At 38.9% G+C, this 72089-nt stretch overlaps 1 pseudogene and 2 gene segments (V, D, J or C); all 3 read right to left on the bottom strand.

The window, feature by feature from the left end:
* Positions 1-37821: 37821 nt before the first annotated feature.
* LOC134486790 (immunoglobulin kappa chain variable 12-41-like) lies at positions 37822-38461 on the bottom strand. The segment is given in 2 exon segments: positions 37822-38291; positions 38413-38461. Coding segments are annotated over 2 exon segments (372 nt in total).
* Positions 38462-46279: 7818 nt separating this feature from the next.
* On the bottom strand, positions 46280-47779 carry Eif5-ps10 (eukaryotic translation initiation factor 5, pseudogene 10; annotated as a pseudogene).
* An 8307-nt stretch (positions 47780-56086) lies between these two features.
* Positions 56087-56817, bottom strand: LOC134486786 (immunoglobulin kappa variable 1D-13-like). The segment is given in 2 exon segments: positions 56087-56650; positions 56769-56817. Coding segments are annotated over 2 exon segments (372 nt in total).
* Positions 56818-72089: the final 15272 nt, after the last annotated feature.

A 72089-nucleotide genomic window follows, 5' to 3' on the forward strand; every position in this document is an offset into this window, starting at 1 on the left:
ATGTCTGTGGGGTTTCATACTTTAGAATAAAGCACATGAGGTTATGAGTGCTTGCTGCACTGCTGAATATTTCTGAGTCTAAGAAGCTTCTCAAGTGTTCATTGCACATGTGATTTCTTCATTCCATAGCTTTGCATTTTAACTCCTTTGCCTTTCCCCATTTTCTAAATCAATAATAGAATAGCTTTACTAAGGCCATTCCAAATTCCAAGAAAATTTTCATATAATCTAGAAGAAGTGTTTGATCCACACATGGATATTTTCATTTCAATGGTGCAGATATATTCTTATTTCCAAATAAAACAAAGCTGAGATAAGGACTGTGCAACAATAGTAAACTGAAACTCATTTTAGCTTTTCATATCCATAGTACTGAAAATAACAATACTTTAAGTTTATCATGTATTTTATATAACACATTAACATATATATTATATTTCAGTATATAGACTAAATATGTTTCACCCTGCATTATATTTGGTTCTAAGATTTTTTGTACCAGTAGTATAATCATGAAAGTTTGCTCAAGGAAGGTGAAACCATTACTACCTAGCACCTTGGCTTCCTGCATTTCTCTGGGATGAGGGCTCCAGGCTGAAGCAGCCAATATATTCAATGGGAGATGACTCTAGCTTCAATGGTCCCACTAGGAAATCTTGTTTTTAGTATTGACTTTCTGACCAATATATCCCAGAATTAAAATATTGTAGTTTTGACTCTATTTCTTTGTATTAAAACAATCACAGTTTTGGGTCTGTTGAGGCGACTCTCCTATGTTAAATAGAACTTTGAAGCCATACCATAATAAAGGGCAACTTCCCTAGCATTTACTCAAACCTCATGGTCGACCTTCACACACATAGCATGTATACACACAGACATGCATGTATGTACATAAAAATGAAATTTTAAAATATATTGTATATGTGTCTAATAGCAAATAAGTGTTTGTATGTTTCATCAGTTATTATTATAAGGGAAATGCAAATTAGAATTGCTACCATCAAGAATTTTCACATATGATGATGTATATTTAGGAAGAGAACAGCACTTATTCACTAAATGTTAGAGGGCAACTTAGTGCAGTCAATTTCACAATTAATGGGAACATTTGTCAAAACATTAAAATTATAACTCTTACATGACTTTCTCACCACATTCTTCTACATGATTAAAAGATCTCTGTATCTTACCACTGAGATATTTACACATCTATGCTTATTCACCCCTTTATGAGAGTTAATATGTGGAATTAACATAGATACCCATAAACACATGTAAATAAAGGATATATAATAAATTTACACACAGGGATTTACTTCATTGTAAAGAAAATATATATAATCAGGGAATTTCCAGGAAAACAGATGCATGTGGAAACAACAATGTAAAACAAGTTTATCTTAAAATCACAAAAAATATGCTCTCATATGTATATCCTGTATGTATATAGCCAGGTGTACACACACAAACTCACACAGATAATACATATTGTTATAAAAGGTATCAGTTTTAAAACCTTAATCATAATTCTGGGGACCTTTTATTCTCAGGATTTTTCCAAATGTAATCATAATATTTTAGTAATTCTATGATAATCTCATTTACTTATATTACTCCTATTTAACCTTCTCTACCAACACCTTTCAGATAAACATTTAACTCCATTTTCCCAACACACACATACAAACACACACACATACAAACACACACACACACACATGCACACACACACACACACACACACAGAGAGAGAGAGAGAGAGAATACCTTTTTTTCAATCATTAACTAACTTTATCTCTCTTTTCATGTATAATATTGATTAAGATTTACGAACTAGGAGACATTTACCCTTCAGTTTGAAACTCTACATAGTTCCTAGACTTGGAAAACTTTGGTTTAAGATTTTTCCTTATTGCAGTTACACACGGTCTTTGTGGATCCCAGCATTCTTGCTTTTGCTCCTCACTATGCAAGCATCTGGATCCATTTTCCTTATAGATTACCTTATTAAGCAACCCAGTATAAGTGGAGAGCCTTTCAAGTGATTTCACCTCATCTTTTCCTACCCAGATAAGTCAATCTTTGGTTCTCTTTCTGCCAATCAAACCAGGAGAGCTACTGTCAGATCTGCAATTCTGTTGCTAAGATAGTATGTGTATGTGTCCATTTATCTCTTTTTTCATCCCCATAATTATTCTCTCATTGATTTCTAAAAGTAGTTCTTTCTTTTTAAAGATTGCTGCTGAAATGTGGGTTTTTGCTCGTTAGTGATAGTTCTCATCTGAGAAAAACTCAAATAAGATGGAGACATGAGCACGAGCACCTGTGGCAACTCAATCTGACATTTCTGCTTTGTAGGTAATTAATGCTTTGATCTGTATCCATGTGTGAGGTAAGTTTACTTGTTGAAAAGTGTAAATGTCCTTTTAAAATTAACTGTTACATGACTACTTATTCAAGAGAGAACCATATTCATGCCATAAGAAGTTCTTCTATGAATGCCTACTTTGATTGTTAGATATAGAAGATATAAATAAAATTGTATTTTTATTTTGATAGCTTGTGCCTTAATATAATTAATAGTTTCGACAGTTTTCCTCTCTAAGATGAATGAAATATGTTCTGAAAGTAGCACATCAACTCTGCTGCAAATATTTATTGATAATGTTTGATCAGTAATGTTCACTTATTCTCATTTTGTTTCTCAGTGATCAGTCGATGAAATTGAACCCTCTTTTATTTTATGTAAACCATTTTTTCAATGTAGAGCCTGAAATATTCTTTTTATATTCTATTTTGCTGTTAATAATAGTGTGTACATATGCATGTATATAGTTGACAAGTGTGTTTTATATAAACTTATTGAATTGACTCCTTTGCTGTAACATACTAAATAAAATATACAGCCTCTGTTTTCTGTTCCTCTAAAGAAAAATCCAAGTGCTGCAGCTGAAATCCTGTCTCTATGTACTGTCATTATTTTTTCTTTCTGTTAAGAAGGTGACCCGGTGTGGATTATAATTGTAATTATTCGGAAAAATCATAGCTTATGCTTCTCTCCTTTTCCATATTTTTCATCCCTGTTCATTAGGTTTTGGCTGAACATTTTTTCATTCATTTAATAAAGCGTTAATTGAACAACTGTATGTTTGACTTATTAACTGTCACTAATAAAAACCCACATTTCAGCAGAAATCTTTAAAGAGAAAGAACTACTTTTGGAAATCAATGAGAGAATGACTAGAGGGATGAAAAAATAGATAAATGGACACACACATGCACATACACACATGCACACACACCCCCACACACAAACACACATGAGAGAGAGAGACAGAGACAGAGAGACAGAGAGACAGAGAGAGTTCCTAGACTCCTGGTACAATGGATGATAAAATGTGCCTTCTATGCTTTCATTTACACAAAGAGAACTATTCTGAAGAACAAACACTGTTCAACCAGATTATATTAGAAAATACATGTTGGGAAATGAGGCATTGTAAAGATATTAAGGTACACAAAAACTTAAATAGCCTTGAAAGCAGAACATGAAATAACCTGTTTACTTAAAAGTCACTGTTTGAGAAGAACTTGCAAGAAAAGGAATCTTCTCTAGCTGTACGTACAAGTGAGGCCTATATCAGTTCCAACACAAACCTAGAACTCTTTGTTGATGGTAAATAATCACTCATAGGCACTGTAGGGAGCTCCTACATATTCTCACTCTTGGATTTCTTCACAGAAGACATCTAGTACATACTGTGCTCCCATTCAACAGAGTCGTATACACATGTAGTTTCAGGCCCAACTGAAGGCACTGGTGAACCCTGTTCCTCCACAGACTGAGGAAACAGAGAAAGGACCTGATCACACAATTCTGTACATGCTGATGTTTTGCCACTAGCCTACCTTGCACAAAACTATAGGTCAGCTGACTTATTAGACCCACCTCCCAGTGGTAGATACGACCCCAAATACCAAATCTTAGGGCACTGAGGACACTTGCAGCCTTTGTTAATGTCGATAACAATTATAGAAGAATTATATAGACAGCAAAAGTCTATACAATGTGAGCCAAGTCCAACCTATAGAAATAAGCCTTTCACTATCAAATTCATCAATAAAATATAACTATTTTATTTATATATTTGTCTATCTATATATCTTTTTAAGTTGGGAGATTTCATTATTGCTCAAATGTTACAAATTATTATGCATTTGATTAAACTTTTTCTGACCTTGAAATTTTAGTAGGCCATGTATATTATTAAAAGTATCCATTTCATACATCTCCCTGATTTTAAAAATGTTATGGGGTTGGGGATTTAGCTCAGTGGTAAAGCGCTTGCCTAGCAAGCACAAGGCCCTGGGTTCAGACCCCAGCTACAAAAAAACAAAACAAAACAAATAAAAATATGTTATTATGATTTCCTGAGTTACCTTGGTGTCTGTTGGGATATCCCCATTTTTATCTTCAACTGTATTAATTTTGATCTTCTACATCCTTTAAAATATAGAACTTTTCTTCATGTACTCTTGTCCTGAAATAATTGCACAGAAACCTGATATACTTGTTAAATATTCAGGGACTAAGTTGGAAGATTCTGATTTATTTTAACCTGACTATGCTGGCATCACCTAGTTCCCAGACAAGTTTCTAGCCATGTGTCTCATTATCTACCATCTTTTTTTTAAAAATCAGAACAAGCTGTATTTAAAAACATCTATTTTTCAATACAAGAAAAACACACAATGCCATATTTCCTATACACTGTATCCCCTGTGCCCATATAAACAACAGAATGGTTTTTTTTTATAAACAAACAACAATTAGGGAAAAATCTTTCCCGTCTTATAAGACTGTCTTGAAGGCAGCAAGGAGAAGGGTTTCAAAGCCCACCCCCACAATGACACACTTCCTCCAACCAGGCCACACTTGCAAATAGTGCCACTCCCTGGACTAAACATATATAAACCATCACATTGATATTAAACTTTGGGAATGATTTATCAGTCATTTTTTATCTTTTCAAAATGCTCTGTTTAGGTCCATATTCAATTTTAATTGGGTTATATGTTGTTTTCTTGAGGATTAATGTCTTTTGACCTTGCCTATTCATTATCTGCCATCTTGGTCTTTCCCTGGCCTCCTTTTTTCATTCATGTACTCATGGCAACAACCCCATGGCAACCTCCCTTTTCTCTTTCAAATTGGAAGACTGCTTCCTCCTCTCCTGCCTAGACAATGGCTGATGAGCTCTTTAGTAACCAATCAGAGGTGATGGAAAACAATTTTTATACAACATTTTGACAGGAGATACTTGACAGTGCCAACACCTGGACAATCTGCACTGCAAACTGATCTCTGACAATAATCAGCATCTGAATATACAGTTACACAGTGCTCAAACCTGTCTCCAAACACTCTCCATCTATTACGTTTTTTGGCTAAGAATTTAGGAATCTTACTGATTTTTTTTAAAAAAGCGAATACTTCTTTTCATTTCTAGTTTGCATTTTTGTTGCTTATTTGCTGTGTTTTATAGACTTTACCTTTGATTTTGATTATTTCTTGTCTTCTACTCTCAGAGTAGGTACGCTTGTTTTCCTAGAGCTTTCAGGTATGTTGGTAAGTTTCTAGTATGAGATTTATCCAATTAATTTATGTAGGCACATAGTTCTATAAACTTGCATTTTAGTACCGCCTTTATTGTGTCCAATACGTTAGGGTATGTTGTACTGTCATTTTCATTCAGTTCTAAAAAGCATTTTTTTTTATTTCTTAATTTATATCTTGACCAATTTTTCATTCATTAGTGGCTTCAGTCTATATTGGTTTGTAAACTTTCTGGCATTTTCATTTTTTTGTGATATTCATCTTTAATCCATAGTTCTCTGAAAGTTTAAAATGTATTATGTCATTTTTTTGTATATCTGTTGAGTCTTGTCTTATATATAAATATGTGGTCATCTTCAGGGAACTCTTCATGATCTGCTGAGAAAGGTACATCCTTTTGTGTTTGAATGAAAATCCAAAAACATTTGATTTTGGCATTTGATTTGGTATTTACAATTTGATGTTGGCATTAGTTAATGATTTAGTCTCAGACATTTCAATGTTTTGTTCATGTAATTGTTTGAATTGGTTTGACACCAATGGACTTATGTATTTGAATGCATGGCCAACAGCATGTTATACTATTCGTATATGGGGTCCTCCTTAGAATATGTATGGCCTTTTCGGAGGAAATGTGGCACTGTGGAAGTGGGCTTTGAAATCCTATGCTCAAGATCTACCCAGTGAATAAGAGACCCTTCTAGTTGCCTGCAAAGGGTATTCTCCTGCTGCTTTCTTTGGATCAAGATGTAGAACTCTCAGGTCCTTCTAGAGTACCATGTCTGCCTGTATTCTGCCGTGCTTCCCATCATGATGAGAATGGACTGAGTCCCTGAATTCATAAGCCAGACCCAGTTAAATGTTTACTTTATAAGACTTGCTTTGGTCCTGATTTCCATTCACGGCAATGAAACACAACTAAGCCAATTACATAACCTCTCCATTGACAAGAATCAGGTATTGAAGTCTCCTACTATAGTATATGAAGGTAAATATGTGATCATAGCTGTAATAGTGCTTCTGTTTTATTTTTTATTAGTCATTTTATTTGTTTACATTTAAAATGATCTCCCTTTTTTCGATTACCACAATACAAACCCCTAACTCATTCCCCATCTCCCCCCCTTCCCTTTGCCTATACAAAGATGCTCCTACCCCTACTCCCATGTAATTGCCCTAGTATCTCCCTCTGCTGGGGCATTAAGCTGCAACAGGACCAAGGGTCTCCCCCTAATTCTCCCATTGTGGTTCCTGATCTCAGTATGCTGGTTGGCTGTGACCAGGCTCCTGACAGCAAGTACTTCTTGGCCTCAGCAACAGTGTGGGGATTTGGTGTCTGCATATGGGGTGGGTGGGACAGTCTCTGGATGGCCTTTTGTTTTTCATTCTCTGCTCCACTCTTTGTGCCTGTATTTCCTCCTGTGAGTATTTTGTTCTTCCTTCTATGACTGAGAAGCACCTAAAGAAATTTTCCTGTCTTTTCAATGAACAGGAATATTTCGGGGATAAAAGTTTTGAGATGCATGGGTGGCCCCAACTCTCAACTGGGGTTCATGCCTATCTACTGGAGGTGGCCTTTAGAGCTTCTATCTCCTCTTTATTGGATGTTAAGGCTAAAGTTATCACTGTTGGGTCATGGGAGCCTGTTGCTTCCCTGGAGTCTGGAACTTTCTAATGATTACCCCCCAGTTCCCCATGACCCACTGCTACACATTTCTATTCAGTTTCCAGACACTCTGTACTTCTTTCTGTCCTACCCAGTGTCTGATCCTGTTCCCTTCTTGCTCCCCATTCTCTCTCCCTCCAAGGTCCCCCCTTCCCTCTAACTCCTGTGATTGTTTTGTTCCCCATTCTATGTAGCATTGAAGCAACTACACTCCAGGATTTCCTTCTTTGGAAGCTCCATATGGTTTGTGGATTCAACCATGGGTTTTCTGAGTTTTGGTCTAACATCCACTTATCACTGAGTACATACCATGTATGGTCTTTTGTGTCTGGTTTATCTCACTTGGGAAGATATTTTCTAAAGAATTCTCAACTGAGGAATCTTGAATGGCTGAGAAGCACTTAAAGAAATATTCAACATCTTAGTCATCAGGGAAATGCAAATTGAAATAGCCCTAAGATTCAATTTCACTCTAATCAGATTGACTAAGGTCAAAAGCACAGCATAAGCTGACAAAGACGTGGAGAAAAAAATGAACACTCTTCCATTGCTGTTGGGTCTGCAATCTGATACAACGACTTTGGAAATCAATCTGTCAGTTCCTCAGAAAATTGGAAGTAGTTCTATCTTAAAGACCCAGCTATACCACTACTGGGAATATAACCCCAAAATCCTTCAACATACAACAAGAACACATTCTCCACTATGTTTTTAGCAGCCTTATTTATAATAGCCAGAAGCTAGAACAACCCAGATGTCCCTCAAAAGAAGAATGGATGCAGAAAATTTAGAGCATGTATACAATGGAGTACCATTCAGATATTAGAAACAATTACTTCATGAAATTTACAGGCAAATGGATAGTGCTTCCTTCATAACCTTGAGTGCACTTGTGTTTGTTGCATAAATGTTTAGAATTTCAGTATCCTGGTCATTATTTTTCTTTGATGACCATACAAGTATATTATCTGGCATGGTTTGCTTTGAAGTCTATTTTATCATGCATTAAAATACTTACAGAAGATTGCATATTAGATTTATTTGCTTGAAATATTGTTTCTATTCTTTTATTCTGAGGTGATCTACATCCTTGATTTTAAAATGTTTTTCTTGTTTACAAGAGAAGAATGAATCTTGTTATTTAATCCAGTTACTTAATTTGAGTCCTAATGGTTGGGAATTAAGAACATTAATATTGAGAGTTGTCAATGAGCAGTGTTTCTTCATTCCTGTTATTTTGTTGTTACAGTGTTTGTCCCCCCTTTCATTTGTTGATCTGATATTATTAATTCTTTTTGTTTTCATGGTGCAGTTACCCTCTTCAGACTGAAGTTTTATTCAGCAAGTTCTATAGAATTGAACTAGTAGATAGATACTGCTTAAGTTTGGTTTTGAGTAGAAAGTATTTCTTTATCTATTATTATTGACATATTACTATGTAGAAGAGTCTGAGATAGCATATGAGATCTCTTTGGATTTGTAAAACATCTCTTCCATTGCTTCTGGCTTTTAGAGTCTCAACTGAGATTTTGATGTAGAAATAATATGTTGAATATTACATGGATTCATCATCTGTCAATTAAAAAGCTATGGCATGGCTTACAGCTTAGGCAGGACAAGGTAGAACATCTGGAGGCAGAAATATTTCTCAGATATAGCCAGACACAGGTAGATAGGCCCAGGGAGATGTACTAAGACAGATGCATGATACCTCGATATAGGTAACTAGCCACATGGTAAAATGTAGTAGATCATAATTGGGTTACCTCAATATTTGGTCTGTTTTCATTGTAATCTTTAGTATTTTTTTCTTTTTTCTGTATATTTTGTGTCATTATTATTATGTTTCTAGGAGAAATTCTATTTTGGTTCTGTCTATTTGGTATGCTAAATGTTTCTAGTACTTGATTGGCACCTCACTCATTAAACTAAGGAATCTTTCTTCCATTGTTTTGTTGCAACTATGTTTTATGTCTGCAACCTGGATTTTAATTTTTCTCCTATTCCTTTTCTAAATTTTACATTTGTTCTTTCATTGTATCCAATACTTCTTACATGTTATTATTATTATTATTATTATTATTATTATTATTATTATTAAATGTTTTTTACCTAAAGTATTAATTTCTTCAACTTTTTTTCCAATACCTAAAAGTCTTTGTTACATACTTTGTACTCTGCTGATGAAGCTTACCTCTGATTTTTTTTTAACTTCATAAATTTTTTCTTTCCACTCTTATATCAGTTTGGGTTTTCTTTAGTGAGTCTATTTCTACCTTCATGTCTTGAACTTTTCTGCATTATTTGATACCACCATTGGTTTGTGTTTTCAATGATTTTATTAAAGAATTTATTCATCACCTCTTTTTGGTCCTTAAACATATTGATAATTTATACATTTTCATCTCTGTCTTGTGCTTCAGTTATATTATATTTGTTAGAGACTACTTTAGTTGGGTTTCTGGAAGGATTTTGTTCTGGAGTACAAAAAGCACAGTGTAAATTGCCTCTTTGAGTCCCAGCCTGGTGAATTCACTGGGGTTTAGAGGTATGTTTGACTGATTCAGGAATTAGGAATTGGCTAGAAGTGCTGATAAAGTCTATAGCAGTTGGGGAAATTTATTTCAAGTGCACAGTTCAGCAGAATCCCTAGGGAATTGAGAGGTAGGGTGGAAGAAGCAGCATCTGAAATTAAATGCAGCCATTTTTATGAGACTGTTTTCCAGCAGACTTCTTGATATTGTTTCCCTTACAATCTTTCTGCCCTTCTCTTTCATGATGTTCTCTAATCCATAGTCACCACAGCTGTGATGTATATTTGTGGATTGTGGCTTGGATTCAGCAAGGTTGTATTTATATTCTTGTGTAGAAATGCACATACACAGATGCACCTATAGATGTACAAAAACATACACACACACACACACACACACACACACACACACACACACAAAGAGACCCACATACATATGTGTGTGGGCGAAGGAGATTACCCAAGGTTACCTATGAGGACATAAAGGAGGAGAGAAGAAAAAGACACAATTTCTTTATAATTCCCCTTTTTCCTGTTTTTTGACTCTTTATCAGAGTCACATCATGGACCTTAATTCTACTCATCTTCTTGCATTTTTTTATCAGTCTTCTACCCTTTCAACTTCCCTATGAAAGAAAATAAAAAATAACATTATAAAAATAAACAAGTTCCATCATCCTTCTGGTCTTCACCTCCACTTGAGCCTGAAGATCAACATGCCAGATCCCTGACTTTGCCTGTCTCCCAAGGTATGTGCCCTAACTGGGTTCACAGATGAGACTCCTCACCCAATACCCACCCCAGCTGGGACCACCACAGAGCCCAGCAGACATGGAATTTGCCCTTCCAGTCTGCACCCACACCAGCTTATGTTGCAGATCAGCATGTCTGATCCCCAACTCTACAATCCTCTCACAAGAGAACTTCTCTAACCAGGGACAACACTGACTGCCTGCCAGGAGACATGCTTGAACCCAGGTCATACAGCCCCACTTGTCTCTGTGGAGGCTTCCTCCAATCCAAGACACTTAGGTCACTAAACACCAGAGATTACCATATGGTATTGAAAGCACGAGAACATAAGTAACAGATTTCAATTTCATTGCAATTTGACATCATCAAAACTAATTTATCTTACCACAGCAAGACCTGGATATGCTAACACATCTAAAGAGCAAGACCTTCCTGAAATTTTATCTCATGAAGATGATAGAAGCCTTTAAAGTGGAAACAGATAATTCAATTAAGGAAATACAGGAGAACAGGATCAAACAGGTACACAAACTTAAAGAGGAAGATACCATATAAGACATGGATTCTTCAGTCAAAGAAATAGAAACAGTAAAAATTTCCTAATACAAAAATTTGGGATACAATGAAAAGTCCAAACATAAGAAAAATAGAAATAGAAAAGGATGAAGATTCACAGTTCAGAAGGCCAGAAAAGATCTTAAACAAAATCATAGATGAAAACTTTCCTAACCTAAAGAAAAACATGGCCATAAATGAACAAGAAGCCTAATGAACAACAAATAGATTGAATTAGAAAAGAGAATCCTCCCAATACATAATAATCAAAACAATAAATATACATAACAAAAAGAATATTAAAAACTGTAAGAGAAACAATATAAGTAATATATAAAAACAGACCTATCAGAATTATACCTGACTAGTCAACAGAGACTCTAAAATACAGGAGATTCTGAACAGATGTCATACAGACCCTTGGAGACTGAAGATGTACTCAAAGGCTGTGCTTAAGAACACCTACACATATGTAGCAGGTGACTTCTTTCTCTTGATTCAGTGGAAGAGGATGTGCCTAAACCTGTACAGACTTGCTGTCTCATGAAGACTTGGGATGAGAGTTGGACACTCTCTCATAAGCATAGGGGAGGAGTGAGGACTGGAATTGGGGAAACATTTGGGATGCAATTAAATAAAATAATTAATTACTAAAAATGTTAAAATGTGGTCCAATGTAATAGCTTAGATTGTATAAGTATTTTTTGATACTGAGAATTTGGTTCCAATTCCTGAAACTGCCATGGTAACACAGAATCAATTTCCTACATGACGGCCTTTGGCTACAACATGTGTACAATGGCACATTCTTCAGTGAAATTAATTCAAAGTGAGAAAAATTGTAATAAAGTAAAACAATGGTCTGGACTAGGGCAATGGCAAATGATTTTGATGATATTGAAGGAAGTCCTTATAAAGGACCACTTTTATAGAGTAAAAAATGTCAAAATGACAAAATGCTTTGTTGCCAAGGCTTAGGATTAACGAGGTCAAGAAGATGGCATGGGTGGTTATATTAAAATCTCAAAATGTTCCTCAAAGCTAGGATTAATATGAAAAATATTATCAACAGATGGAGATACAGAAAAGAATATCTTGGCATACTACCCAAAAATTTTGCTTCCTTTGAAGGTTTTTTTGTAATGACTTGTAACATTGTGAGAGGAAACTCACCAGACTGGTGATAGTAATAGTTTGCAAAATCTTCATACAAGATATTGTTGATGTTGACTGTGAATTCTCACATTTGGTCAGTTCCTCACATATTGCCAGTGAACCTTGATGTGACCACATCCTATAGGAGCTTAGGAGATTGCCCTGATTTCTGCTGGGACCAAGATATATTATTTCGGACATACTGAATGGTGAAAACGTGGATAACAACATTTTCCTCCAGTGATACAGACAGAGATGATGGAAATTGAGTCAGCATAATTGCACCTTAGGCACCTGCGTTTGGAAACACAATAAATATGTTCAGTAAATTATGCTACTGGGATATTTTTACAGAGCAGCCTCTGCAATCCCAACCTGTGCTCTGCAGCTATACAATATATATTACTCAATTTAGGGTTTCTTTTACTATGGATAGGCAAAGTAAGGATTTCTTCTATTTTCATGTGAGAATATTGAATCTGTTTCCCATCTCTGCTTAAAATCTCAGTATTTTATGATGGTACAGATTATTACAGGTGTTCCTCGATGAGTAAAGCAATCCATTTTCTACAGATGTGGAACACCTCTTTGTAACGTTTTCATTCATGCCTTTGAATCTGCTATGCACTCTATACCTGCATAGGTTTATCACAATTTCATTGTTTATTTATCTTGGAAAACATACTTATCAATGTATCTGTTTAGGACAGTGAAGTATAATGAGTGTGAATAAGTAAACATTCAAGAATAATGGCAGAATATCTTTGCACAGAGTTATAACCACAAACAGTTCCTATTGATACCTTCCACAATAAAAGTTTTGTTACTATGGGCTGAGACTGCCAAAACAAAAGAAGTGGAAAGGATAAGATCAATACAGGACATTTCCCACTATGCGTGAGTTACTCTAATGCTGTGTGAAGCATTCCACAAAGCAGAACAGAGGGAGGATCTGTATGTGTACATGTGAAGATGTGTAGGATATAATAAATTGTTATAGATTTCAACATGAGACTGATTCAATGAGTGAATAAGAATGAATGAATGAATGAATGAATGAATGAATGAAAATAAGAGCCTTGGTATATTAGGGAAACCAGTTGAAAGAAAATATATAGCCTTCCTCTACACAAAAAAGAAACAAACCGAGAATGAAATCAGGGAAATGACACTTTTAATCATAGCGCCAAATGATATAAAATACCTTGGTGTGACTTTAACCAAGCAAGTGAAAGATCTGTATGATAAGAACTTCAAGCCTCTGAAGAAAGAAACTGAAGAAGATCTCAGATGATGGAAAGATCTCCCATGCTCATGGATTGGCAGGATTAATATAGAAAAATGGCCATTTTACCAAAAGCAATCTACAGATTCAATGCAATCCCCATCAATCCAATTCTTAGAGAGTTAGACAGAACAATTTGCAAATTTATCTGGAATAACAACAAACCCAGGATAGGTAAAACTATCCTCAACAACAAAAGGACTTCCGGGGGAATCACTATCCCTGAAATCAAGCAGTATTACAGAGCAATAGTGATAAAACCTGCAAGTTACTGCTACAGAGACAGACAGATAGACCAGTGGAGTAGAATTGAAGACCCCAAAATGAACACACACAAACACACACACCTATGGTCACTTGACTTTTGACAAAGAGCCAAAACCATCCAATGAAAAAAGATAGCATTTTCAGCAAATGGTGCTGGTTCAACTGCAGGTCAGCATGTAGAAGAATGCAAATGGATCCATCCTCATAACCCTGTACAAATTGTAAGTTAAAGTATATCAAGGACCTCCACATCAAACCAGATACACTCAAACTAATAGAAGAAAAAGTGGGGAAGAATCTCCAACACATGGGCACTGGAGAAAATTTCCTGAACAAAACACCAACGGCTTATGCTCTAAGAACAAGAATTGACAAATGGGATCTGATGAAACTGCAAAGCTTCTGTAAGGCAAAGGACACTGTGGTTAGGACAAAACGGCAACCAACAGATTGGGAAAAGATCTTTACCAATCCTACAACAGATAGAGGCCTTATATCCAAAATATACAAAGAACTCCAGAAGTTAGAATGCAGGGAGACAAATAAACCTATTAAAAATGGGGTTCATAGCTAAACAAAGAATTCACACCTGAGGAATGCTGAATGGCTGAAAAGTACCTAAAGAAATGTTCAACATCTTTAGTCATAAGGGAAATGCAAATCGAAAGAACACTGAGATTTCACCTCACACCAGTGAGAATGGCTAAAGTCAAAAACTCATGTGACAGCAGATGCTGGCGAGGATGTGGAGAAAGAGGAACACTCCTCCATTGTTGGTGGGATTGCACACTGGTTCAACCATTCTGGAAATCAGTCCGGCGGTTCCTCAGAAAATTGGACATTGAACTACCTGAGGACCCAGCTATACCTCTCTTGGGCTTATACCCAAAAGATGCCCCAACATATAACAAAGACACATGCTCCACTATGTTCATAGCAGCCTTATTTATAATAGCCAGAAGCTAGAAAGAACCCAGATGCCCTTCATCAGAGGAATGGATACAGAAAATGTGTTACATCTACACAATGGAATATTACTCAGCTATCAAAAACAATGACTTTATGAAATTCATAGGCAAATGGATGGAACTGAATAATATCATCCTGAGTGAGGTAACCCAATCACAGAAAAACACACATATTATGTACTCATTGATAAGTGGATATTAGCCCAAATGCTCGAATTACCCTAGATGCACAGAACACATGAAACTCAAGAAGGAAGATCAAATGTGAATGCTTCACTTCTTCTTTAAAAAGGGAACAAGAATACCATTGGGAGGGAATCGGGAGGCAAAGTTTAGAACAGAGGCAGAAGGAACACCCATTCAGAGCCTGCTCCACATGTTGCCCATACATATACAGCCACCCAATCTAGGTAAGATGGATGAAGCAAAGAAGAACAGCGTTACAGGAACTGGATGTATATCTCTCCTGAGAGACACAGCCAGAATACTGCAAATACATAGGGGAATGCCAGCAGCAAACCACTGAACTGAGAACGGGACCCATATTGAAGGAATCAGAGAAAGGACTGAAAAGCTTGAAGGGGCTGGAGACCCCATATGAACAGCAATGCCACCAACCAGAGCTTCGAGGGATTAAGCTACTACCCAAAGACTATACATGGACTGACCCTGGGCTCCAACTTCATAAGTAACAATGAATAACCTAATAACAGCACCAGTGGAAGGGGAAGCCCTTGGTCCTGCCAAGACTGAACCCCCAGTGAATGTGATTGTTGGGGGGAGGTCGGTAATGAGGGGAGGATTGGGAAGGGAACACCCATAGAGAATGGGACAGGGAGGGTTTAGAGGGATGTTGGCCTGAAACCGGGAAAGGGAATAACATTCGAAATGTAAATAAGAAATACCCAAGTTAATAGAGATAAAAAAGAAAAGAAAAAAAAAGGATTTTTAAAAATAGCTTTAGAAGTATATAACATTTAAACACCAGCCTTTTTTACTAGAATATGAACACAGACCTCTGTGTGGATTTACGTGGCTAAAATCTCATAGCTGAACAATTTCCCTTAGCATAAATATAGACATTTTCCTAGACATGCAAAAATTCTAAAATCCACAAATTGAAGAGAAATCACTCATCTTTAGGAGCAATTCCATTTCTGAATCTAGAATTGTCAATTAAGAAATTCAAGGATGAGGCATCAAAGAATCACAAATAAAATTTGATTTGGAGAAGACATGTGTTGGTCATACTTGAATCGTTTACATATCAAAATAATTACCATAGCATACTGACTTACTTAATATAGGCATCCTTGAATTAGGCTAATATAAACAATAATGAAAATGTCATAAAGTATGAAAGATTTTAACATAAATCTTTGTCATATAAAGGGAGAAAGTAACTCCTCAGCAGAAAATGTTGGCAGTTAGTTTCATTTTTTTATTAATAATTTTATTTTTCTTGGATATTTTATGTATTTACATTTCACATATTATCCTCTTTCCCCCCTGTCCCATATCCCATCCCCCAGTTCTTTGATGATGCTCCCACTCCCACTGACACACCCCAACTTCAACTCCCTGGCATTATCCTACATGGGGGAAATGAGCCTTCACAGGATCAAGTGCTTTTTGTCCCATTGATGCTGTACAATGCCATCCTCTGCCACATATGTGTCTGGACTCATGGGTCCCTCCATGTGTACTCATTGGTTGACGATTTATCCCCTGGGAGCTCTGATGGAGTTTGTTTGGTTGACATTGTGTTCTTACTATAGAGTTGTAAACTTCTTCTGCTCCTTCTATCTTTTCTCAAACTCCTCCACTGGGGTCCCCTTGCTCAGTCCAATGGTTAACTACAATGGCCCTCCTCTGTATCACTAGGGCTCTGGTGGAGCCTCTTAGGAGATATCCATATCTGGATCCTGACAACAAGCACTTCTTGCCACCAGCAACAGTGATTGGGTTTGTTGGCAGCATATGGAATAAATCCCCAGTAGGGCAGTCTCTGAATGACCTTTTTTTCAGTACCTACTCTACTCTTTGTCCCTGTATTTCCTCCCATGAGTATTTTTTTCTCCCTTATATGGCTGAGAAGCACCTAAAGAAATGTCCAACATCTTTAATCATCAGAGAAATGCAAAGCAATACAACCCTGAGAAACCAATCACACCAGTCAGAATGAATAAGATCAAAATCTCAGGTGACAATAAATGCTGGTGAGGATTTAGAGAAATATGAACACTCCTCCACAGTTGGTGGGGTGCAAGCTGGTAAACCACTCTGGAAATTTGTCTAGTGGTTCCTCAGAAAATTGGACATAGTACTCCTTGAAGACCCAGCTATATGACTCCTGGGCACACACCCAAAAGATCCTCCAACATATAACATGGCAGATAGTGTCTTAACCAATGACTACAGTGAACATTTCTAAGGGACTGGATCAACTGATATCATGTGCCTTACATGACATGACTGTTATTTTGTACACTCTGTGACTCAAAATCCATTTCAACTACTCTCTAAATAGATAGCATGTATCATACTAGGGCTGTGTGGTAGAACTCTAACTTCTAGCCAATATATTCTTTCTGCTGTCTTAGAATTTACAGTTTTGTGTCCAAAGTAAGGGAGATAGCAAGAATAAATTATATGTAATCTTCAAAAACACTATTATCTTCAATTTACCAAGGTATGCAGAGTATTACAGATAAAGGGAGACTGAGTTGACTTGGGCTAATAATTTCTTTATTCTGGCTCACTCTTTGTGTAGGATGAAATACACCTACATGCAACATATATATTGGGAACAATCAACCCACAGTTGATGAGGTACAGTTTTCTTCCCACAGCTCTGTTCTTAGAAATAATTACTCTGGAAATGAAATATATTCATGAAGGCTTAAGCCATAAGCTTTACCAATCCCCAACTCTCTCATAATTTAATATCCCATTAAATTTCATCTATGTTCTGCCACATGGTGGCTAACTTCTGCTCAGCTCTCTTGTATCTGTTCTTCCTCTTGCCCCAGGGAGATATGCCCCAAGTCCTATGCCTGGCTTAATACCAGAATCTTTTTGGCCTACTGAATATCACAATTTCAATTTTATCATTTCCTATGGCCTTATTTTTACCAACAGTTGATTTATACCTGTCAATAATAATATATTATACAAAATATTATTTTCTAAAAACATATGGTACAGGCAGATAGATCAGTGGAATAGAATTGAAGAACCAGAAATGAACCCACAAACCTATGGTCACTTGATTTTTGACAAAGGAGCCAAAACCACCCAATGAAAAAAAGACAGCATTTTCAACAAATGGTGCTCATTCAACTGCAGGTCAGCATGTAGAATTCAATTTGATCCATTCTTATCTCCATGTAAAAAGCTTAAGTTCAAGTGGATCAAGGACCTTCACATCAAACCAGATACACTCAAACTAATCGAAGAAAAAGTGGGGAAGAGTCTCAAACACATGGGCACTGGGGAAAATTTCCTGTACAATACACCAATGGCTTATGCTCTAAGATCAAGAATAGAAAAATGGGACCTCATAAAACTGCAAAGCTTCTGTAAGGCAAAAGACACTGTCATTAGGACAAAACATCAACCAACAGATTGGGAAGAGATCTTTACCAGCCCTATATCTGATAGAGGGCTAATACCCAAAATATACAAAGAAATCAAGAAGTTAGACTGCAGGGAGACAAATAACCCTATTAAAAAATAGAGTACAGTGCTAAACAAAATATTCTAAGCAGAGGATTATCGAATGACCAAAAAGCACCTAAAGAAATGTTCAACATCCTTAGTCATCAGGGAAATGTAAATCAAAACAACCCTGAGATTCTACCTCACAACAGTCAGAATGGCTAAGAATGGTTAAAAAACTCAGGTGACAGCAGCTGCTGGCAAGGATGTGAAGAAAGAGGAACACTCCTCCATTGTTGGTGGATTGCAAACTGGTACAACCACTCTGGAAATCAGTCTGGAGATTCCTCAGAAAATTGGACATTCCACTACCTGAGGACCCAGCTATACCTCTCTTGAGCATATACCCAAAAGATGCTCCAATATAAAACAAAGACACGGGAAGTCCCACACCCGCGGATCCCAGCCCACAGCAGCTCTCTCCTCCCAAACCCCATGGGAGAGAGACCTCACCGCCTGGTCAGGTGGGCACTCCTGAGCCTGCAGAGCGGAAGAGACCACCAACACTGCCCACCCCTGCCCACATCCCTGGCCCAAGAGGAAACTGTATAAGGCCTCTGGGTTCCCGTAGGGGAGGGCCCAGGAGCGGCAGGACCCCTGCACCTGAGACACCGCCAGAACCTGAAGGAAACAGACCAGATAAACAGTTCTCTGCACCCAAATCCCATGGGAGGGAGAGCTAAACCTTCAGAGAGGCAGACAAGCCTGGGAAACCAGAAGAGACTGCTCTCTGCACACACATCTCGGACGCCAGAGGAAAAAGCCAAAGACCATCTGGAACCCTGGTGCACTGAAGCTCCCGGAAGGGGCGGCACAGGTCTTCCCGGTTGCTGCCGCAACGGAGAGGACTTAGGCAGTACCCCACGAGCAAACTTGAGCCTCTGGACCACAGTTAGGACCAACTTTTCTGCTGCAAGTGACCTGCCTGGTGAACTCCAGACAGAGGCCCACAGGAACAGCTGAAGACCTGTAGATAGGAAAAACTACATGCCCGAAAGCAGAACACTCTGTCCCCATAACTGGCTGAAAGAAAACAGGAAAACAGGTCTACAGCACTTCTGACACACAGGCTTATAGGACAGTCTAGCCACTGTCAGAAATAGCAGAACAAAGTAACACTAGAGATAATCTGATGGCCAGAGGCAAGCCCAGGAACCCAAGCAACAGAAACCAAGACTACATGGCATCATCAGAGCCCAATTCTCCCACCAAAATAAACATGGAATATCCAAACACACCAGAAAAGCAAGATCTAGTTTCAAAATCATATTTGATCATGATGCTGGAGGACTTCAAGAAAGACGTGAAGAACTCCCTTAGAGAACAAGTAGAAGCCTACAAAGAGGAATCGCAAAAATGCCTGAAAGAATTCCAGGAAAACATAAATAAACAAGTAGAAACCCATAGAGAGGAGACGCAAAATTCCCTGAAAAAATTCCAGGAAAACACAATCAAACAGTTGAAGGAATTAAAAATGGAAATAGAAGCAATCAAGAAAGAACACATGGAAACAACCCTGGATATAGAAAATCAAAAGAAGAGACAAGGAGCTGTAGATACAAGCTTCACCAACAGAATACAAGAGATGGAACAGAGAATCTCGGGAGCAGAAGATTCCATAGAAATCATTGACTCAACTGTCAAAGATAATGTAAAGCAGAAAAAGCTACTGGTCCAAAACATACAAGAAATCCAGGACTCAATGAGAAGATCAAACCTAAGGATAATAGGTATAGAAGAGAGTGAAGACTCCCAGCTAAAAGGACCAGTAAATATCTTCAACAAAATCATAGAAGAAAACTTCCCTAACCTAAAAAAGGAGATACCCATAGGCATACAAGAAGCCTACAGAACTCCAAATAGATTGGACCAGAAAACAAACACCTCCCGTCACATAATAGTCAAAACACCAAACGCACAAAATAAAGAAAGAATATTAAAAGCAGTAAGGGAAAAAGGTCAAGTAACATATAAAGGCAGACCTATCAGAATCACACCAGACTTTTCGCCAGAAACTATGAAGGCCAGAAGGTCCTGGACAGATGTTATACAGACCCTAAGAGAAAACAAATGCCAGCCCAGGTTAATGTATCCTGCAAAACTCTCAATTAACATAGATGGAGAAACCAAGATATTCCATGACAAAACCAAATTTACACAATATATTTCTGCAAATCCAGCACTACAAAGGATGATAAAGGGTAAAGCCCAACATAAGGAGGCAAGCTATACCCTAGAAGAAGCAAGAAACTAATCGTCTTGGCAACAAAACAAAGAGAAGAAAAGCACACAAACATAACCTCACATTCAAATATGAATATAACAGGAAGCAATAATCACTATTCCTTAATATCTCTAAACATCAATGGCCTCAACCCCCCAATAAAAAGAAATAGATTAACAAACTGGATACGCAATGAGGACCCTGCATTCTGCTGCCTACAGGAAGCACACCTCAAAGACAAAGACAGACACTACCTCAGAGTGAAAGGCTGGAAAACAACTTTCCAAGCAAATGGTCAGAAGAAGCAAGCTGGAGTAGCCATTCTAATATCAAATAAAATCAATTTTCAATTAAAAGTCATCAAAAAAGATAAGGAAGGACACTTCATATTCATCAAAGGAAAAATCCACCAAGATGAACTTTCAATCCTAAATATCTATGCCCCAAATACAAGGGCACCTACATACGTAAAAGAAACCTTACTAAAGCTCAAAACACACATTGCACCTCACACAATAATAGTGGGAGATTTCAACACCCCACTCTCATCAATGGACAGATCATGGAAACAGAAATTAAACAGAGACGTAGACAGACTAAGAGAAGTCATGAGCCACATGGACTTAACGGATATTTATAGAACATTCTATCCTAAAGCAAAAGGATATACCTTCTTCTCAGCTCATGGTACTTTCTCCAAAATTGACCATATAATTGGTCAAAAAACGGGCCTCAACAGGTACAGAAAGATAGAAATAATCCCATGCGTGCTATCAGACCACCACGGCCTAAAACTGGTCTTCAATAACAATAAGGGAAGAATGCCCACATATACATGGAAATTGAACAATGCTCTACTCAATGATAACCTGGTCAAGGAAGAAATAAAGAAAGAAATTAAAAACTTTTTAGAATTTAATGAAAATGAAGATACAACATACTCAAACTTATGGGACACAATGAAAGCTGTGCTAAGAGGAAAACTCATAGCGCTGAGTGCCTGCAGAAAGAAACAGGAAAGAGCATATGTCAGCAGCTTGACAGCACACCTAAAAGCTCTAGAACAAAAAGAAGCAAATACACCCAGGAGGAGTAGAAGGCAGGAAATAATCAAACTCACAGCTGAAATCAACCAAGTAGAAACAAAAAGGACCATAGAAAGAATCAACAGAACCAAAAGTTGGTTCTTTGAGAAAATCAACAAGATAGATAAACCCTTAGCCAGACTAACGAGAGGACACAGAGAGTGTGTCCAAATTAACAAAATCAGAAATGAAAAGGGAGACATAACTACAGATTCGGAGGAAATTAAAAAAATCATCAGATTTTACTATAAAAGCCTATATTCAACAAAACTTGAAAATCTTCAGGAAATGGACAATTTCCTAGACAGATACCAGGTATCGAAGTTAAATCAGGAACAGATAAACCAGTTAAACAACCCCATAACTCCTAAGGAAATAGAAGCAGTCATTAAAGGTCTCCCAACCAAAAAGAGCCCAGGTCCAGACGGGTTTAGTGCAGAATTCTATCAAACCTTCATAGAAGACCTCATACCAATATTATCCAAACTATTCCACAAAATTGAAACAGATGGAGCCCTACCGAATTCCTTCTACGAAGCCACAATTACTCTTATACCTAAACCACACAAAGACACAACAAAGAAAGAGAACTTCAGACCAATTTCCCTTATGAATATCGACGCAAAAATACTCAATAAAATTCTGGCAAACCGAATTCAAGAGCACATCAAAACAATTATCCACCATGATCAAGTAGGCTTCATCCCAGGCATGCAGGGATGGTTTAATATACGGAAAACCATCAACGTGATCCATTATATAAACAAACTGAAAGAACAGAACCACATGATCATTTCATTAGATGCTGAGAAAGCATTTGACAAAATTCAACACCCCTTCATGATAAAAGTCCTGGAAAGAATAGGAATTCAAGGCCCATACCTAAACATAGTAAAAGCCATATACAGCAAACCAGTTGCTAACATTAAACTAAATGGAGAGAAACTTGAAGCAATCCCACTAAAATCAGGGACTAGACAAGGCTGCCCACTCTCTCCCTACTTATTCAATATAGTTCTTGAAGTTCTAGCCAGAGCAATCAGACAACAAAAGGAGATCAAAGGGATACAGATCGGAAAAGAAGAGGTCAAAATATCACTATTTGCAGATGACATGATAGTATATTTAAGTGATCCCAAAAGTTCCACCAGAGAACTACTAAAGCTGATAAACAACTTCAGCAAAGTGGCTGGGTATAAAATTAACTCAAATAAATCAGTTGCCTTCCTCTATACAAAAGAGAAACAAGCCGAGAAAGAAATTAGGGAAACGACACCCTTCATAATAGACCCAAATAATATAAAGTACCTCGGTGTGACTTTAACCAAGCAAGTAAAAGATCTGTACAATAAGAACTTCAAGACACTGAGGAAAGAAATTGAAGAAGACCTCAGAAGATGGAAAGATCTCCCATGCTCATGGATTGGCAGGATTAATATAGTAAAAATGGCCATTTTACCAAAAGCAATCTACAGATTCAATGCAATCCCCATCAAAATACCAATCCAATTCTTCAAAGAGTTAGACAGAACAATTTGCAGATTCATCTGGAATAACAAAAAACCCAGGATAGCTAAAGCTATCCTCAACAATAAAAGGACTTCAGGGGGAATCACTATCCCTGAACTCAAGCAGTATTACAGAGCAATAGTGATAAAAACTGCATGGTATTGGTACAGAGACAGACAGATAGACCAATGGAATAGAATTGAAGACCCAGAAATGAACCCACACACCTATGGTCACTTGATTTTTGACAAAGGAGCCAAAACCATCCAATGGAAAAAAGATAGCATTTTCAGCAAATGGTGCTGGTTCAACTGGAGGGCAACATGTAGAACAATGCAGATTGATCCATGCTTATCACCCTGTACAAAGCTTAAGTCCAAGTGGATCAAGGACCTCCACATCAAACCAGACACACTCAAACTAATAGAAGAAAAACTAGGGAAGCATCTGGAACACATGGGCACTGGAAAAAATTTCCTGAACAAAACACCAATCAATGGCTTATGCTCTAAGATCAAGAATCGACAAATGGGATCTCATAAAACTGCAAAGCTTCTGTAAGGCAAAGGACACTGTGGTTAGGACAAAACGGCAACCAACAGATTGGGAAAAGATCTTTACCAATCCTACAACAGATAGAGGCCTTATATCCAAAATATACAAAGAACTCAAGACGTTAGACCGCAGGGAAACAAATAACCCTATTAAAAATGGGGTTCAGAGCTAAACAAAGAATTCACAGCTGAGGAATGCCGAATGGCTGAGAAACACCTAAAGAAATGTTCAACATCTTTAGTCATAAGGGAAATGCAAATCAAAACAACCCTGAGATTTCACCTCACACCAGTGAGAATGGCTAAGATCAAAAACTCAGGTGACAGCAGATGCTGGCGAGTATGTGGAGAAAGAGGAACACTCCTCCATTGTTGGTGGGATTGCAGACTGGTAAAACCATTCTGGAAATCAGTCTGGAGGTTCCTCAGAAAATTGGACATTGAACTGCCTGAGGATCCAGCTATACCTCTCTTGGGCATATACCCAAAAGATGCCTCAACATATAAAAGAGACACGTGCTCCACTATGTTCATCGCAGCCTTATTTATAATAGCCAGAAAATGGAAAGAACCCAGATGCCCTTCAACAGAGGAATGGATACAGAAAATGTGGTACATCTACACAATGGAATATTACTCAGCTATCAAAAACAACGAGTTTATGAAATTCGTAGGCAAATGGTTGGAACTGGAAAATATCATCCTGAGTGAGCTAACCCAATCACAGAAAGACATACATGGTATGCACTCATTGATAAGTGGCTATTAGCCCAAATGCTTGAATTACCCTAGATCCCTAGAACAAACGAAACTCAAGACGGATGATCAAAATGTGAATGCTTCACTCCTTCTTTAAATGAGGAAAAAGAATACCCTTGGCAGGGAAGGGAGAGGCAAAGATTAAAACAGAGACTGAAGGAACACCCATTCAGAGCCTGCCCCACATGTGGCCCATACATATACAGCCACCCAATTAGACAAGATGGATGAAGCAAAGAAGTGCAGACCGACAGGAGCCGGATGTAGATCGCTCCTGAGAGACACAGCCAGAATACAGCAAATATAGAGGCGAATGCCAGCAGCAAACCACTGAACTGAGAATAGGTCCCCTATTGAAGGAATCAGAGAAAGAACTGGAAGAGCTTGAAGGGGCTCGAGACCCCAAAAGTACAACAATGCCAAGCAACCAGAGCTTCCAGGGACTAAGCCACTACCTAAAGACTATACATGGACTGACCCTGGACTCTGACCCCATAGGTAGCAATGAATATCCTAGTAAGAGCACCAGTGGAAGGGGAAGCCCTGGGTCCTGCTAAGACTGAACCCCCAGTGAACTAGTCTATGGGGGGAGGGCGGCAATGGGGGGAGGGTTGGGAGGGGAACACCCATAAGGAAGGGGAGGGGGGAGGGGGATGTTTGCCTGGAAACCGGGAAAGGGAATAACACTCGAAATGTATATAAGAAATACTCAAGTTAATAAAAAAAAAAAAAAAAAACGTGTAATGCTGATTATCTATTGTGTGTTTTCATTGGTGTCCCATAGGAAGAAGCAATTAGTGGGAAATACATAATAAAATGTGAAAGATTGAATTGAGCCTTGAATAAATGACCCCAATGAGAAATATACTGTTATAATATTTTATTCCTGAGAATATGATTTTCCCAATTTTTGAAAGTATAAACGTCAGATCTGAAAAGTGTGCCTTATCTTGATAGTGCAGATGATTGCGGATATTAGATTCTTTTCTGGTTTCCATTGTCAGATACAAAGCCTTCAATTTTAGTGAATTCTAGAATAATTAAGCTATGTGGAAAGTAGATTCCTCAAATTACTGGTTATGAGGGAACTTTAAAGTAGTTAGTATTATCAACAAACAATGTTCTTCATAAAGTCACACAGTGAACAAAAGAGGAAAATGGCATGAATATGTATAAATCTTTAAAGCTGTCCTATTATCTTAATATAGGAATACCTCACTACTCAAGAAATGAACACTCCTAAATGAAATTTCTAATGAGCTTCACAGTTTGTAAATGCTGTTGTAGATTTCTGGAAAAATGTTGATCAATTATCTATTATTTTCTTACATGTTTTTCTATAGAACTGCTCAATAATAGAAGTTCATGAGTGACAATAGACTAATACAATGCGGACAATTAAGGGCAGGCATATTACTTTGTCTAAGGCAAATGGAAGCTCTAGACCTCAAATCTCGATTACTAGGAAAGGTCTCAGAACAAAGGACTGGCATTTGTTTAACATGTTTGTCTTACTGGTCTTTTGCCTGTTTATTATGTTTTATATTCCAGTGTTTTTATGCTTTGTATGGTATTTGTGTGTGTGTGTGTGTGTGTGTGTGTGTATGTGTGTGTGTGTGTGTGTGCACGCGCGCATGTTGTGTATACCTGTGTTTATTGTTACTTTTTTCATTTTCTTGTTTATTTTTTGTTTTCTTTTGAAAGAGAAAGAGAGAGAAAAACAGGACGTAGAGTTGAGAGAGGAAAGAGAAGAGAGGGTCCTGAAATGAAGTTTTTGAGGGAAAAAAATCATGATCAGAATATGTTGTATAAAAATTATTTTTTCAATTAAAATTTATGAGACATTATTAATATGTTGTCATGTACAGATTAATAATTTGTTTAACTACAGTGTCAAATGCTTTCAAGCTAATGTTCCTTCTTGGTAACCCACAATATTTTTAGGTATTTGGTCTTACTGACCTTTTACCTGTATATTATGGTCTCTGTTATTGTGGTTTGGGGTTTTGCATGTATACATATTATTTGTATTTCTCTCATCTTTTATTGTTGATGTTTTCATACTTGTCTCTTTGTTTTCCAAAGAGACTGCAAATGAAAATTAGTCAGAGCTGAGAGGATGTAGAAGTAAGAAGGATCTGGGAAAACTAGGAAAATAGAAATTGTGATCACAATATATTTAAAATAAATTTCTGAATTAAAAATAAAAAGAGGTCCAAAATTACTTGTTCTATGAACATTTTGCTGCATCTAACTATAGTCAGTGCATACTTTCAAGGCTAAAACATGGCTAGTTAGGAATAATGCCACCCTAGGATTTCAAAATTCTAAATTTCAGAATTCAAAATTTCAAAACAGTTACTCAGCGTCTTTCATTGGATCATACCAAAACTTAATCACACTTTTGGTTTGAAATAGAATTCAAGTCCAGGCACAGTAGGATAGGAAATCGCAATTTATCACACACACACACACACACACACACACACACACACACACACACACACACAAACGTGCATATTTGCCAGGTCCCAACCACCTGTTTCCTCAATTTCACAGGTACACAGGCATAGTGACATATTCATATATACTAACATATATATATATATATATATATACAAGCATATATACACAAATAAAACATTTATACATACACATATATAAACATATTCATATATAAATATGTATATATATATATACATATTATATTGATAGAACAGAGCCCCAACAGGCATATTTATTTTTTTCTCAGCTTTTTTATATCTTCATAGACAAAAGTCTTTTATAAAATTCTCTCAAAAATAAAATGTTACACAAAAGGGGAGTTACAGAGGATGTTGATAGTAAGTGCAAAGCCATGTATTATAAGGTCAACATAAGTTCAAAGCAAGTGCTTCATATGAACTTGCTTTATTTTAATGCACAACTATGGCCTCATCCTAAAAACATACATAGCATGCACTCATTGATAAGTGGATATTAGCCCAAATGCTCGTATTACCCTAGATGATTACATGAAACTCAAGAAGGATGACCAAAAATGTGGATGCTTCACTTAAAAGGGGAATAAGAATATACTTGGGAGGGGATAGGGAGGCAAGGTTTAGAACAGAGGCTTAAGGAACCCCCATTCAGAGCCTGCCCCACATGTGGCCCATATATATATATATATATATATATATATATATATATATATATATATATATATATCCACCACACTAGATAAGATGGATGAAACAAAGAAGTGCAGGCTGACAGGAAACGGATGTAGATCTCTCCTGAGAGGCACAGCTAGAATACTGAAAATACATTGGCGAATGCCAGCAGCAAACCACTGAACTGAGAATAGGACCCCCGTTGAAGGAATCAGAGAAAGAACTGGAAGAGCTTGAAGGGCTCGAGACCCCATATGAAGAACAATGCCAAACAACCAGAGCTTCCAGGGACTAAGCCACTACCCAAAGACTATACATGGACTGACCCTGGGCTCCTACCTCATAGGTAGCAATGAATAGCCAAGTAAGAGCACCAGTGGAAGGGGAAGCCCTTGGTCATGACAAGACTGAATCACCAGTGAATGTGATTGTTGGGGGGGGTGGTAATGGGGGGAGGATGGGGAGGGGAACACCCATATAGAATGGGAGGAGATGGGGTTAAGGGGATGTTGGCATGGAAACCAGGAAAGGGAATAACATTTGAAATGTAAATAAGAAATACCCCAATTTAATAAAGGTGGAAAAAAAGAATGAATATTTTTTTCTTGATCACAAATCTGTCCCAGACCTATTTCTCTTCTTAGTGCAAGTCACAAAAGCTCAGTGTATTCCTTATTATGCAGCCTTAACCTACAATACTTAGGAGGGAGGACATTTGTCTTAGTTAGGGTTTATCTGCTGTGAACCAACAATATGACCAAGGCAAGTCTTATAATTAACATCATTTATTCAGGGTTGCCTTACAGGTTCAGAGGTTCAGTCCAGTATAATCAAAGCAGGAATATGGCAGCATATAGGCAAGCATGGTAAAGGAGAGTTCTACATTTTCATATGAAGGCTGCTGGAAGAATACTAAGTTTCAGACAGCTCAGAGGAGGGTCTTAAAGCCCATACCACAGTGACACACCTACTCCAAGGCCACACCTACTTCAACAAGTTCACACCTAAAAATAGTGTCATTCCCTTGGCCAACCATGTACAAACCAACAGATTCCATACCTGGACCCCATAGGCTGATTCAAATATAAGTCTATGGGGTCCAAACCTAAACAGAGCCAAATGCAGGTACATTTTGTGAAACTTCAAAAGTCCCCATAGTCTCAACGCTATTAAAAGTACAAAGTTCAAAATCTCTTCTAAGATTCCTCCAATCACTTAAATGTAATCCCAAAAGGAAGACAGGAAACCAGCTGGGAAAACTGCAGTCTTCAGATCTCCAACTCCTTTTTTAATCTGTATTGACTATAAGAAACTTCTTCCTCCTAGGCTGTTTCCAGTCCCTGCTAGCAGCTTTCCTGAGAAGATAGACTGTGGCTCTGGCATCTTGAATATATTTGGTCTTCAAGGCAATGTCAATGTTATAGCTTTGTTTTTTAATGTCTAGGATCCACTCATAATCTAAATGGCTTGGGCACGTTTTTCAGCTCTGCCATCATCTGTAGCACTGTAAGCTCAGTTTGTTCCATTCCATTGCTGCAGCTGTTCTTGGTGATCATCCCCTGGTACTGGCATCTCCAATGCTCTAGGGTCTTCCACAGCATCTAGGTTTCACCTAGCCTCTCATAGACTCTCTTAATGGTTCCAAGCCTCAATCCCTTTTCATGAACACTTCAAGCCATCAAAACCAGTACAACCTAGGTGACTCTTACACATTACCAAGTAAAGCTGCAGTACAAGGTACAAACTTGCCTATCTCTAGAACACAGCTTCATCGTGCTCTCAGAAAACACTTCCCAGAAGTATTCACCTGAGTGATGCTTATCTCTTCTTAATTTCCACTAATATCTTAGCTACAGCTAATTATCCTCAATTTTTCCAGTAGATTCTTCTATTATGGACTCTAAAGAAAGAGCCACGTGGCCAAAGCTGTTGAGTTCTGCTGCATGCTGGGGTTGAACATGGCACCCTTGTTGTATTACATTATCACCAGGATTCTGTTTTCCATGCCCTTTGCTACCTGAGCTTGGATGCCCTGGAACTTGCTCTGTAGACAGACTATGAACTCAGAGATTTGCATGCTTGTCCTCTAAGCGATGGAATTAAAGGTTTGGTCTGTCCATCAGGCCTGGATTTAAGGTTTTGTTTGTTTGTTTTTGTTTGTTTATTGGTTTCGGGGTTTTTTATGTGAAATTCTTACACATCTTTATTAGCTTTACATTTTAATGGGGTATTCTTTGTTCAGGATTGAGGTCACTGGCTGTGTCCAATGTCCAGGAAGAGGAATTTCTTTTCTTTTTTTTCTTTTTTCTCTTTCTTTCTTTCTTTCTTTCTTTCTTTCTTTCTTTCTTTCTTTCTTTCTTTCTTTCTTTCTTTCTTTTTATTAACTTGAGTATTTCTTAATTACATTTCGAATGTTATTCCCTTTCCCGGATTCCGGGTCCACATCCCCCTAACCCCTCCCCCTCCCCTTCTATATTGTAGTTCCCCTCCCCACCCTCCCCCCATTGCCGCCCTCCCCCCAACAATCACGTTCATTGGGGAATTTCTAAGTGTTTATAACACAGACAAATTTGGGCCACCTGTTTATATGATGCCTGCCCTGCAGATATATATATATATATATAATTTTTAAACTTCAGATTTGATTCCCCTCCCAGACTACCCTGTGCCCCAACAGTTCCACATCCCATACCTCCCTTCAACCCAGTGTCTCCACAAGTATGTCCCCCATCCTACCCAACCCACCTGATCTCTAAACTTCATGGGGCCTCCAGTCGCTTGAGGTTGCATCTTCTCTGATAGAACCCACACCCAAGTGTCCTCTACTGTACATGTGTTGGAGGAGTCATCTCAGCTAGTGTATGCTTCCTGGTTTGTGATCCAGTGTCTGAGAGATCTTGGGTGTCCAGGTTAATTGAGAGTGCTGGTCCTCCTACATGGTTGCCCTCCTCCTCATCTTCCTCTAGCTTTTCCCTAATTCAAGCAGAGGTGTTAACAGGGTTTATTGGTTGAGTGCACATATCTGCATCCAACACTTTCAGCTGCTTGTTAGATCTTTCTTGGGAGAGTCATGATAGCCCCCTTTTTGTCAGCACCCCATACCTTCAGTAATAGTGTAGGGCTTGGGCTCTCCCCTTGAGCTGGATCCCACTTTGTACCTGTCACAGGTCCTTGTTTTCCTCAGGCTTTTCTCCATTTTCAACCCTGTAGTTCTTTCAGAGAGGAATAATTATAGTTCAGAGTTTTGACTGTGGGATAGCAACTTCATCCCTCACTTGAGGCCCTGTATTTATGCTGGAAGTAGGTTCAATAAATCCCCTCTCCCCATTGTAGGATCTTTCACCTAAGGTGCCCCCTTTGAGATCTGAGAGTCCCTAACTTCTCAGGTCTCTGGTACATTCTAGTGGGACTTCCTAACAGCCTTACTCTGGAGGTTGCCTGTTTTTATTCTTTCTGCTTGCCCTCAGGGCTTCAGTCCTTTGTTTCCACCCAATACCAAATAGTGTTCCCCTCTCAGGCTATCCCCATCCCCTTTCTGTACCCTGTTCCTCCTTTCCATACCCCTTGTAGTTGCTTTCTTCTCCCTCCCAAGTGGGACCCAAGTGGCCCCACTTGGACCTTTCAGCCTGCTGAGCCTTTTGATTTCTGTGGACCATATCTTGGTTATTCTGTACTTTTTTATTTATTTTTTTTTTGCCTAATAACAACTTACTAGTTAGAAAATATCGTGAATGTCCTTTTCTGTCGGAGATACCTCACTCAGGATGTTTTCTAGTTCCCCATTTCCTTAAGAGATATCGGCCTGTTTGGAAAATTTACCTGCTCCTGATTTAAATTTAGTATGTGGTATCTGTGGAGAAAAACATCCATTTAATCTAGATTTTCCAGTTTGGTTGAGTATATGCATTGTAATAAGATCTGATGATTTTTGAATTTCCACCATTTCCATTGTTATCTCTTCCTTTTCATTTCTGATTTTCTTAATATGGATATGGCCTCTGGCCTTTTAATTAGTTTGGCTTGTGATTTATCTATCTTCTTGATTCTTTTGGTTTTGTTGATTTTTTGTATTGTTCTCTTTGTTTGTCTTTGGTTGATTTCATCCCTGACTTTGACTATTTCCTCTCTTCTACTCCTCTTGGGCAAGTTTGCTTCTTTTTGCTCTAGAACTCTCAGGTGTGCCATTAAGCTGCTAGCATAAGATGTCTCCATTATTACCAGGGCATTTAATGCTATGAATTTTCGACTTAGCACTAATTTCATTGAGTTCTGTAAGTTATGATGTGTCATCATTTTCATTAAATTCCAGAAAGTCTTTAATTTCTTTCTTTATTTCATCCCTGACCAAATTATCATTGAGTACAGCATTGTTCAGCTTCCATGGGTATGTGTGCTTTCTGTCATTTATGATGTTATTAAAGACCAGCCTTAGTCCGTAGTGATTGGATAGGATGCATGGGATTAATTAAATCTTCTTGTATTGGTTGAGTGTTGTTTTGTGACCAATTATATGGTTGATCTCAGAGAAATTACCATTAGGTGTGGAAAAGAATGTGTAATTTTTTTTTGTTTTAGGGGGAAATGTTCTTTATATATTTGTTAAATCCATTTGATTAATAATCTATAATAGTTTCACTGTGTCTCTGTTTAGTTTCTGTTCAATGGCCTGTCCATTGGAGAAAGTGGGCTGTAGAAGTCTGCCACTATTATTGTGTTGTGCTCAATGTGTGTTTTGAGCTTTAGTAAAGTTTCTTTTACTAATGTGGATGCCTTTGACTTTGGGGCAGAGATGTTCAGAATTAAGACTTTCCCCTGGTGGATTTTTCCTTTGATGAATATAAAGTGTCCTTCTTCATCACCCTTGATACTTTTTGATTGAAAGTCTATTTTCTTGGATATTAGGCTTGCAACTCCAGGTTCTTTCTCTGAACCTTTAGTTTGAAGACCATTTTCCATCCTTTTACTCCGAAATAGTGTCTGCCTATGTATTGTGGTGCATTTTTTGTATGCAGCAAATTGCTGGATCTTGTTTGCATATCCATTCTATTAGCTTATGTCTTTCTATAGGTGAGTGAGTCCATGAATATTGAGATATTAAAGACACATGACTCTTGGTTCCTGCTATATTTGTTTTTGTAGGTAGCTTCATGTGCTTTTGGTTTTCTCCTTTTGGCTTTGTTGTGGGATGCCTAATATCTTTTGTTTGGTATAGGTATCTTCCTTTTATTGGAATTTTTCTTCTAATATCCTCTGTAGGGATGGATTGGTGGATAGATACAATGTGAATTTGTTTTTTCCTGGAATGTTTTGCTTTCTCCATCTATGTTGGTCGAGAGTTTTGCTTGGTTTAGTATTCTAACCTCTCATTTGTGTTCTCTCAGTCTGCATGACCTCTGACCAGGCCCTTCTGTCTTTCAGAGTCTCTGCTGAGAAGTCTGGTGTAATTCTGATATGTCTCCCTTTTTATGTTACTTGGTCTTTTTCCCTAGCAGCTTTTAACAATTCTTCTTTGTTCTGTCCATTTATGTTTTGACTATTATGTAATGAGAGCGTTTTGTTTTCTGGTCCCATTAACTTGCTGTTCTCTAGGCTTCTGTACATTGATAGTCATCTCTTTCTTTAGGTTGGGGAAGTTTTCTTCTGTGATTTTTTGAAGACATTTTCTGTTACTTTGAGCTGGGAATCATTATTCTCCTCTATCTCAATTTTGTTAGATTTGGTCTTTTCATTGTGTCCTGAAGTTCCTGAAGGTTTTGGGTTAAGAGTTTATTATGTTTTGAATTTTCCTTATCATTTGTGTCAATCTCTTCTAAGTCATCGTCTGTACCTGGGATTCCTGCTTCCAACTCTTTCATTCTGTTTGTGATTCTTACAACTGTAATTCCTGAAGTTTTCCCTAGGTTTTTTAATTTTCAAGGTTACCTCCATTTGTGATTTATTTATTGTTTTCACTTCCAATTTTAGGTCTTAGGCTATTTAATTTAATTCCTTCACCTATTTGATTGTGTTTTCCTGTATTTCTTTAAAGGACTTATTTGTTTCCACTTTAAGAACTTTTTCCTGTTTAGCTGTGTTTTCCTGTATTTCTTTCAGGGAGTTATTTATATCCTCCTTAAAGGACTCTATTATCTCCATGGGATGGGATTTTAGGTCAGCTCCATTATTTTCAGGTGTGTTGTTGTATCCAGGATTTGCAATGGTGGGAGAACTGGGTTCTAATGTCCTTGTATATTGGCTTCTGTTGCTTATAATCTTGGGCTTGCCTCTCTACATCTGTTTATCCCAGGTGTTTGCTGGTCTGGTTGACTCCAGAGTCTGCTTCTTTTGTTCCTGAGTTGCAACAGCTCTCCTCATAGGCTGTGGCCCTGGCTGTAGCAGACCTCCTGTGGGTTCTTCCATCTGGAGGGTACTCAGAGGGACAGAGAAGTTGCTGATTTGTTGCTCTGGCTGCAGCAGACCTCCTGGGAGGTCTTCAGACCTTTGGGTATTCACAGGAGCAATCATAGTGTTTTTCTGTGTGAAGCTGTTCTCTAGGGAAAGGAGGGGGTGTTAATGGACTGTAGTTTATGTTCTTGTGCACAGCCACACTCCAGGGAGACTTTCAGTCTTTTGGGTCAGTTGCCCTACATCCCACAGAACCCTGGGAGGTCTTCAGACTGTGGTGTGTACTGCCCAATTTCCCTGTATAATATTGAAGGAAAATTCATAAAATCCTTGAAAACTGGATGCAAAAACATGTCAAAACCATCATTCACTAGGATAAAGTAGGCTGCATCCCATGGATGCAAGTTTGTTTCACCAAAAGATAATCCATTAACTTGATACACCATATAAACAAACTCAAAGAAAGAAATCACATGATCATATCCTTAGGTGCAGAAAAAGCATTTAACAAAATAACACACCCTTTCAAGTTAAATGTATTGAAGTACCAGGAATTCAAGGTCCATACAAAAACATAATAAAAGCAATATACTACAAACCAACAGCCAGTATCAAATTAAATGGTGAGATATTTGGAGCAATCCCACTCAAATTGGAGACAATACAAGGATACCCACTCTCCCATATATATTCAATATCAGAAGAGAAGAACATAACCTGCTATTGGGTGGGAGAAAAGGACTGAAGGCCTCTGGGCCAGCAGAAAGAATGGAAACAGGCAACCTCTGGAGGTAGGTGGTTGATGGTACCCTTCAGAATATACCAAAGACCTGAAAGATGAGAGAATCTGAGGACTCAAATATGAAGGGAGAGGGGGCTAGACAAAATTCCTACAGTGGGGAGAGGGAACTTTTAGAGACCATCTCTAGCAGAAAAACAGGAAATCAAGTGAGAGATGTGGTTGCTATCCCACAGTCAAAGTTCTGACCCCTAATTGTTCCTCTCTGAAAGAAGTGCAGAGATGGAACTTGAGAAGAGCCTGAGGAAAGAAAGGTCCAGAAATAGGCCCAATGTGGAACACAGCTCACCAGGAGGCCTGAAAGTCTGACACTATTACTGAGACAATGGAGTGCTCACTAAAGGGTCCTATTATGACTGCTCTCCAAAAGACCCCAGAACCTGCAGCTGAAAGAGTCAGATACAGATATTAGCACCCAACTAATGGATAGAAGGTGTTGACCCCTGTGGTTGAATTAGGAAAAAGCTGGAAGAAGTTGATGGTCACCCTGTAAGAGGACTGGCAGCCTCAATTAACCTGGGCCCCCAAGTTCTCTGACACTGGACCACAACCAGGTAGCATATACCAGATGATATGAGGCCCCCAACATGCATACAGCAGAGTAGTCCTTGGTCTGTATTCAATCAGAGATGATGAAACTAACTCTCAAGAGACTGGAGGCACTAGCAAGTTTAGGGGTCTGGTTGGGTGAGGAATTTGGGAGAGATGGGGAAAAGTCAGAGGGAAGACTGGGAGGGGAATAAAATCTGGAGAGTAAAAAAATAAATAAAATTTAAAAATAAGTAATAAATTTTAAGTAAATACATAAAAAATTAATAAATATAAGTAAATGAAAGAAAAGAAGGGAAAATTGTGGATTATGTAAATAGTGGAGGAGTAGCTTCACCTCAAAACTCAACCTGTCCCAGCATTTGCAACTATCCCATAATACAATAAAGATACACTTATTTTTCTACTAAATTAAATATATAGTCTTGAGGGTTTGAGTAGTATTGTGTTTTGAATAACTCCAGTTTCAGGTTCAGTGTGTGCTTTCCTTGATACTCTCCCATTTAGGACAGAGTCAGAAGTGCAATGAAGATCACAAGTTATTTTAATTGTTGATTATTATATTATTTGCACTACCCATGCATTTTTTTTGTATGAAATTGAACTGCAGGAAAAAAAAACTAAGGAGTAATTTTTCTTCATTTCATTGGAAAACGATCAAAGGTTTCCTAAATTGTATGTCTCCTGCTTTTCCATATTCTTGTGACTTAGACCCCTGCTTTGTCATCACCATCCTGGAATGATAACCTTCCCTCGGCTATTGATCTGGTTCCCTATCCAGTCAGAAGGAATCAAATATACTACACTGCCCAGTCCTGGCTCTATGTTTAGTTCACTTGTGGATTTGGTTCTATGAACCAATCTACAATGCATATACTATGCCATTTCAGAAATCCCTGAAACAAAGGTTTAAAATTACATTCCTCCGGTCAGGAATAGAAAATCCAATCTTTAATGCAGTCACTTGCAATCATTTGTTATACTTGAAGAGACAAGAAATGTTTATTCTTATTTGTATTCTGCTTATCAAAAATCATAAGTAGATATATACATCTCATATCTGTCACTCCCAGTTTTCTCTCTGGCTTTCTGTTTCTCCTATTTGTAGAAGAAAACTTAAGTTATTAACTACTACATAAGGTCCATTCATGACTGTCTGCTACCATGATTCCCACCATGTTAATCCTGGACTAATCCTCTGAAATTAAGAAATCCCCAATTAAATTCTTTTTCAGTACATTGCCTTGGCTGTGATGTCTTACCACAGCAATAGAAAAGTACGTCATTAAATATCTAATAAGTAAGCTATGATCCATTGGCACAGAGAAGCAAGCCATAGAGGAAGAAACTAGATTAGGTAACATAGATATCCCAGGGAGGGTAACATAGGATAGAAATTATATTTGATCCTTAAATTATCTTCCCAAGCTCTAACACCTATGTGGCTAATAGCACAAGTGATATCTACATTATCTGACCATAAACATGCCAGACACTTCCTACATCTTAAGACAGTACAAGTAACCTATCTCTAAAACTGAGCTTCACATAAGAAATAGCGTGGACCCTGAGTTGAGTTTCTATGTAATAACACTTCTTTGTAGTGTTCCATCAGGGAGTAGTATTACATCAGGAAACATTTTTCCAAAAATATACTATGTTTAAATTTGTTGGAAATATAGTTAATGAGATCAAACTACCTAAATCAGGTCCAGGTTTAAGAAATCAATTTAAATGTGCTTTCTTCCTTGCCTCTATGCAGTTTGCTTACCTGCCTCAACACTGGCACAAATTTTTTCACTCAAAGGCAGGAGGAGTAGCTTAAAAAGAATCCTTGAATTGGAGTTATCAGAAGCTAGACATCAAGTGAATGTTGGGACATGAATCCAGATCCTCTAAAAGAAAAGTCAATGTTCATAATCTTTAACTATTTTCCCAGAATACTTCTTCCTCAGTATATTAATCCTATAAATAGATAATTTTTCCTACCAAAATAACTCAAGGTCTCTCTCTTCCTCCTTCCCTCATTCCTTTCCCTCCTCTCCCTACCTCCCCTACCACCTTCCCTTCCCCTGTGTGTATGTGTGTGTGTGCATGCATGTGTGTGTGTGTGTGTGTGTGTGTGTGTGTTTGTACAATATTGTTAAAGCTGCTAATGCGAATATTCTGCTACACAGAAACAACTATTTTTAGTGTTTTTATTTTCCTTTTTTAAATAAGTAATGTAAACCATTCCATTATTTTCATAATAGACACGGGGAAAAACAAGAATTTAGGACATAGAACAATTTCTCTGACTCCTATGTAAAAAGATTACATTGACGTTTATCCCTGGCAAAGAAAAACACTCACAGCAGCTGAGCAGCTGGAGTCATCATGAGGATCAGCTGGGGCACCCTGTACTCTCACTTCTGCTTCCCTGCATGGTTTATGTCATGGCTTGAATCACTGTGGGAGGAAACTTGGAACCCTGTAGACAGAAATAATCCCCTTCATCTTCAGGTTGCATGCCGCTGATCTTGAGAGAATACTGTGTGCCAGATCCACTGCCACTGAACCGTGATGGGACCCCATCTTGCAACCTATTTGCAGCATAGATCAGGAGCTGAGGAGATTTCCCTGACTTCTGCTGATACCACGCTAAATTACTGTAAATGTCCTCACTTGCTCGACATTCGATGGAGATAGTTTCTCCCAGAGATGCAGACAGGGAAGCTGGAGACTGTGTCATCTGGATGTCGCATATGCCATCTAAGATTTGAAAATTGAAAACAAATGCACAGGATTAACTCTGTTGCAAGAGGATTTTCACTGAGAACAAGCGGCATTGATTACAGGAAGCTGAATAGATTTTCAGTGCTGTTTTCCTTACCTGTTATCCACAGCAGCAACAACCCCAGGAGCTGAGTGGGCACACCCATGTCTGTGTGTGATCTCTATGAGGCTGATTCCAACACAGGGTGTGACCTGATTATGAAGAAGTCCTCATGTAAGTGCTTTGGATATATGCAAATCAGCAAAGGGTAGGCAGAGCTGCAGGGTTCATTAGGTCAGTACTCATTATAGACCTGTGGCTCTCTTAATTCTCCAGTTAAGACACAGTACAGGTTTATATGTAGAGATAGTGCTCTTGTTTGAACAACAAACAAGGGCCAAAGATTATGAGTAAAACATTATTTGATTTTTATCATGTTCTGTTCAGAGTTGCCATGTGTTTTCCTCCATGTCCAGGTTTTTCATATGTCGTACTGTTCTAGGCAGTACATAACTGGTTCCGTTATCCTTCCAAAGTTAGGTGTAGATGTCATTGTTACCATACAGCTTCTTCTGCTTTTTTTTCCATTCCATATGTTTGTGAGACCGAATTTTAATTAGAACATTTTTCTCTTACCTTTCCTTACTAACAGTCTCCCCCATAGTTGTCCCTGTTCTTTTTCAAATTCACGGTTTCTTTATCCATTTTTCCTATGAACTTATATGCTATGCATGCACACACACAAACACACACAAATGCACAGAGACACACACATGCACACACACATACACACACACACACACACACACACACACACACACACACATATATATATATATATATATATATATATTCCTAAATATATCTTTTGGTCTCCACAGAACATTAATTCTGTGTATGTTTTCAGGACTGATCTTTTCATCTGGGATAATCCATTGGTATACTCTTCCATGGGGAAGAGCACCACTTCTGCTGACAGCTTTATCCTCTTCTACACAGTGAATTTTTATAGGTGTAAAGCCTCATGGGCTTTGGCCCATTCTGTTTGTTACTTTCAATTATGTCTTTGCTCAACTCACATTTGAGTACTCAAATTGTCAACACTTTATAGGAAGCTTCTGTTGTTACTAGCAGACACATCACAGAAAATTCCCTGATCCTCTGGCTCTATCAGTCTTTCCATTTCCTTTCCTTCAATGTTTCCTGGGCTTTGGGTATGGAAACGATTTGCAGATGTATTCCTTTGGACTGAGCACCACAACTCACCTTGCAACTTCTTGTTCACAGTGATCCCAGAAGAGTAAGAGACTAATACTGGAAGGTGTGGTTTGTGAATGAAGACAGAATCTCACACAAATAACCCATCTTTTCTGGCACACAATCTCACTTTACTTATTTCTGCTAACTCAGCTACTCAATAATAACTTCCATCCAGGCACAATGGCATGGGTTTTCTCTGCTCTTTATATATGAGTACCTTTTCTAGATTCATCTGGGATTATACCTATATCCAATGTTCTTCTGAGTCTTCAGATCATGTCATCTGTCTTTTTCCCCATTTTAACACAAGTGATTTTATTCTATGTGCATGAGTATTCTCTCAGAAATAATTATTTATGTCCTTAAATGTACAGTGGATCCCAAACTTTCATATGCTATGGGTACCATATATTTTCTAAATATTAAAAGGACATGTATGTCAAAGATTTGGACAGAAAGTCTCAAGCTATGTGATGAAAGAAGCATATAAAGAAGAAAAACTAGAAGGAAACAAGGGAAGTTATAGCTGAGTCCTGACTTAGTGTGAGTTTCCATCAAAGGTTGAATGGAAAAATTTTACATATGCAGAGAAACATTTTATCAGAAATAGAGATTTTAACTGGGTGAAATCACCCACTCATGGCCTGAAGATGATGGTCAGAAGAGAGAGAGCTGTCAGAAAGAAGAGTATAATGGATAAAAAGTTTAAAAAAAGATTGATTTGAAAATTTCATGAGGAGTGTGACTCTGAAGTATGCAGCCATAGAGTTTCCACTCAGGGTTATACCAGAGATTTATTTATGTGCAATACACATACCAAGTTTGCATATAGCACTAATAATATCTATTAACATGAACATAGTTTGTGTAGTGACACGATATACATGCTTTGATTAAACAATAAAAACATGCCAATAAACATAGTTCATGAAAATGCTATTTTAGTATACAGTTTCATCAAAGTGCAGAACAGATACTGACACACAGGGTAATTATATGGCCTGATTTTTTCTTTACAGAAAGGCAGGAGTAAATTCATTGCTGCCTAGATCCAAGGTCAGGAATGCTGCTGGCTGACTACAATGTCTCTTTGCGTTATATTGATCCCACATGTGAGTAATTCAACGCAGAAAACTATCTCCTTTCTTACTACCTGAAATGTTTGAATTCATGTGCAACACTTCTGCTTTGTGGATAGGTTGATATAGTGCCTAGGTTTTTCAAGTGACTCCATCTACCTTCACTGCCTTCATGAGGCTACAGTCCCAGAACATCCTAATGTTATTATTCAATATGAAATATGACAAAATGGATAGAACTTGGTGAGTCTCTCACCTCTCTAAATCAGCCATTTTTTATAATCCTCTGGAAGCACATTCATGGTCTTAGATCAAATAACACTAAAATCCATCTATGATCTAACTCTTGGACTTCTGGTTTATCATCGATGGCATTCAAAATTTTTTATCCATAGCAATATGTAAAACGATGGGATTTCTCAGAGGAAAAATACAGAAAATAAAAAGGCTTGACTAATTTTATTATCAGTGGTCCAGTGCTTGGATTGTAATCTATGTCTTGATGACTGGAAAACCGAAGGATAAGGAGATATCTATTTAGCTTAAGAACATGTAAGCCCTCAAATCTTTCTCACAAAACTGAGAAGAGACTTCCTAGATCTGAAGGTCACATTCACACTGGTTCACAGCCAATTTTTTCATGGCTGACTATAAATATAGGAGATCTGTAATATATCATCTCATTTATAAGAGTCTCACAAGACTCTGAACAGAGTCTTTCAAAACAGAAATAAAAAACAAAGAAAAATTTATTGGATAGAGTTATACCATACCAATTATGTCATATCTTGATGAATTTTAACTGTCTATCATGACCTTTTGAGATATAGTATATAAGCTGCATTTTGTCAAGTTTTTTTCATAGACTTACTGATTATATGTGTTCCTATGCCCTTTAAGTTTCTCAACTTAGAAAACTCTTGATGATACTAAAAATAATATTTTATTCAGGTAATAAGGTTATATAAGCTTGGCTTATAACTACTTTAGGTTTGACACTATTTAAAGGAGATTTTTATTCACATTCGTCACATAGAAATCTCTTCAATTTTTGAGCATTGATATTCTCAGATATGTAAACATTCTAAAAACTTCAGAAATTAATAAAAAGGTCGTCACTCTACTCTGTGAACAATTTATCCAGGCATTACTAATTATATGATTCTCAATAAATAGTGATGGTTCCTATAGGAAGAAGAATGTGGTTTCTCATGGAAACAGTAGACAACTCTACAGGGAGCTATGGTCAAAGAGGGTGTAAATTTGGATAGTATGGGAGGTGGGGTACATCTCAGTGCATTTGGGAGAAGGAAAAATCTACCTGCTTGTACTCTAATGCTGATTGGGTCCCCAAATTGGTTTGAAAGAGTGGGTCTGCACTTAGCTTCTGGAAACTGGGAACCTGCCCCAAAATTAGGTATGACTTGGAAATAAGAATGCCAACACCCCATACCTGAGGAGAAGAAACAGAATTACAGAATAGGGTTGCTGGCCCTTACACCACAAGAAGGAGGAGGAAAGGTAGAGACAAGGAGGCCACCATGGTAGAGTAATAACACGAATGAAGGAGAAACACAGTCCCCCTCTAAAAGTTCCAAGAGGACTTGGCTTCTCAAGTAGGTCAAGTGCAGCCAAGAGAAAACCTAGAAATTAGTAAATAGTAACTTGGATTTATCTGTGGGAGGTTGAAAATATAGTCAGAGACATTGTATGAAAAGTCTACTTTATAAATTAGCATACTAGCCTTATTCAAAATGAATGGAATACACTGTATCCTTTTATAATATGCCATATGTGTGAGGGTAGGGTTTTTTTATGATTAAAGAAAGAGAGATAAATACTATGGATTTAATGTGGATAGCTCAGTATTTTCCCTGACAGTCTTACAGTACATTTGCATTCCTATAATGCATCTTTGTTCAAGCTTATTTGTGTCTTATTGTACAGAGTCAGGAGATGTTAAACAGAGGAGTGTCTATTCAAGTTCACTTAGCAGATATAATTTATCATTATACATGTATTTAAATCCAATGTAGGTATGTTCTATTTATCTGCCTTTCAGAATGCATTACAGAGTGTGTTTGATTAGAAATAACATGTTTCCAATGGGATCCTAAGGAGATAAATTTATTTTGGTTGCTGACAGCAAGGAAACTAGCATCTCTATTTATGTGGGAGATTTAGGTTGCTAATGTATCCCTGGAAGTGTGTGTGTGTGTGTGTGTGTGTGTGTGTGTGTGTGTGTGTGTATGCACATGTGCACAATTGCATGCGTGCGCATGTGTGTGTTTACTGTACATAGCTCAGGGCAAGTGGAGTCTCAGCTTGCTCACATATTTTCTATTCTTACCTGCTTCATGATCATAACTGTCTTGAGAATTGATGAATATAGGATGCAGAAAAGCTCCGGAGACTAGGCTATGACTCCAGTATAGACCTCATTTCTCTATAGAAACTTGGCTCTGTTCTTCTCCCTCAAGTTGTGTTCTTCCCTCTGCTGTAGAATAGTGAAAGAGCAAGTCTATAAAAAAGTATTTAACAATTCTACATGATCATACTCAGCCTGATATTATTGGCTATATAGACACATAAGAAATGATTTATTATAATGTTGGAACAAGAAAGGAAAATTGGGAATAGGAAAGATCGCTTTAATAATCAATTACCATGAGTATGAAGCTTTGTCATCAAAGTCCCATTCCCTGGATAATGTGAAGGTAATTTAGATAAAAATGTTGTCTTTGAAAGTGCAGACATGAAAATTTACAGCATTTTCCACCTCTTTATATGCAGCTAACTCTGTTGCCTGGTTGTGGATCCTATTCCCCTAACTGAGCTCACTTGTCTGACCTCAGTCAGAGAGGGTATGTCTACTCCTGGAGTGACTTGGCATCTGATTTCCAAAAAGAAATCTGATTTCTTATGGGACAATAGATGTTTCAGTCCTTGATATAGACAACTGTCATGACTTGAAACTTAATTAGAACACTCTATTAATTTAGACTGAATAGATGTGGAAAAGCAAATAGAAACAGAGAATTTGTTCAACTTATATGAGTATTTGACCCTAAGATTTTAAAAGGAAATGGTTGTATTTTGAAGACCTGTTTTTTAATCCAAGACAGGTCTCTCGGGTTCATGAGTGGTAGTAATAAAAGCCCTGAGATCCTTCTGCAACCTTCCTTAAGAAGGAAATTCTGGGAATCATTTTGCCGATTCCTAATTTTCCCAGAGGTGAAGAACAAGAGAAAGCACAAAGATGAAACTGAGACCCTCTGCTGTTATGAGAACCTAATCCACACCAATTAATGCATATCTTCTTCAGGAAAGCTTATATTAGTGACTGACAACATTTTTTGATATAGCTTTTTAAAACATTCAAATAAAGTTTCTATACATCACAAACCTTGTGGAGTGTAGGAGCCAAAGGTGAGGAAGAAACCTATCAAAACAGTGTTCTGTACCTAACAAGACTCCTGAACTAACACCACCTGTGACTGTCTGTATAAGACATGCAAGAGATTAAACTGGAGCATGTAGTATAAGGAGTTCATGACCCTCTATCACTACTTGATGAATTTTTGATAGTTAATGCATTAATATTCTCTAAGAGTGTTGTCTCTGATAAAATTACCATGCTTGTACCAGTGGGTGTTCCTACATCTATTAATATATGATAACACCACATTGGACTCAGTGTGTGAGGTACATTGTACTCAGGGTTTAGATATATTTATATGGAGACCTGAAGTTAGGGGAAGAGGAATGAGTTGTAGATTCAGAGAAGAGAGGGGAATACCAATATCAAATACATTGTATCCTATATTAAATTCTCCTTTATAAAATATTACATTTTGAAATATTATTCAATTTGATCATAGTAAACAGGATCAATTTTTCCCATTCATAAAACTTATTAGGATTTCAACTCTTCAATAGACAGGCAAGTCAGAATGATAAAGTTTTGTTATTCTTATTTCAGGGCTGGAGAAAATGTCTCATCAGTAAGACAAGATACTGCTCTCACAGGGAAAATAAATTCCTTTCTAGGCATCCTTCCTTTTGTTTTACAAATGCATACAGTAACTTTCTAAGTCCCACTTCTTTGGTGTGACACAGCACATTCCCTTGTTACCATTCCCGGTATATGGCTCCTGTTCCACGCGCAGACTCCTATCAAGGTTTTAATTTACCAAATGTTTGTATGATTTTAACGCATACTTTTTACATTAATCAAAGTATTATAATCTGTGAGATGGATGACACAAAGTATAAGATCCAAATAATGTATGAGCTAGCACGCCACACACAAATCAACCACATGGGTTCTTAACTCCCAGAATGTACTTTTGTAGAATGAAAAATGTGCTATGTTTTTTTAATATTGAAGACAAGTATTCAAATATAGTCAGGACCCCAGATAGAGCTTACACCAGCAAGTGGGTAAGAAACTCACTTTTGTGTCTGAAGTCCAAGGCTCTGAATGGGCTGGTGAGGCCTTAGGTAGCTGCACCCACCCAGTGGCCATCATCAGACTTCTCAGGTATCCAGCTCCATTCAATGTGAAGTAAAAAATATCCTAAGTCTTAACCAAAATACAGGCTCTGACTCAGAAGTACAAATTTAACTTTCTCTTTAAATAAGACAATCGGGAAGGGGATCAAGCTTGAAAAAGAGTAAAACTTATTTTGGCAAGATAGCAACCGAAATCTAAAGTACAAGTTATTATATCCAAATAACTTGGGGGAGGGCGGCAATGGGGGGAGGGTTGGGAGGGGAACACCCATAAGGAAGGGGAGGGGGGAGGGGGATGTTTGCCCGGAAACCAAAGAATTATTATTAAGTATTAAATAAATTTAAAAAAAAATAAAAAAATAATAAACAATAAATTAGAACCCTATCTCTAAAAAAAAAAAGGCATTAAAGATTAAACCATAATATTAGGGAGGGGGAACACATCAAACACAAGATACAGTGTGTCTAAACATCTTGAAATTATAATTTAAGGGTAGAACTTGAAAACTTATGCTGTTTTAGATTAAATGCACCTTTTTCCTGTTTCTCCCAAATAGAATCCGAGTTTAATCACACCTCAAAGCTTTTCTCTCAAAACAAAGCAACCACTAAATACACACAAAATACTTATTTGTTACTTCCCTGCCTTACCAACATGAAATGCACATGACTCAAAAGACTACAATTTGGGAGGAGTGTACACAAACTGAAAAACCACAACTCCAAGTTTCAAAATTTGCTCTTAAACCATAGGATGCATAGATCATTTTTACTTCTCATGAGGATGTCACACTGTCAATAAATCATCAAATTTCCTTAGAATGACAAGAATTGTCAGTTGCCAATCTCAATGGACTGGAGATACAACTTTGAAAATACTTCACTTCTTAATAGATGAGTAAGGTCATTATAATTGATTGCATTCTTCAAGTCTTCAGTATCTAACAATCTACCAAACTTAAGAAGTCTAAGTTATTAAATGGTGTAACATCCTAAAAGTAACCAATTACTTCAGTATAAGCCATTCATAGTCCAAAGTCTGAAGAATGACCAAAATCAAATCTTTAATTTTTATAACTGTATAAATGTGATCCAAATGTGTCCACCACTTGTCCCCCCCCCAAATGCTATAAATAAGCAAACTACAATTGCTCCCTGATATGTATGGACTCCCTAGATGTCTCATTGAGCTTAATTATAGACCACTCACAGTAATAGCTTTTTAGTATCATGTATAACATGATGTTAAGCCACTTTAGCTCTTGCACATATATGTTGCACTTCTGGCTGATAATGGAGAAAAATTTGCAGCATTACACTGTTAATCTAAGTTGCATCCATCCTTTTAAATGGCATCAATATCAATGTCATCATCCTTGTTGTCAGACTTCACAGTTTCAACTTTTGGTACACTGGCAGTCTTCCAATATACCACCTCAATATTTTCATCTTCGTCTTCTTCCTTCCCACAAGAAGATTCTTCCTTCGCTTCCTTCAACCATTTAATAAATGGCTCTGCTTTGACCTGAATCTCTTTGGTAAGTTCCTTTGAGACATGTTTCTTAGAGGCCTTTTCTGAGCAGCTGATAATGACCTCTTCCTCTAAAAAGTCTGCATCACACATCTCCTTCAAGATATGTGGAATCTTGTAGATCAACTGAGCTTGATGCATTGCTACCACACATTCCAAACCATGAAGAAGGTACCACTGGGCCTTTTTGTGCTATGACAAAATCTTAAGAAATGACGCCTATATTTCTTGATTTGCTCTCTTTTCTTCTCATCAAGGAGAACTTCTGTCAAAACAAGAGGGCCCATGGCTTTTACATCCTGTCTTTTTGCCTCAGCCACAATGTCTTTATCAGATGAATCGATAATGCCCTCTTCTTTCTTTTTCTTAACAAAATCAAACAGGATGTTAACACACTCTTCTACAGTTCTTTCCAAATCATCTCTAAGTGTCAGACCTTTTGCATGATCACTGATTTCATCAATTCTGTGCCTTTGAGCTTCCTCAGTTGGATCCTCCCCTCAGTCATCATCTTCCTCTTCTTCCACAGCATGTAGAGGACTAATTTCATTTGGTGGTGGAGGTGGTCGTGTCTCACTGGTGGATACAGAGCCATTTTCCTTGTCCCTGCCTTTTCAGTTTTTCTTTTCTTTTTCCTTCTTTCCTGTACCAGTGTCACTATTCTCAGGTGGGTTTTTGAGAATGAATGTACAGAGTTTATGATGTGTGTCAAGCATGCCTCACTATGCACAGGCTTTATAAGAATTACCTATTGTTTGCTTCTTTGGATTGACATGCAGATCTGTTTCAGGATTCGCACACTCAGGACAGAAAATAAATTTTTTAATGAATCCATCCAACATGTCTTGCAGTTTATTTGCCTCATGAGATCCACGGACAATGTAACCATCATTCTTAATATCAAACTGGGTCTGTGCTCCCAACTCACAACCAAATATTTGGTGGGATACATTGGAGGCCGATTAAGTGCCTTTGCAAGTCAACCATGTTGACTATAACTCTCGATTCCATTTCCTTTGACCTCAACCTTAGCAATCAAACGAGGCATCTTGTAGCAATAGAACTGATCTGACACACTGCAGTTGACGTTGACAGACATTTTGGCCTTTTAGTGACTTTATCAATAAGTTGGACAGATCTTTGATTGCAACTTTTTGGTTTCTTCTGTCTGGAGAAGAAAGAATGACATAAACGACTGCATGAGTTCTCAGTCTTTGACATGAAAAAAATTTCGCCACTGAGGCTGTAAGCTTCTTGCTTGTATGCTATGTTTCCCCAATAAAGTTACAAATGGCTGCGAAACAGCTTGTTTTCCTCAAATAAAGACATAAATCCGACGCGGCTCACAAGGGATTGGGAGGAAAAGGCACTGGAAACCGGGTCCGGAGAGGCGGGGGCCGGGGGCAAGCTGAGGGGCACCTGGGCAGGTGCTGCCACCAAGCAGCAGGAGGGACTGTCCCTGCGTCCACACCTGGCGACCAGGAGGGGACATGGCTGTGAGTCCCAGGCAGCGCCTGCCCCTACCTGTGGCCCGCGGGATGGAGGGGCAGGAGCGATGGGCAGGAGCAAGGGCCATCCCTCCACACACCCCCCACGCCGCGGACTCACCTCTGAAATGTTCTCACTCTGACTTAGCTTTAAGTTTTAATGGTGCATTCTCTTTTCCAGATTGAGGTCACTTTTCTAGAACACCTCAGTAGCACTGAGACCCAATGTCCGGGAAGAGGAATTTCCCAGTGTTTATACCACAAATATATTTATTTATTTTTAAACTTCAGATTTTATTCCCTTCCCAATCCACCCTGTGCCCCAACAGTTCCACATCCCATACCTCCCTTCACCCCAGTGTCTCCACAAGTATGACCCCATCCCACTGAACCCACCAGACCTCTAAACTTCTTGGGGCCTCAAGTTGCTTGAGGGTCCATCTTCTCTGACTGAACCCACACCCAAGAGTCCTCTACTATACATGTGTTGGAGGCCTCATCTCAGCTAGTGTATGCTGCCTGGTTTGTGATCCAGTGTCTGAGAGATCTTGGGTGTCCAGGTTAATTGAAAATGCTGGTCCTCCTGCAGGATTGCCCTCTTCCTCAGCTTCCTCCAGTTTTTCCCTAATTCAACCTGAGGGGTTAAGAGGGCTCATTTGTTGAGTGCACATATCCGCATCCAACACTTTCAGCTGCTTACTAGATCTTTCCGGGGAGAGTCATGATAGCCCCCTTTTGTCAGCACCCTATACCCTCAGTAATGGTGTAGGGCTTGGGGTCTTCCCTTGAGCTGGATCCCACTTTGGACCTGTCACTGGTCCTTGTTGTCCTCAGGCTTTTCTCCATTTCCATCCCTGCAGTTCTTTCAGACAGGAAGGATTACGGTACAGAGTTTTGACTGTGGAATAGCAACCCCATCCCTCACTTGATGCCCTGTATTTATGCTGGAAGTAGGTTCAATAAGTTCCCTCTCCCCAATGTAGGGCATTTCAACTAAGGTGCCCCCTTTGAGATCTGAGAGTCCCTGACTTCTCAGGTCTCTGGTACATTCTAGTGGAACTTCCTAACAGCCTTACTCTGGAGTTTGCCTGCTTTTATTCTTTCTGCTTGCCCTCAGGGCTTCAGTCCTTTGTTTCCACCCAATACCAGATCCTGTTCCCCTCTCAGGCCATCCCCATCCACCTTCCGTCCCCTGTTCCTCCTTCCCATACTCCTTGTAATTGCTTTCTTCTCCCTTCCAAGTGGGACCCAACTGCCCCCAGTTTGACCTTTCAGCCTGCTGACCTTTTTGATTTCTGTGGAATATATCTTTGTTATTCTGAACTCTTTTTTTTTTTTTTTTTTTTTTTTTGCCTATTAACCACTCATTAGTGAGAACATACCATGACTGTCCTTTTTTGTATGAGATACCTCACTCAGGATATTTTCTAGATCCACATTTCCTTAAGAGATATTGGCCTGTTTGGAAAATTTACCTGCTTCTGATTTAAATTTGGTAGGTGGTATCTGTGGAAAAAAACATCCATTTCATCTAGATTTTCCAGTTTTCTTGAGTAGATGTATTGTGATTTTTGAATTTCCATCATTTCTATTGTTATGTCTTCCTTTTCATTTCTGATTTTCTTAATATGGATATGGCCTCTGGGCCCTTTAATTAGTTTGGCTTGTGATTTATCTATCTTCTTGATTCTTTCAAAGAATCAGCTTTTGGTTTCGCTGCTTGTTTGTATTGTTCTCTTTGTTTCTATTTCGTTGATTTCATCCCTGACTTTGACTATTTCCTCTCTTCTACTCCTCTTGGGTGAGTTTGCTTCTTTTTGCTCTAGAACTCTCAGGTGTGCCATTAAGCTGCTAGCGTAAGATGTCTCCATTATTACCAGGGCATTTAGTACTATGAATTTTCGACTTAGCATTACTTTCATTGAGTCCCATAAGTTATGATGTGTCATCATTTTCATTAAATTCCAGAAAGTTTTTAATATCTTTCTTTATTTCATCCCTGACCAAATTATCATTTGTTCAGCTTCCATGGGTATTTATGTCATTCATGTTGTTATTAAAGGCCAGCTAAATCCATGGTGATCTGATAGGATGCATGGAATTAATTAAATATCCTTGTATGGGTTGAGGGTTGTTTTGTGACCACTTATATGGTTGATTTCAGAGAAAGTACCATGAGGTGCTGAAAAGAATGTGTATTTTTTTTTGCGGGGGGGGGATGTTCTTTATATATTTGCTAAATCCATTTGTTTAGTAATCTCTAATAGTTTCAAAATGTCTCTGTTTAGTTTCTGTTTCAATGGCCTGTCCATTGGAGAAAGTGGGCTGTAGAAGTCTGCCATTATTATTGTGTCCTACTCAATGTATGTTTTGAGCTTTAGTAAAGTTTCTTTCATTAATGTGGATGCCCTTGACTTTGGGGCAGAGATATTCAGGATTAAGACTTTCTCTTGGTGGATTTCTCCTTTGATGAATATAAACTGTCCTTCCTCATCACACTTGATAATTTTGGTTGAAAGTCTATTTTCTTTGATATTAGGATAGCAACTCCAGCTTGTTTCTTGGGACCTTTGGTTTGAAGACTATTTTCCATCCTTTTACTCTGAAAAATAGTGTCTGCCTATGTATTGTGGTGTGTTTTTTGTATGCAGTAAAATGCTGGATCTTGTTTGCATATCCATTCTATTAGCTTATGTCTTTATATAGGTGAGTGAGTCCATGAATATTGAGATATTAAAGACACATAACTGTTGGCTCCTGTTATACTTGTTTTTGTAGGTAGCTTCATGTGCTTGTGGTTTTCTCCTTTTGGCTTTGTTGTGAGATGTCTAATATCTTTTCTTTGATATAGGTATAGTCCTTATATTGGAGTTTTCCTTCTAGGATCCTCTGTAGGACTGGATTGGTGTATAGATACAATATGAATTTGTTTTTTTTTCCTGGAATATTTTGGTTTCTCCATCTATGTTGGTGGAGAGTTTTGCTTGGTATAGTATCCTAAGCTGACATTTGTGTTCTCTTAGTCTGCATGACCTCTGACAAGGCCCTTCTGTCTTTCAGAGTCTGTTGTGAAGTCTGGTGTAATTCTGATACGTCTCCCTTTTTATGTTACTTGGTTCTTTTCCCTAGCAGCTTTTAACAGTTCTTCTTTGTTCTGTCCATTTATGTCTTGACTATTATGTAATGAGAGGGCTTTGTTTTCTGGTCCCATTAACTTGCTGTTCTCTAGGCTTCTGTACATTTATAGTCATCTCTTAAAGAAAGAGGAAAGAATGGTTGGGGAAATTTTCTTCTGTGATTTTTTTGAAGACATTTTCTGTTCCCTTGAGTTGGGAATAATCATTCTCCTCTATCTCAATTTTTGTTAGATTTGGTCATTTCATTGTGTCCTGAATTTCCTGGATGTTTAGGGTTAAATCTTGATTATGTTTTGAATTTTCCTTAGCAGTTGTGTCAATCTCTTCTAAGTCATTGTCTGCACCTGGGTTCTTGCTTCCATCTCTTTCGTTCTGTTGGTGATTCTTACAACTGTAATTCCTGACCTTTTCCATAGGTTTTTAAATGTCAAGTTTACCTCCATTTGTGATTTATTTATTGTTTTCACTTCCACTTTTAGGTCTTAGGTTATTTTATTTAATTCCTTCACCTGTTTGATTGTATTTTCCTGTATTTTTTTAAAGGATTTGTTTCCACTTTAAGAACTTTTACCTGTTTACCTGTGTTTTCCTGTATTTCGTTCAGTGAGTTATTTATATCCTCCTTAAAGGACACTATTATCTTCATGGGATAGGATTTTAGGTCAGCGTCATGATTTTCAGGTGTGTTGTTGTATCCAGGATTTGATGTGGTGGGAGAAATGAGTTCTAATGTCCTTGAATATTGGCTCCTGTTTCTTATAGTCTTGGGCTTGCCTCTCTACATCTGTTTATCCCAGGTGTTTGCTTGTCTGGTTGACTCCAAAACCTACTTTTGTCCATGTGTTGCAACAGCTCTCCTGGTAGGCTTATGGCCCTTGGTATAGCAGACCTCCTGTGTGTCCTTCCATCTGGAGGGTATTCAGAGGGACAGAAAAGCTGCTGATTTGTTGCCCTGGCTGAAGCAGATCTCCTGGGAGGGCTTCAGAAATTTTCTTCACAGGAGAAATCACAGTGTTTTTCTGTGTGAAGCTGTTCTCTTGGGATAGGAGGAGGTGTTAATGGACTGGAGTTTCTGATCTTGTGCACAGCCACACTCCAGGGAGACTTTCAGTCTTTTGGGTCAGTTGCCTTGCATGCCAAAGAACCCCGGGGAGGTCTTCAGACTGTAGTGTGAACTCCCTAATTGTCCTGTATAATATTGAAGGAAATTTTATAAAATCCTTAAAAACTGGATCCAAAAAGAAGTCAAAACCATCATTCACTAGGATCAAGTAGGCTTCATCCCATGGATGCAAGTTTGTTTCAGTATACGAAAATCCATTAACTTAATCCACCATATAAACAAACTCAAAGAAAAAAAAATCACATGATCACAGAAAAACCATTTAACAAAATATTACACACTTTCATGTTAAATGTATTGGAGTACCAGGAATTCAAGGTACATACATAATAAAAGCAATTTACTACAAAGCAACAGCCAATATCAAATTAAATGGAGAGATATTCAGAGCAATCCACTAAAATTGGAGACAATCCAAGGATACCTACTCTCCCATATATATTCAATACCAGAAGAGAAGAACATGACCTGCTTTTGGGAGGGAGAAAAGGACCAAAGGCCTGTGGGCCACCAGAAAGAATGGAAACAGGCAACCTCTGGAGGTAGGTGGTTGGTGGGACCCTTCAGAAAGTATGAAAGATCTGAAAAATGAATCTGAGAATCTGAGGACTCAAACGTGAAGGAGGAGGGGGCGAGATGAAATATCTACAGTGGGGGGAGGGAAATTTTAGAGCCCAACTCTAGCACAAAGACAGGGCATCAAGTGAGGGATGCAGTTGCTATCCCACAGTCAAAGTTCTGACCCCTAATTGTTCCTCTCTGAAAGAAGTACAGATATGGAAATGGAGAAGAGCCTGAGGGAAAAAAGGTCCAGCAACAGGCTCAACGTGGAATCCAGCTCAAAGGGAGGCCTTAAAGTCTGACACTATTACTGAGCCTATGCAGTGCTCACAAAAGAGACCTATTATGACTGCTCTCTAAAAGACCCCTAAACGAGCAGCTGAAAGAGTCAGATACAGATATTAGCACCCAACTAATGGATAGAAGATGCTGACCCCTGTGGTTGAATTAGGAAAAAGCTGGAAGACGCTGATGGCCACCCTGTAAGAAGACTATCAGCCTCAATTAACCTGGGTCCCCAAGATCTCTGACATTGAACCACCAACCAGGTAGTATACACCAGCTAATATGAGGCATCCAACACATATACAGGAGAGTACTCCTTTGTCTTTATTCAATAAAGACTCAAGAGACTGGAGGCCCCAGCGAGTTTGGGGGTCTGTTAGGGTGAGGTATTTTGGAGTGATGGGGAACAATCAGAGGGTAGGCTTGGAGGGGAATAAAATCTGGAGAGTAAAAATATAAACAAATAAATAAAATTTAAAAAGAAGTAACAAATTTTATGTGAATAAATAAGAATATGTAAATAAATAAAAATAATTAATAAATATAAATATATGAAAGAAAAGAAGGGAAAATTGTGGATTATGTAAACAGTAGAAGAGTAGCTTCACCTCAAAAACTCAACCAGTCCCAGCATTTGCAACTATCCCAAAATAGAATAAATATACACTTCTTTTCCTTGTAAATTAAATATTCAGTCTTGAAGGTTAGAAGTATTGTGTTTTGTACAACTATAGGTTCAGTTTCAGTGCTGGCCTTCCTTGATACTCTCCCATTTAGGACAGAGTCATCTACCACAGCACAGACACAGAAGTGCAATATCACAATATCACAAGCTATTTTCCTTGTTGACTATTACATTATTTGCACTACCCCTGTAATATTTTTTGTGTGAAATTGAACTCCAGAAAAAAAACTAAGGAAAATTTTTTTCATTTCATTGGAAAATGATCAGAGGCTCCTTAAATTATATGTCTCCTGCTTTTCCATATTCTTGTGACTTAGACCCCTGCCTTGCCATCACCATCCTGGAATGAAAACCTTCCCCCGGCTGTTGTTCTGGCTCCCTATCCAGCCAGAAGGAATCAAATATACTATACTGTCCAGTCCTGGCTCTATGTTTAATTCACCTGCAGGTTTTTTACAAAATTTTGCTATTCTCTATAGTCATTGCCTCATACCAATTATCACTTAGTTTCTCAACTTACCTAATTACCCATACAACATCAACTGCAGTATTACTGGCCATGACAGTCCTGGGCATGACCCCTGACATCTACCACAAAATGATTCAATAACTTACCAAATTCTGTAAGCTTTACTGACATAGCATTTAATATATATTTGATTTCTGCTTTTACTCCTGAGGGCAGAAAGTGTATCTCAGTGATAGATTGACTATGAAATAATGCCTTTTATGCACAATGAAAACAATTTAATCAATATTCTATGAATCAATCTACTTTGGATATACTATGCCATTTCAGAAAATCCCTGAAACCAAGGTTTAAAATTACATTCCTCCTGTCAGGAATAGAAAATTCAATCTTTAATGCAGTCACTTGCAATCACTTGGAAGTACTTGAAGAGACAAGGAATGTTTATTCTTATTTGTATTTTGCTTATCAAAAATCATAAGTAAATATATACATCTCATCTTTGTCACTCCCAGTTATCTCTCTGGCTTTCTGTTTCTCCTATTTGTAGAAGAAGACTTAAGTTATTAACTGCTATATAAGGACCATTCCTAACTGTCTGCTACCATGATTCCCACCATGTTAGTCCTTGACTAATCTTCTGGACATAAGAACTTACCAATTAAATTCTTTTTAGATAAATTGCCTTGGCTATGATATCTTATCACAGAAATAGAAAGGTAAGTCATTAAATATCTAATAAGTAAGGTATGATCCATAAGCACAGAGAAGCAAGTCATAGAGGAAGAAACTAGATTAGGTAACATAGATATCCCAGGGAGGGTAACATAGGATAGAAATTACATGTGATCCTTAAATTATCTCCTCCGAGCCCTCATACCCAGATGGCTAATACCACAAATGGCATCTACACTATCTGACCTTAAACATGCCAGACACTTCCTACACATCTTAAGATACTACAAGTAACCTATCTCTCAAACTGAGCTTCATATAAGAAATAGCATGGACCCTGGGTTGAGTTTCTCTGTAATAACATTTCTTTATAGTGTACCATCAGTGTATAGTATTACATCAGGACACATTTTCCAAAAGTATACTATGCTTAAATTTGTTGGAAATATAATTAATGAGATCAAACTACCTAAATCTGGTCCAGGTTTAAGAAATCACTTTAAATGTGTTTCCTTCCTTGCCTCTATACAGTTTGCTTACCTGCCTCAACACTGGCACAAATTCCTTCACTCAAAGGCAGGAGGAGTAGCTTTAAAAGAATCCTTGAATTGGAGTTATCAAAAGCTAGACATCAAGTGAATGTTGGGACTTGAATCAAAATCCCCTGAAAGAACAGACAATCAGTCAATGTTCATTATCATTAAACTATTTTCCCAGACTACTTCTTCCTCAGTATATTAATCCTATAAATAGATGTTTTTTGTACCAAAATAACTCAAGGTTTTTCTCTTCCTCCCTCCCTCCTCCTTCCCCTCTCCCTCTCTCCACTACCAACATATCTCTCTCTCTCTCTCTCTCTCTCTCTCTCTCTCTCTCTCTCTCTCTCTCTCTCTGAGTTTGTGTGTGTGAGTGTGTGTGCGTGAGTGTGTGTGTACAATATTGTTACATGAAGCCACTACTGAGAATATTCTGCTACAAATAAACAGGTATTTCAGTGTTTTTATTTTCCTTTTTTTAATAAGTAGTGTAAACCATTCCATTCTTTTCATAATAGTCATGTGGGAAAACAAGGATTTAGGACACAGAACAGTTTCTCTGACTCCTATGTAAAAAGATTACATTGACATTTATCCCTGGCAAAGAAAACACAGCAGCTGAGCAGCTGGAGTCATCATGAGGATCAGCTGGGGCACCCTGTACTCTCACTTCTGCTTCCCTGCATGGTTTATGTCATGGCTTGAATCACTGTGGGAGGATAATCATGATGCTGTTGACAGAAATAAGTCGCGGCATCTTCAGATTGCAGGCTGTTGATCTCGAGAGAATACTGTGTGCCAGATTCACTGCCACTGAACCGTGATGGGACCCCATCTTGCAAGCTACTTGCATCATAGATCAGGAGCTGAGGAGATTTCCCTGGCTTCTGCTGATACCACGCTAAATTACTGTAAATGTCTTCACTTGCTAGACATTCGATGGTGACAGTTTCTCCCAGAGATGCAGACAGGGAAGCTGGAGACTGTGTCATCTGGATGTCACATATTCCATCTAAGAAGGGAAAATTGATAAAAAAAAATCCACACCTGATTAACTCGGTTGCAAGTGGATTTTCATGGTTACATTGATTACAGGAAGCGGAATAGATTTTCAGTGCTGTTTTCCTTACCTGTTATCCACAGCAGCAACAACCCCAGGAGCTGAGTGGGCACACCCATGTCTGTGTGTGATCTGTGTGAGGCTGACTCCAGCACAGGGTGTGACCTGATTATGAAGAAATCCTCGTTTCAGTGCTTTGGATGTATGCAAATCAGCAAAATGTAGACACAGCTGCAGGATTCATCAGGTCTACTCATTACAGGCCTGTGGTTCTCTTGTTTCTCCAATTAAAACACAATACAGGTTTATATGTAGAGAATGTGCTTTTGTTGGAACAACAAACAAGGGCCAAAGTCTATGAGCAAAACATTATTTTGATTTTTATCATGTTCTATTCCGAGTTACCATTTGTTTTCCTCCATGTACAGATTTTTCAGATGTCGTACTGTTCTAGGCAGTACATACATGAGTCTATTATCCTTCCAAAGTTAGGTGTAGATGTCATTGTTACCATACAGCTTCTTCTGCTTTTTTTTCCTTTCCATATGTTTGTGAGACTGAATTTTAGTTAAAACATTTTTCTCTGACCTTTCCTTACTACCAGTCTCCCCCATAGTTGTCACTGTTCTTTTTCAAATTCATGGCCTCTTTATCCATTTTCCTGTGAACTTAAATTGCTACACACACACACACACACACACACACACACACACACACACACAGAGGCACATTCCTAAATATATTGCAGACTCCACAGAACATTACTTCTGTGTATGTTTTCAGGACTGATCTTTTCATCCTGGACAATCCATTGCTATGTTCATACCTGGGAAGAGCACCACTTCTGCTGACAGCTTTATCATCTTCTCCATAGTGAATTTTTGTTGATGTAAAGCCGCATGGGCTTTGGCCCATTTTGTTTGTCACATTCAATTGTGTCCTCCTTGCACAACTCACATCTGAGTACTCATATTGTCAACACTTTATAGGTAGCTTCTGTTGTTACTAGGAGACGCAATATCACAGAAAATTCCTTGATCCTCTGACTCTATCAGTCTTTCCATTTCCTTTCCCTCAATGTTTCCTGGGCTTTGGGTATGAAAACCTTTTGCAGATGTATCCCTTTGGACTGAGCACCACAACTTACCTTGCAACTTCTTGTTCACTGTGATCTCAGAAAAGTAAGAGGCTGGCTGCCGCCGCAGAGAGCTCGTGGGCAGCACCCCGCGAGCAAACTTGAGCCTCGGGACCACAAGTAAGACCAACTTTTTGCTGCAAGAGACCTGCCTGGTGAACTCGGGACACACAGAGGCAGAATTCCTCTAGGACCAGGCACTTCCTGGGTTTACCGGGAGTCCCACACCCGCGGATCCCGGCCCGCAGCAGCTCTCTGCTCCCAGACCCCGTGGGAGAGAGACCTCACCGCCTGGTCAGGTGGGCACTCCTGAGGCTGCAGAGTGGAAGAGACCACCAACACTGCCCACCCCTGCCCACATCCCTGGCCCAAGAGGAAACTGTATAAGGCCTCTGGGTTCCCGTGGGGGAGGGCCCAGGAGAGGCAGGACCCCTGCGCCTGAGACACCTCCGGAACCTGAAGGAACAGACCAGATAAACAGTTCTCTGCACCCTAATCCCGTGGGAGGGAGAGCTAAACCTTCAGAGAGGCAGACACGCCTGGGGAACCAGAAGAGACTGCATTCTGCACACATCTCGGACTCCAGAGGAAAACACCAAACGCCATCTGGAACCCTGGTGCACTGAAGCTCCCGGAAAGGGCGGCGCAGATCTTCCTGGTTGCTACCGCCACAGAGAGCTCAAGGGCAGCACCCCGCGAGCGAACTTGAGCCTCGGGACCACAGGTAAGACCAACTTGTATGCTGCAAGTGACCTGCAGTGTGAACTCAAGACACAGGCCCACAGGAACAGCTGAAGACCTGTAGAGAGGAAAAACTACACGCCCGAAAGCAGAACACTCTGTCCCCATAACTGGCTGAAAGAAAACAGGAAAACAGGTCTACAGAACTCCTGACACACAGGCTTATAGGACAGTCTAGCCACTGTCAGAAATAGCAGAACAAAGTAACACTAGAGATAATCTGATGGCGAGAGGCAAGCCCAGGAACCCAAGCAACAGAAACCAAGACTACATGGCACCATCGGAGCCTAATTCTCCCATCAAAACAAACATGGAATATCCAAACAAAACAGAAAAGCAAAATCTAGTTTCAAAATCATATTTGATCATGATGCTGGAGGACTTCAAGAAAGACATGAAGAACTACCTTAGAGAACAAGTAGAAGCCTACAGAGAGGAATCGAAAAATCCCTGAAAGAATTCCAGGGAATCATAAATAAACAAGTAGAAGCCCATAGACAGGAGTCACAAAAATCCCTGAAAGAATTCCAGGAAATCATAAATAAACAAGTAGAAGCCCATAGACAGGAGTCACAAAAATCCCTGAAAGAATTCCAGGAAAACACAATCAAACCGTTGAATGAATTAAAAATGGAAATAGAAGCAATCAAAAAAGAACACATGGAAACAACCCTGGATATAGAAAACCAAAAGAAGAGACAAGGAGCTGTAGATACGAGCTTCACCAACAGAATAGAAGAGATGGAAGAGAGAATCTCAGGAGCAGAAGATTCCATAGAAATCATTGACTCAACTGTCAAAGATAATGTAAAGCATAAAAAGGTACTGGACCAAAACATACAAGAAATCCAGGACTCAATGAGAAAATCAAACCTAAGGAAAATAGGTATAGAAGAGAGTGAAGACCCCCAGCTCAAAGGACCAGTAAATATCTTCAACAAAATCATAGAAGAAAACTTCCCTAACCTAAAAAAAGAGATACCCATAGGCATACAAGAAGCCTACAGAACTCCAAATAGATTGGACCAGAAAAGAAACAACAAATGCACAAAATAAAGAAAGAATATTAAAAGCAGTAAGGGAAAAAGTCAAGTAACATATAAAGGCAGACTTATCAGAATCACACCAGACTTTTCGCCAGAAACTATGAAGGCTAGAAGATCCTGGACTGATGTTATACAGACCCTAAGAGAACACAAATGCCAGTCCAGGTTACTGTATCCTGCAAAACTCTCAATTAACATAGATGGAGAAACCAAGATATTCCATGACAAAACCAAATTTACACAATATCTTTCTACAAATCCAGCACTACAAAGGATAATAAATGGTAAAGCCCAACATAAGGAGGCAAGGTATACCCTAGAATAAGCAAGAAACTAATCGTCTTTGCAACAAAACAAAGAGAAGGAAAGCACAGAAACATAACCTCACATCCAAATATAAATATAACAGGAAGCAATAATCACTATTCCTTAATATCTCTCAACATCAATGGCCTCAACTCCCCAATAAAAAGACATAGATTAACAAACTGGATATGCAGCGAGGACCCTGCATTCTGCTGCCTACAGGAAACACACCTCAGAGACAAAGACAGACACTACCTCAGAGTGAAAGGCTGGAAAACAACTTTCCGAGCAAGTGGTCAGAAGAAGGAAGCTGGAGTAGCCCTTCTAATATCAAATAAAATCAATTTTCAACTAAAATTCATCAAAAAAGATAAGGAAGGACACTTTATATTCATCAAAGGAAAAATCCACCAAGATGAACTCTCAATCCTAAATATCTATGCCCCAAATACTAAAGCACCTACATACATAAAAGAAACCTTACTAAAGCTCAAAACACACATTGCACCTCACACAATAATAGTAGGAGATTTCAACACCCCACTCTCATCAATGGACAGATCATGGAAACAGAAATTAAACAGAGACGTTGACAGACTAAGAGAAGTCATGAGCCAAATGGACTTAACAGATATTTATAGAACATTCTATCCTAAAGCAAAAGGATATACCTTCTTCTCAGCTCCTCATGTGTTGCGCCCACCTCGACCGGCAAGGAAGACGCAACACCGTTGGATCCTTCTCAATCAGCCTTTATTGCAGGAACACCTTATTGATGATAAGGGGACCCCGGGGAACAAAGGCACTCGCCTTAAATACAAGACAGGCTGTGGCTGTAAATTTGTCCACTGGGGATTGGTGGAGCATGAAATACCTATTTAGCATGAATATCACCCTGGCCTTGTAGGTGCTGGGGGTCTGCCAACACATGCGCTGTAGGTGTTTACCACAAACGACCACTGGATGTTGGCGCCATCTTTAGCCGCTCCCTACATCTCCCTCTTTTTTGTTTTTTTAAAAATGAACCCATTAGGTGGAGGTAGTGGTCTGAGAGAGGTCAGACATGCCTCACAGAGTGCCCAGCTCGGCCATGGCGAACCACTCTTGCAGTTAGGACTGCACCCCAATGGCTAGAGATGACTTATGTACAACACACCGTCCTGGGCTATACGTGTGTGTTTAATATTAGGGGAGAAGCAGAGCAGAGGGGCATAGGACCAGCCCGAATGTTCAAACAGGGCAAGGCCACCTCTGTCTATGACTGATCTAGATCTGGGTGTCACGTCAATACACGTCATTGCTCCTGTCTTAGGTCGTTCCTCTCTAAAAACTCGGCCTTACCCATCACTGGAAATTAACCCTATCGCCACTGGGCTCCTGTCTTAGGTTGGTCCGAGCCTGAGGAAAGTTGCCCGTCTCTGGATACAATGACTTCACATGACAGTGACAAAATATGTTCTAGGGCGAACTCTCAATCTATCAGAGAGGCCAGCCATACACTGGGAGAAGCACCGCTTTCAATGGCCGCCATAGCTTGGTAAACAATCGCTTTGTGTCTGGCATGCTCTCGTTGTAAACGGCAAAAAAGCCATAGACATACTCCACATCCCAAGAGGACAATGGCCCCCCAGGCAAACATGCCAGCCCAATCTTTAACAAATGAGAAAGCATTAGTGATCCACGAGGTGAAATCTCCAAACGTAATGGGTTCCATTCCGGTGTTGTTAAGGACAGCAATCAGCAATTGTCTCGATAATTGTTCCGCTTCCATGGACCAGTTTCCTTTCAAATAATTTGAGATTTCTTTGCTCTGTTGAAAATACTGAGAAAAGTTAGCTTGCAATGGAGTAACACATAAGCCTCTAAGAGAGGAAACGCAGGACAGCTGCGTCATATGATATGATGCCTCAATTTGTTCTTGAATCAAATCTATTCGTTGGTTAGCTAATAGAAAGCCAGATGCCAAGTGGGCATTAAATTCTTCTTGTATCTATAATGCCACTGCGGTTCTTTCTACAATCTGATTGATAGTCTCAGCTGTCTGTATTTGATTAGTCATAGGTTTAGTAGCAGCATGGCGATCCGCAGCAGAGCGGCCATGCATATCCAAAATTAAGAAATTTAGAGTAAAAAGAGCTAAAGACAACTGTTCTCTTGGTGTTTTGCCATAGGCAATTCCCCCTTTTTGTTTTTGTAAGAGCTCTTTTAAAGTACGATGTGCTCTTTCTACAATTCCTTGACCTTGGGGATTGTATGGCAATCCTGTAGTATGTTTGACCTGTATTGTTTGGCAAAATGTCTGAAAAGACTTTGTAGTGTAGGCAGGTCCGTTGTCCATCTTGAGGCTGTCAGGCTTTCCCCAGGCTGTCCAGTCCTCTAAGCAATGACTAACGGCATTACGAGCCTTTTCACCAGGCATCAGAGTGGCATATATAATGCCAGAACAGGTATCAACAGAAACATGTGTATATTTTAAATTTCCAAATTGAGATATGTGTGTGACATCCATCTGCCAGAGTTTTAGTGGAATCAGACCACAAGGGTTAACTCCCACCTGAGGAGGGTGGTGAAACTGAACACAATTCTGGCAACGTAATACTACATCACGAGCTGTAGCTCTAGAGATTTTAAATTTTCGTTGAAGAGTGAAAGCAGGAACATGAAACTTTTGATGAAATTCTCCTGCAAGATCAACTGGAGCTGCATGAAAAATAAATTCTCTGCGAGTACTAGCATCCACCAAAGCGTTATTACTGGCCATGGGACCAGGCAAATTAGTATGAGCTCGAATATGTTATATGAAAAACTTATTTTTTCTTGGCCCAAATTAATTTTTGTAATTCTAAAAGAATTTGACATATAGTACTAGTCAACCTAATTGGCCCTCTAATTTCAAGTGAGCGCACAGCGTTAACTACATAAGCAGAATCAGAAATTAAATTGAAAGAATCATGAAATCTTTTAAAAACTTCCAACACAATTTTACATTCTGTAATTTGGGGGTGCCTGGCTTCTAGGATAAGAGTTCTATAAAAATATTATCTCAATTTAGACCTGTTTCTCTAGGTTGGTTCATGTCACATATTGTCTAGAATGACTCTATCTAAATTATCAGTTTTATGTCAACTTCTTGTTATAGATGTTATAATTTTTTAACCATATCCAATAACTTAAAGGCCAATAATCTATGACCGAGGCATGTAGAACATATTTATACATTTAAAACCAGTCAGAAACAAAATTGAAGTGGTTAACACATGTCTTTAATATTTAGACCAAGCACCATTTTTGCTTTTCTAGCTGTGATTTTAAAAGAAACACCTTGTCACCTGCTAAGTCTAATAACAAGTCAGGGATTTTTCTAAGAGAAACAGCCATCAGCTCCCATACCAAGAAGCCGAGGAGCTGCTGGCGCCTTTAAGATCAGCTCCTGCAGATGCTCCGCCCCCGGGCAGCTTGTCCAGCTGACCTAGGCTCTTTGCTGCAGGTACAGGGCTCCAAAGGCCGATTGAAACTGCTTTTTATTCATTTGTTCTCTTTTCAGAAACGAATTAAGACCAAATCAAGGTGTGAATGACCGGCAGATAAAGTTTTTACCATTTTTCCTTTTGAACATGAAACATAAAACACTTAAACAATGAGAAACAAAAACCACAGACATAAACTGACAGACATGAACAGCTTGGTGCACCAAGGACAGACAATAGACATAGAGGGAAAAAACTAGATGGTGTCCCACTGAAGGGACCCAGATATCCTACCTATGGAACCAAGAACCAGAAATAAGCATTTCTCCAATAGGAGCCAGCAGAGAGGCAGGATGTCTCCTGCCTTTCTTCTGTTCCCAGGAGAGCTCTGAAAGTTTTTCTCTTTCTCCAAAGCATCTGTGGAGAGCCTGGGAGGACTGTTTTTCCCAAACCCATTCTCTCTCATGTCTAGGGTGTAAACTGTCTCTAATCAGGGTCCAAAGACTAAAACATAACTCTAAAAGAATGCATACACAAAAACACTTTACCATTACCTTGTCTCTTTTTTATTACAAGTTTTACTCATGCTAGCCCAAATCATCGAGGCCTTTTCTAGCCCATCTTACCCCAATACGTTCCTGTTTTATGGCTTCAGGAGATAAGGGCCAAAAGGTTTTATGGCCCCTGGTTCTTGGAACAGAGCTACTAAATCAGGAGAAGGATCGGATCTTCAAGTACTTATTATTTTTATCTCGTCCTGTCGGAGTAAAAGTCTGTCAGAGTTGATGAAGCATCTGCATTTGAAACACATCTGGTTAGGCTTGGGCCTGGAATGTTCTCTGTTTTAACTTTTACCTTTGGCTGTTGGCAGTTTTGTAGTCCGAGGGGCTTCTCTGTCCCCCAACCTGGGGCATTTTGACCATAGGAGCAGGAACTGGCTGCTGTGGGGATAGGATCAAAGGCACTCTCCATGTTAATGATGACTAATGAGAAAAATAACTTAATACTGGAGACTGACTCCTCTCTTGGAATAAAACCAACAGATAAGGCAGGCTCCTGTAAAGAACTTCTCTTAATGAGCACTCTTTCTGTGAGCAAAAGTTGAAGGTCTGGCCACTAAAAGCAGAAATTCTTTTCTTGTTCTTGTTTTCCTTAGAGTCCTCCCCCACCTCACTCTCAGCCTTTTCAGATCATCCCTCCTGTAGCATTTCTAACGCAGTCTGTCCCTTTAAGGTTCCTTGTTCCCAAGCAAAATTTACATCTTTCCCAGCTTTTCTTAGCTGTCCACCCGAGATTCCCAGAGAGCGAGCCAAGGTGCAATGGCAATCGCACTCACTAAGAAATCTCTCTATAGTGCTTCTTTTTATCCTAAGCCTTTTTCTTTTAAACAGCTCCTGAAGAGCCAGAAAAATTGGGTGAGACTGAGCAGTCTCCATGTTCGCTGCAGCAGCTCCGCAGCTAGTTTCGCTCCCTCTACTGTGTGGGCTGGGAGCACAAGCACAGATAAAACACTATGCTTCAAAAATTAACGTTGGCTATCAACCAACACACCGCCACTAGAGCGGGGTCCATAAAATTAAGTTTCCTTTCACTACACCTGTTCCATAGCCGGAGAGAGAGGCAGGCTCTGGTTAAACTCCCCCAGTCTCCAGGGGTGAGACAGTATCTGCCAAGAGCCTCAATTTGAGCAATAACAAAAGCTGAGTTGACTCCATAGGTTTTGACTGACTCTGTTAATTGTTTTATTGTCTTAAAGTCAACAGGTTCATGATGTTGCTGCCGTTTGCATCCAGAAAAACTGGAAAACTCAATCCTAACTCTTTCCACACTTCTGGGCAAAAAGAAGTACTTCCTGCAGGCTTCACCATTGTTTTACCTTGAAAGTTATACGGTGGTGCAGGAGGTGCTGTTGGCATAATTGCCTTCTTATTTAAGTCCTTGGCTTGTTTCTGCACAGCGTAAGTGTTTGGCCAGTCAGAATGATAAATCTCTTTTTCATAATGAGCTACCTCCTCCTCAAGGTCAGCTAAGTCACTATCACTAAACTCTGAATCACTAGACATCTCCAAGGTCAATGCCTTTAATGAGGGATAAATTTTTTTTGTTCCTAGATCCTGATTACTATTCTCGCCTTTGTCTATCCTCTCCTTGATCTTTTCTGCCTTTTCTTTTACCTCTTTTCCTCCTTTTTTCTTTTCTTTCCTTCCTTCAAAACTTTCTCTCCTTCTGACATACTCTCCTGTTGCTCTGTAAGGATTCTCTGATCTGTCCTAACAGCTTCTTCACATTGTTTATCTTCCAAGCAGGCACCGATCATACGCCAAAGCGGCCTTGTCCCTGGTTTAAGCTTGCCCACTGTAGTCTCCTTATCCAGATCTTTTCCCAGCTTCTCCCATGCTCTCAAAGTGAGCGACCCTGACACTATAAACCACGGGGCACAACGGTTACACTCATCAAGAAAACACAGCAGGATTTTCTTTTCAATTTTAAGCTTATGCTAACCAAGAAGCTCCTGAAGAGCTGACAGGAGCGGGGTGGAGTGTGAGCTTCCCATGCTTTTACGACCTTATTTACGATGATTTACAAGCAAGGGGAGCTGGCGAGCTGGGGTGTTTATTTACACACGATCTTGTGGCTCATCATGGACTCTTCCCAACAAATGCATTCGTGCCCTGGGTGGCAATTCAGACAGAAGCAACACCACAACACAAAAAGAGTATAAGGCAAAAGTGCTAGTCCAACCCACAAAGGATCAAATGGAAAAGACAACATTACCGTGCTCCACAAACCCCTTTTTGCCTCTAAACCAAGGCTATCATTGTCTCTGCTTTTCCAGAGAACTTTATTGTCCTACTAGGGAAGTTTTACAGTCCCTTATCCCAGAGCTTTATCATCCCAATTTCAGGAACTTTACCATTCCACTTCTAGGAACTCTATTGTCCCAATTCCAGCAACTAACTGCCCCTACTGGGAACTTACCGACATCGACCGTCCTGAGGCTGAAAAAGTTCTGGATCCAGACGAGAAAAGATTTTCTCAGGTCCCCGTATAGGCCACCAGTTGTCGCGCCCACCTCGACCGGCAGGGAAGACGCAACACCATTGGATCCTTCTCAATCAGCCTTTATTGCAGGAACACCTTATTGATGATAAGGGGACCCCGGGGAACAAAGGCACTCGCCTTCAATACAAGACAGGCTGTGGCTGTAAATTTGTCCACTGGGGATTGGTGGAGCATGAAATACCTATTTAGCATGAATATCACCCTGGCCTTGTAGGTGCTGGGGGTCTGCCAACACATGCGTTGTAGGTGTTTACCACAAACGACCAGCGGATGTCGGCGCCATCTTTAGCCGCTCCCTACACTCATGGTACTTTCTCCAAAATTGACCATATAATTGGTCAAAAAACGGGCCTCAAGAGGTACAGAAAGATACAAATAATCGCATGCGTGCTATCAGACCACCACGGCCTAAAACTGGACTTCAATAACAATAAGGGAAGAATGCCCACATATATGTGGAAATTGAACAATGCTCTACTCAATGATAACCTGGTCAAGGAAGAAATAAAGAAATAAATTAAAAACTTTTTAGAATTTAATGAAAATGAAGGTACAACATACCCAAACTTATGGGACACAATGAAAGCTGTGCTAAGAGGAAAACTCATAGCGCTGTGTGCCTGCAGAAAGAAACAGGAAAGAGCATATGTCAGCAGCCTGACAGCACACCTAAAAGCTCTAGAACAGAAAGAAACAAATACACCCAGGAGGAGTAGAAGGCAGGAAATAATCAAACTCACAGCTGAAATCAACCAAGTAGAAACAAATAGGACCATAGAAAGAATCAACAGAACCAAAAGTTGGTTCTTTGAGAAAATCAACAAGATTGATAAACCCTTAGCCAAACTAAGGAGAGGACCCAGAGAGTGTGTCCAAATTAACAAAATCAGAAATGAAAAGGGAGACATAACTACAGATTCAGAGGAAATTCAAAAAATCATCAGATCTTACTATAAAAGCCTATATTCAACAAAACTTGAAAATCTTCAGGAAATGGACAATTTCCTAGACAGATACCAGGTATCGAAGTTAAATCAGGAACAGATAAACCAGTTAAACAACCCCATAACTCCTAAGAAAATAGAAGCAGTCATTAAAGGTCTCCCAACCAAAAAGAGCCCAGGTCCAGATGGGTTTAGTGCAGAATTCTATCAGACCTTCATAGAAGACCTCATACCAATATTATCCAAACTATTCCACAAAATTGTAACAGATGGAGCACTACCGAATTCCTTCTATGAAGCCACAATTACTCTTATACCTAAACCATACAAAGACCCAACAAAGAAAGAGAACTTCAGACCAATTTCCCTTATGAATATCGACACAAAAATACTCAATAAAATTCTGGCACACCGAATCCAAGAGCACATCAAAACAATCATCCACCATGATCAAGTAGGCTTCATCCCAGGCATGCAGGGATGGTTCAATATATGGAAAACCATCAACGTGATCCATTATATAAACAAACTGAAAGAATAAAACTACATGATCATTTCATTAGATGCTGAGAAAGCATTTGACAAAATTCAACAACTCTTCATGATATAAGTCCTGGAAAGAATAGGAATTCAAGGCCCATACCTAAACATAGGAAAAGCCATATACAGCAAACCAGTTGCTAACATTAAACTACATGGAGAGAAACTTGAAGCAATCCCACTAAAATCAGGAACTAGACAAGGATGCCCACTCTCTCCCTACTTATTCAATATAGTTCTTGAAGTTCTAGCCAGAGCAATCAGACAACAAAAGGAGGTCAAGGGGATACAGATCGGAAAAGAAGAAGTCAAAATATCACTATTTGCAGATGATATGATAGTATATTTAAGTGATCCCAAAAGTTCCACCAGAGAACTACTAAAGCTGATAAACAACTTCAGCAAAGTGGCTGGGTATAAAATTAACTCAAATAAATCAGTAGCCTTCCTCTACACAAAAGAGAAGCAAGCCGAGAAAGAAATTAGGGAAACGATACCCTTCATAATAGACCCAAATAATATAAAGTACCTCGGTGTGACTTTAACCAAGCAAGTAAAAGATCTGTAAAATAAGAACTTCAAGACACTGAAGAAAGAAATTGAAGAAGACCTCAGAAGATGGAAAGATCTCCCATGCTCATGGATTGGCAGGATTAATATAGTAAAAATGGCCATTTTACCAAAAGCGATCTACAGATTCAATGCAATCCCCATCAAAATACCAATCCAGTTCTTCAAAGAGTTAGACAGAACAATTTGCAAATTCATCTGGAATAACAAAAAACCCAGTTAGCTAAAACTGTCCTCAACAATAAAAGGACTTCAGGGGAATCACTATCCCTGAATTCAAGTAGTATTACAGAGCAATAGTGATAAAAACTGCATAGTATTGGTACAGAGACAGACAGATAGACCAATGGAATAAAACTGAAGACACAGAAATGAACCCACACACCTATGGTTACTTGATTTTTGACAAAGGAGCCAAAACCATCCAATGGAAAAAACATAGCATTTTCAGCAAATGGTGCTGTTTCAACTGGACGTCAACATGTAGAAGAATGCATATTGATCCATTCTTATCACCCTGTACAAAGCTTAAGTCCAAGTGGATCAAGGACCTCCACATCAAACCAGACACACTCAAACTAATAGAAGAAAAACTAGGGAAGCTTCTGGAACACATGGGCACTGGAAAAAATTTCCTGAACAAAACACCAATGGCTCATGCTCTAAGATCAAGAATTGACAAATGGGATCTCATAAAACTGCAAAGCTTCTGTAAGGCAAAGGACACTGTGGTTAGGACAAAACGGCAACCAACAGATTGGGAAAAGATCTTTACCAATCCTACAACAGATAGAGGCCTTATATCCAAAATATACAAAGAATTCAAGAAGTTAGACCACAGGGAGACTAATAACCCTATTAAAAAATGGGGTTCAGAGCTAAACAAAGAATTCACAGCTGAGGAATGCCGAATGGCTGAGAAACACCTAAAGGAATGTTTAACATCTTTAGTCATAAGGGAAATGCAAATCAAAACAACCCTGAGATTTCACCTCACACCAGTGAGAATGGCTAAGATCAAAAACTCAGGTGACAGCAGATGCTGGCGAGGATGCGGAGAAAGAGGAACACTCCTCCATTGTTGGTGGGGTTGCGGACTGGTACAACTATTCTGGAAATTAGTCTGGAGGTTCCTCAGAATATTGGACATTGAACTGCCTGAGGATCCAGCTATACCTCTCATGGGCATATACCCAAAAGATGCCCCAACATAAAGAAAAGACACGTGCTCCACTATGTTCATCCCAGCCTTATTTATAATAGCCAGAAGCTGGAAAGAACCCAGATGCCCTTCAACAGAGGAATTGATACAGAAAATATGGTACATGTACACAATGGAATATTACTCAGCTAGCAAAAACAATGACTTTATGAAATTCATAGGCAAATGGATGGAACTGGAAAATATCATCCTGAGTGAGCTAACCCAATCACAGAAAGACATACATGGTATGCACTCATTGATAAGTGGCTATTAGCCCAAATGCTTGAATTACCCTAGATGCCTAGAACAAATGAAACTCAAGACTGATGATCAAAATGTGAATGCTTCACTCCTTCTTTAAAAGGGGAACAAGAATACCCTTGGCAGGGAATAGAGAGGCAAAGATTAAAACAGACACAGAAGGAACACCCATTCAGAGCCTGCTCCACATGTGGCCCATACATATACAGCCACCCAATTAGACAAGATGGATGAAGCAAAGAAGTGCAGACCGATAGGAACCGGATATAGATCGCTCCTGAGAGACACAGCCAGAATACAGCAAATACAGAGGCGAATGCCAGCAGCAAACCACTGAACTGAGTATAGGACCCCCGTTGAAGGAATCAGAAAAAGAACTGGAAGCGCTTGAAGGGGCTCGAGACCCCATATGTACAACAATGCCAAGCAACCAGAGCTTCCAGGGACTAAGCCACTACCTAAAGACTATACATGGACTGACCCTGGACTCTGACCTCATAGGTAGCAATGAATATCCTAGTAAGAGCACCAGTGGAAGGGGAAGCCCTGGGTCCTGCTACGAGTGAACCCCCAGTGAACTAGACTGTTGGGGGGAGGGCGGCAATGGGGGGAGGGTTGGGAGGGGAACACCCATAAGGAAGGGGAGGGGGGAGGGGGGAGGGGGGAGGGGAATTTTTTCCTGGAAACCGGGAAAGGGAATATCACTCGAAATGTATATAAGAAATACTCAAGTTAATAAAAAAAAGAAAAGAAAATAAAAGTAAGAGGCTAATACTGGAAGGTGTGGTTTGTAAATAAAGACAGAATCTCACACAAATAATCCATCTTTTCTGGTACACAATCTCACTTTACTTATTTCTGGTAACTAAGCTACTCAATAATTGCTTCCATCCAGGCATAATGTCATGGTTTTTCTTTGCTTTTTACATATGAGCACCTTTTCTAGATTCATCTGGGATTATACGTATATCCAATGTTCTTGTGAGTCTTCAGATCATGTCACCTGTCTTCTTCACCATTTTAACACAAGGTATTTTATTCTATGTGCATGAGTATTCTCTCAAAAATAATTATTCAAATCCTTAAATGTACAGTGGATCCCAAACTTTCATATGCTATGGGTACCATATATTTTCTAAATACTAAAAGGACATGTATGTCAGTTTAAGTTTTGGACAGAAAGACTCCAACTATGTGATGAAAGAAGCATATAAAGAAGAAAAAGTAGAAGGTATACAAGGGAAGTTATAACTTGTTCTGACTTAGTGTGAGTTTCCATCAAAGGTTGAATGGAAAAAGTTTTACATGTGCAGAGAAGCATTCTATCAGAAATAGAGATTTTTTTTTAATCTTTATTAACTTGAGTATTTCTTATTTTCATTTTGATTGTTATTCCATTTCCCAGTTTCCGGGCCAACATCCCCAAACCCCTCCCCCTCCCATTCTCTACTGGCGTTCCCCTCTCCAACCTCCCCCCATTACCACCCTCCCGCAACAATCACATTCACTTGTGATACAGTCTTGTCAGGACCAAGGGCTTCCCCTTCCACTGGTGCTCTTACTAGGCTATTCATTGCTTCCTATGAGGTCGGAGCCCAGGGTCAGTCCATGTATAGGCTTTGGGTAGTGGCTTAGCACCTGGAAGCTCTGGTTGGTTGGCATTGTTGTTCATATGGGGTCTCGAGCCCCATACAAGCTCTTCCAGTCCTTTCTGTGATTCCTTTAATGGGGGTCCCGTTCTCAGTTCAGTGGTTTGCTGCTGGCATTCGCCTATGTATTTGCTCTATTCTGGCTGTGTCTCTCAGGAGAGATCTACATCCGGTTCCTGTCAGCCTGCACTTCTTTGCTTCATCCATCTTATCTAATTGGGTGGGTGTATAAGTATGGGTCACAGGTGGGGCAGGCTCCGAATGGGTGTTCCTTCTGCCTCTGTTTTAAACTTTGCCTCCCTATTCCCTGCCAAGGGTATTCATGTTCCCCTTTTAAAGGAGTGAAGCATCTCATTTTGGTCATCCCTCTTGAGTTTCATGTGTTCTGTGCATCTAGGGAAATTCAAGCATTTGGGCTAATAGCCACTTATCAATGAGTGCATACCATGTGTGTTTTTCTGTGAT

Source organism: Rattus norvegicus, chromosome 4 (assembly GCF_036323735.1).
Source record: "Rattus norvegicus strain BN/NHsdMcwi chromosome 4, GRCr8, whole genome shotgun sequence".
Taxonomy (NCBI): domain Eukaryota; kingdom Metazoa; phylum Chordata; class Mammalia; order Rodentia; family Muridae; genus Rattus; species Rattus norvegicus.